General features: G+C 38.1%; 3 protein-coding genes across 6 annotated transcripts in view; all 3 read left to right on the top strand.

The window, feature by feature from the left end:
* LOC141787413 (sorting nexin-1-like) overlaps window positions 1–3142 on the top strand; it is a 15547-nt gene extending 12405 nt beyond the window's left edge. Inside the window, exon 15 of the mRNA XM_074665726.1 lies at window positions 2269–3142. Coding sequence (XP_074521827.1) covers window positions 2269–2319 — 51 coding nt within the window. The 3' untranslated portion in view covers window positions 2320–3142. The remainder of the gene's footprint in view (window positions 1–2268) is intronic.
* A 2960-nt stretch (window positions 3143–6102) lies between these two features.
* Window positions 6103–58881, top strand: csnk1g1 (casein kinase 1, gamma 1). 4 transcript variants are annotated; one of them, XM_074665870.1, is made up of 14 exons: window positions 6103–6300; window positions 21078–21493; window positions 21575–21615; window positions 23899–23968; window positions 39554–39705; window positions 45012–45246; window positions 45326–45411; window positions 45546–45630; window positions 46438–46586; window positions 46930–47037; window positions 48758–48868; window positions 51815–51921; window positions 54519–54542; window positions 55159–58881. In XM_074665870.1, the coding sequence occupies exons 2-14, from the start codon at window positions 21307–21309 to the stop codon at window positions 55211–55213; spliced, it is 1410 nt and encodes a 469-aa protein (XP_074521971.1). In that variant the 5' UTR covers window positions 6103–6300; window positions 21078–21306; the 3' UTR covers window positions 55214–58881. The 4 variants fall into 4 exon arrangements, with proteins under 4 accessions (XP_074521971.1, XP_074521972.1, XP_074521973.1 ...); XM_074665871.1 differs by lacking the exon at window positions 54519–54542; XM_074665872.1 differs by lacking the exon at window positions 48758–48868 and having other exon boundaries at window positions 6104–6300.
* A 1902-nt stretch (window positions 58882–60783) lies between these two features.
* LOC141787980 (small ribosomal subunit protein eS17-like) lies at window positions 60784–66969 on the top strand. The gene is made up of 5 exons (XM_074666751.1): window positions 60784–60856; window positions 62573–62724; window positions 64998–65103; window positions 65263–65328; window positions 66813–66969. The coding sequence occupies exons 1-5, from the start codon at window positions 60854–60856 to the stop codon at window positions 66888–66890; spliced, it is 405 nt and encodes a 134-aa protein (XP_074522852.1). The 5' UTR covers window positions 60784–60853; the 3' UTR covers window positions 66891–66969.
* Window positions 66970–72089: the final 5120 nt, after the last annotated feature.

Genomic DNA, 72089 nt, shown 5'->3' on the forward strand with positions numbered 1-72089 from the left:
AAAAAGACCATACAGATTGTTACCAAGTTCAAAAGCCAGCATCTGTGATGGTATGAGGGTGTGTTAATGCCAGTGGCAGCTGCTGGTCAGTCAAGGAGGGGAAACTCTTTTTTTTCCGGCTTACATCATAAATTTGTTTATTTATCTAAACGTAAATTCTTCCCTCCGTTCCTTTTCAAGAAAATGATCTGTGACCCTGTCGTACCAACCAGGGGTTTTTCAGGGATTTTACCAGAGTTCTCTCAACGACCAGCAGAGCTAGACTGATTAAACGGACTTGGCCCATCGTGTTGGGGGTGTTAGACTTGAGGAGAAGCTCCTCTCTACAGAAGATGCTCTGGTGGAGGGTTATACTTCAAGATCTCTGACTGGCTCATTTCACTGTCAATCAAAAAGGGATTCAGCCTCAGAGAGATCATCCAATCATCATGCAGAAGCCCAGCATCCAGGCCAGCCCACTGCCTCATAGACCCCCAGAGACGCTGAGCGTCCGATGGGCGGGACAAAGCCCAGCGTTTATCCAATGACCGTCCAGTTTCCACAGTGGAACAACCCACTCTACGCTTCCCCGCTGAAGTCAGAAGACGCTCAGCGTCCGACTGTGTTAAAGCGCTGAGACGCTGCGGGGATGAATGAGAAGGAGGTGGAGCCAGTTACCTGTGATAGGAGCTGATTCTGAACTAAAGATGAAGGAATTCTAGCTCAGATTTTATCAATGAAATGTTCACACAGCAGAACATATCAACACTTTGTTAGGGACATTTTTGGGGCATCTTACTCACACATCAGTGATGGCACCATCAGTGCTGAAAGGTACATCCTGGTTTTGGAGCAACACATGCTGCCATCTGATTATCATCTTTATCAGGGACGTCCCTCCTTATTTCAGCAAAACAACACCAAACCTCATCAACACCAGTGTAGCTTCATAAGTTAAAGAGTGTGGGTGTTAGACTGGTCTGCCTGCAGTCCAGACCTGTCGCCTATTAAAAATGTGTGGCACATTATGAAGCGCAAAATACAACAACGGGGACCCTGGACTGTTGAACAACTGAAGTCGTACATCATGTAGGGCTGCAACGATTAGTCAACTATAAAAAAGTTTGAGAATTATTTTTTATTTTTTTTATTTTACTTTTTTATGTCATCATGAATGAAATAAAGACAAACAAACAAACATGACACAGGGCTGACCAATCAGAGGTGAGAACTGAATTTTGAGTAAATGCAGTGAAAAAGCAACTCAAAGGTTGAATTTTAAAGGACAAATTAGGTTGAAACCATAGACTGTATACAGAGTGGACAGCGTGGCTCTGCCATTTATCATTGTACAGTTTTGAAGCCAAAATTCCCCCGTCTCAGGTGCAGACATTGGCAGCCAGAGTCTGCACGGTAGAGACTGAGGGATTCTGGGAGAATCTGAGTGGAGCTGGGCGACAAAAATAATATATATTTTTTTTCTTTGGAGAGTCTGATCACTTCCTGACTCTACCTCCCGACACATTTTACAATCCCTGAAAAAATACACAAGAACGTCAGCTGTCAATCATCGTTAAACGTGACGTAAAACCTCGTTTTTAACCTCGTATAACTAATGAAAACATCATTTGGCTGTCTTGTTTTCAGGTCCTCTTTTTTTCTGAAAAGTTTTATCTTCAAATCACCACAACAATCAGACGTGAGAAACATTTCTACCTGGTGTTTTAATTTTTTAAAGTTTGACCACAGCCCATCTGGAATGACTGGGGAGATGGATTTTTTTACCTATACTGCAGCCAGCCACCAGGGGGAGCAGTTTTTGTGGAGACCTCACTTCAGGCAGAGCAAGATGAAGGCCAATTTTTTTACAGTCTATGGTTGAAACACAAAATAATAGCGATTAGTCGACTAACTGAAAAAATAACCACTAGATTAGTCAATATTAATAATTGTTAGTTGCAGCCCTAACATCAAGCAAGAATGGGAAAAAACTCCACGTACAAAGCTTCAACAGTTAGTGTCTTCAGTTCCCTAATGCGTATTGAGTGTTGTTAAAAGGAAAGGTGGTGTAACACGGTGCTTTTTTGAAACCTGTTGCAGGCATCCTTTTCAAAATGAGCAAATTATTCACAAAAACAGTTTATCAGTTTGAACATTAAATATCCCATCTGTCGTGTATTTAATTTGCAAATCATTGTTAATGTGAATGAACTGTTAGATTTCCTGACTTATATGCACTCTGCATCATCACATGTGTTAACTGGTGTGTTTTGGATTTGTTTTGTGCAGCTCATAAAGTTTTGGGAGGCGTTCCTGCCTGAGGCTAAGGCGATCGCTTAATGAAGAGGAAGACGTTTTGTAAAGACCTGAACTGCCTTTTTTTGAACACTTTACCTCTTGAGCCGAACTGAGAGGACGATTTTGAAAAAAAAAAAAAACGAACAAACACGAGAAACTTCCATCCATTTTTTGACTTTTTAATCATAGTGTATTCTCTAACTTGTACAGTTCTTTGATAAACGAAGCTGCCGCAAACTCAACGTTTCTTTGGTAACTCTCTTTGTTTGTCTTCTTGACTTAAAGACGTTTTTTAAAGCAGGAATCCAACAGAGACAAACCTGAAGCCCACTGTTGGTCTATGAGTGGGGATGTATTTATGCTTAAATCAGTATATTAACACTGAGGTACTGCCCTAGAGTAACATTGTCTATAGTTTACATTAGCAGGTAGACGTATGTGCGTCATTCCAGCCTCTAACAGCTCATGTTTGTGGATGCATGACCCATAACATTTGATGCACTAAATTTCTTTGCACAGTTGTAAAAGCTGTTTTCTAAGTGAGAAACCACTATTAATGAGTGAGGTTATTTACCAAGAGTATTAGCACATTGTTACAGTATATTACATGATGCATTATAGATCATATATGTCATTAAACCTGAGACCTGACCAGCGTAGAGGCTTGGAGCAGAAATGTGATGTGACAGTGAGTGCAGGCTGAGAAATGCAATCACTGCTTTGTTTTTGGTATTTTTACAATGATGTGTTTGTAAAAGTCATCCTATTATATTAATCCATATCTTCCACTAATTACAGTTTGGAAAGACTTCAAATTATTTTGTCAGACAGTGAAGTTATCCGTAGCCAACCATGTTATTTCTTTTATTTTTTAACGAAACTGATCTAAAAAGGCACAGACATTCAACTTCTACACTCCCTTATTTTCTTATTCTGCATTTGTAAGTGTAGTTTTTTTCTCATGTCATATTTACGTAAGAATGTGCTTTATTTTTGTAACCACTTTGCATTAGCACACACCTTTTCCTGGAAATGCGATACAGGTAGATGTAAAGGAAAATAAATACGATTGGTTAAGCTTTGGGATCTGTTCGTCTTTGTTTTACTTGCTGCTAACCCTGAACACTTTCTCTTCCTCAGGATCATTTTGAAAAGTTTCCTGACTTTAAGCTCCTAACCTGAACTTCCTGTTTGATGTTTAAGCTCCAAACCTTTTTAGTGTTTATGTCTCTTCTTGGTCATCCTGCAAACAGAGAGTAAGAGTTAAGGGTTTGATTTCCTGTTCATGCTCATGACTGCTGATGTGCTCATCCTGTATCTGAGTCAAACATCAGCTCATAGATTTTCTGACTAATGTTTTAATTGGTGATAGAGGAAGAAGAGTATTCTTTATTGATCCCCCTTGGTGAGGAGGGAAACCTTGTATTGGATATTTTAGATAAATACAGTGTAATGGTTGAGGTGTCAGTTGTAGCTTTGTATTTCAAATGGATGTCATCTTGTCTTGGAGGACAGGTCATCAGGTGTTGTCTCACCTTGACCTCAGGACTCTTCAGTTGGCAGGTTGGCACTGGGGGCCAGATCACTGCTCCTCTCCCTGAGCCAACAGGGGACTCTCCCAGTCTTTGGACAGTGATCCTCCTCTTTTGTCCTCTTACAGATCCTCAAAGTCCCACGTTCTCCATCCAGCTACTGATGTCCTGCTGCCTTTCCCTACAGTATTAATAAGATTATAAAATGGCATCAAGGAAGCAGTGTGGGTTTATCTTTTACCCTTTTATAGTCATCATAAAATAACCTCCTGTTGTATCATAAAACCACAGCACTGGAGCAAGCAACAACAAATCACTAATTAAAGCAATGTAGATACAAGGAGTTTTATAAGAGTCAGGCATTTTTAAAGCTTCTTTGAGAAACATTTCTTTGAGGTACCTCTTATTTATTTGCTGAATTTGTTACAACAATAACAAAAAGTCTTCTCCTGCTTCATCTGCAACATCCATCAGAAATCTGAAGATGTAAAAAAAAAAAAGGAAAAAGGAAAAAACTAAATAAAAATGTTTTGTTAGCAGGTGAGTAATTCTATAATGAGGGAAACACTTCAGGTGTATAAAAAGGCAGACAAGTTTATTTATATATCACATTTCAGCAAGGCAATTCAAAGTGCTTTACAGACAGAGCAAATTAAAAGAAAAGAATTATAATTCAATTAAAAATCAGATTGAAATTAATAAGATATAGTAAATTAAGATAAGAGTCGCAGTGCAGAAAAAAATGAAAAAAAAGCTGTGCTTCTTTGCTTCATATTCTATTTATTTGCTAAATATATATCTGGAATTTACTAAATTCATGAATTAGGAAGCTTAAGCTGTAATGAATTCTTAAATATTTAAGTGATAGAATTTTTTTTTTTTTAAAGTTGGTGCATTATTTTGTCAACTGTGTAATGGGCAAAAGTTGTGACTATTTTGGTGACTGAATTTAGAGTTATTCAAAAATTCTGTGTCAGACTATGCTGATATTGATGAGGAGGAGCTGAAACATGACACACTTTCTTCAAGGTTCACACCAAAAAGGATGGACCCTCAGCTGATTGGGGTCATGTGACTTTGGAGCAAACCATTGATGATATATAGGGTCTTTTTAATGGGTAACACAGTTTATGCTGATTTCTCAGATACACACAAAGTGAATTGCTTTATCTAAATTCATAATTTAAATATTTTTTTCAACACATTTTTTTATGATTTAATGTTTTTTTTAAGAAGTTTTTACTCACTGCAAAATTAAAATGTGTTTTGCAGCTAGACAAAGTTACATTCATTTTTCCGAAACAAAGAAAAATAGTAAGACAAGTATAACGTTTTCAGACCATTGTAATAAAATGTGGCAGTAATAATATAAAAAACTTTTTGAAAGTACTTTTAAAGAAAAATAAAATGAAATAAATAAATGAAAAACAACTTTTGTATCAAAAATTAGAATTTCCGTTTTTTTACATTTACCATGATTTAATTATTAAAAAAAATAATAAACACAAATATGTATTGTGTTGTTAATTTTGATAAGCAAACTTAACATTACAGAAAATGCGACAGCACAAAAAAATCACCTAGGTTACATCTGGTCTCAAAAAGGTGTCAGGTTTAGCTCCACACAGAGGCTGAAAAGACCTTAAAATATTTATATTTCTTCAGAAAGGCATTACATTACATTAACTATTATCAAATTAATAACAATAACACTTGGCTTTTTTATTTTATTTTAAGTTATGTATATTTTAACTTGATTTCAAGTATTTTTATTCTTAATTCTGAAAAATGTATTTCTTATTTTATATCATGATATACTTAATTTTATTCCTTTTACCTACCCTCCAGTGTTTTCTCATTTTTAAACCTTTAAGACAGCGTTTCCTCAGTATGTACCGGGTACAGCAGTGTGCTTTATTATTGTCTTTTATCTATGTTGCTTCTTATTAACACTGTGTGGGTGGGTTCCGGGGCTGGGTGGAGTGGGTTTGGGGTATAATTCCTTTATTTAATTCATGTGTGTGTTTGTAAAGCACTTTGTGCTACATCTTATTTGTATGAAAAGTGCAGTATAAATAAATTTTGATTGATTGATTGATGTCCTTCATTGAAGAGTATTATGGTTGGCGTGATCAGATTATTTTTACTAATCCAGTTGGGAAAATCCTCTGCTTCAGTTTTAATTCTTAATTTGAGGATGTTCATCATTAAGATCAATGTTGGAAATGAAGTGTTAGTTAATTAGCCCGTGTCAGTGTGACCCGGAAACGTGTGTCCTGAAGCGGGCGGTGCCGTGTTTGTACTTCCGGTGTGTTGGAGCGTTTCACAAGCAGCAGCGAAGAATGGAGAGAGACGATCCTCCGCTGTTAGCCTGAAAACCCCTCAGTAACAACAAGTAACAGCCCCAAACCTCCACACAAGCTCCGGGGAGACGTCTTCATCCGTGCCGAGAGAGCTGCTCCTCCACCAGCTGGATTTACTCCCCCTGAAGGTGAGTCTGTGGCTTTGTTTGTGTCGACAGCGACATTTGATGGAAGGCTTTTTGGTCGTTAGCTCATATTTTTGTTGCTAACGGAGCTAATTTCCAGCTGTCACCTAGCCATCAGGAGGTGTTAGCCAGCCGAGCCGTTAACACCAATAAGCCTGCTTTTTTTATCTGCTTTATCTGTTCTCAAAGGCAAAAATATAAAATATGAATTTAATATTTCCTAATTATGTATTTTCTAACCCATACCCTCTGTATTAAAATGATGTTTGGCTAACGCTAGCTTTGTATGATGGGAAGCAGGAAGGCTAACTTGGCTAACGGTTACTAATCGATGTGTCCATCACTAATAACAGGGTGTCCGCGGGGTCTTCAAAAGAATTAAAGTTGATAAATCAATTTTGGGAAAATTAAGGGCCTTAAAGGGCATTAAAAACGCTTAATTGTGGTTTTATGAGGTATTAAGTTTCATAGGTATTCAAGCTTTGACCCAAAAAATATCTATGAATATTTATTTTCCTTCTTGCAACTGTTAAAGTTAAAGTTTTAAAATAGAATAGAATAGAAAAGAATAGAGTTACTTTATTGATCCCAAACTGGAAAATTGTTGTGTTAACAGCAGAAATCGATGGAGTTAGCAGAAAAATACAAAAATAAAAAAGAATAGAGTAAAAAAATACATAAAGACTCTAGTTACAATAAAATACAACAATAAGGATCGTGAGCGGTATAAACACCAGCTATAAATAATGTCATTTCTAGTTTCATAAAGAGAAATTAAATATAACATTAAAGCAAATCACACACTCTCCGGCACATGTCTTAAATTTTAAAAAATGATTAAATAATTTCTCATTTTCTTCAGCAAGTTGGTCTTGAATAACTGCTGTTTGTTGTTGTGGGAGTGTGGATAAACCTGCCTTTAGTTTCATTTGTTCTTTCAAGCTTTATTCCTCCTTAGCTTACAGCATATCTGTAAAAATGTTAACTACAACTTTTAAAAAGTGGATGCCAACAACAACTGAAAGTTGCGATAAAGCATAATAATTTATTATTTGTATAGCACTTTTAAAAACATAGTTTACAAAGTGCTTTGACACAAAATAATAAAACACAAACAAACAATGAGCACAATAAAGGAAAAAACAAAAAGCACAGCTTAAATCGAGACTAACAGAGAGACAATGTAAAAAGACATGAGGTGAAAAGGTCCTTTCCATAATTTATGGTACTTTATAGTAGGGCTGCAGCTATCAAATATTTTAGTATTCGAGTATTCTACTGAAAATCCCATTGATTAATCGAGTAAACGGATAAAATAAATTTTTGTTTAGTTAAAGAGCTGTTATTTTTCAAATAAATTTTTTTCTCTTTAAGAAATAGAATTTTCTGATACAGCATGTCAGTAAGAGCACTTGCTTTGGTAGCTCCAACATTTGTAAACACACTTTGACACATTTTTTTTGCCTTGTACATCTCATCGAATGTTGCGGACCCAAATATCACCCGTTTCGTGGAATGACCCATTAGTCTCCAAACTCCAGAAAAGAAGCTAGATTTGATGCTAGTTGCTATTTTGACAAAGAGGTGGCTTGAGGGGTCTGAAAACTCTCTTAATATGGCCTCAGCTCTATTTGAAATACCACTCTCTGATCTTTTTTAAAATTAAACGATTCCTCGAGGCGGAGAAAATTACTTGAGTATTTTTTGTAATGGAGTACCTCGAATGAATCGAGGAATCGTTTCAGCTCTAATCTGTACTTCAGTTTTTGAATCAAACATGTAAACTCAGAGGAGCTTGAGTAGATGCTGCCATGTGACATTTTTACAGAATGACTGTATCATGTTATCTTGTTATCATGGGCAGAGTATCAGCTATCATTTCCAGCATTATCACGGCTAACCCTCTGATTCCCACATTTATTAACCATCTGATGTATGGGGATGACTAAATCATCATGTCACTTTGTTTGCTGACTAACAGCAACTTCTCAGAATCTGCTCCAGTTATGGTTCGCACTACAACACCAGCTTTAATCCTCTTAAAGAGTGTCCTCTTGAATTTTAAAACCAAAAAGGATCAGACGCAACATTTTCCTCCTTATTTTTCCAACGATTAACTGAATTAACCTGAAAATGTCTGGGATGAAATATCAGGAATTACTCATGTGTTGATAATGATGTGGGAGAGTGCTGCAAAGTTATTTTAAATGCTGGGACTCAAATTAAAACAGTGTTTTAGTGCATCGTTTGCTCCACTGGAGGCTTTCTCTGTCAAAATTTAATTTGCACGTTTAGATTAAAAACACATTTTCTTCACTTTCTTTTTGTAAGAACATTAAGCTTATGCTCATTTCTCATAGTAATGTGTGACTTAATTCAGTGGTGGTCCCAGGACTGAGCTTTAAGCAGGGTGGGCTTCAAGGAAAAGAGACTGTGAACAACTAACTCCACTTCACGCTGCTCACTTTTGGCATTTTAAGAAAAAAGTTGAAAGGAAAAAGTTTCAGGTGGCGTTTTATGGTGCGTTTAAAATACTACACAAGTTGTGAGGATGGATGAGAGCAATTGTCCAAATATCGTTCCCACGTTAAGTAGGGCTGGGTGTTGCTAAGAACCTCACAATTCGATTTGATTTTGAATCTTTAGGTTGGGATTCGATTCGATATCGATTCGATATCAATTCAATATTGATTCGATTTCGATTCCATATCAAATCGATTCAATTTAGATTCAATACTGTTTTAAATGCTTTGATTATCAATTTTCATGCCCTATTTGGACATATGTGGTATGTCACCTCACGTTTTGTAGCAGTAAAGCAACCCAAACGTCAGACTTTAAAGCCAAAGGATCAGGCTTTGTGCTGTTGCTGCTGCTTTGTTTTTGTTTTTTTTTGTTGCTTGGTCTCTGGTGGCCTTCGTCCACACAACGGGAATAACACGCACAGTCCCCCTCACTGTCCAGGAGATGAATCGATTCAGAGGATTTGCTGAATCGATAGTGAATTGGGCAAAGAAATATTTCGATGCATCAATATTTTTACCCGCCTCTAACGTCAAGTCCTGCACTGATGATTTTTCTGTAAACATTTTTGTGTAGATTAAATCATTAAAAATGCAAAATGATGGTGCTTACTCCGCCCAAACTAAATCATCGAAGCTGTTTCTTTTATTCTGAGTGATGTTGTAAGAAAGTTCCCGCACACCGACCAACTTCCAGAAAGAAGAACATTGTTATGACGTTTCGGTTGTTGACCTTTTTCAAGCAAATGTTTGTGCTGGCAAAAGAAGCCGTCTAAAATTGGCTGTGTGGCTCCAACCAATCACGTCTCTGCATGTATAAAGTTTAAGGACCTTTCACACCTGAGCTGTTTGGTTCGGACTAAACCAAAAAAAGTCCATGGTGCAGACCTTTTGGGCTGGTCTGAATACAAACCAGAACCGTGGTGCGGTTCACTTTATGTGTGAAAGTGACCGCACTGTGGTTCGAACCAATTCTGAAACCACACACCTTTTTGAACGTAACGGGCTTCCGTAGCCACAGGCATTATGGGACATTTTGTTTGGTTAGCATCACAGTCTGTGGTTAGCATTACGTCGCCAAACATGAGTCGGGGTACAACGTGGGGCACTGAGGAGACACAATGTCTCCTCTATATTTGGGCAAACGCCAACATAAAAAGTATGCTACAAAAAAACACATTAAAAAAATTACAAGCACAACGAGTGCAGCACACCGGAGCTCTATGATTGTTTACTTCCGTATTTCACCGCGTTACCCGCCCCAGACAGTTTTGTCCAATGATTGAACGATCTTTGCACACACGTGGATTTGTTGTCAAATCCTGGGACTCTTGTGAAAATTGCAATGTGAAAAGGAACTGCACCAAACCAAAAAAGATACATTTTATTTTGGTCCGGACCAAAGAAAGCAAACTATGGACTTTCCTGGTTTGAATACGCCCTAAAAGTTAAAATGAAATTAGGACAGTGTCAATTCACTGATAAATTAAAAAACATTTAAATGGAGGACAAAACGGTGAAAAAATGCAGGAACTGGGTACATTAGGTCCTCATGAGGGTAAAAACTAATGACTTCACTCAGAAGGAGATTTGATATTTACAATTTCATAATAGGAAAAAAATAACAGACAGAAAGAGGAACTAACAATCATACCTGAAAGAATCTGAAAAAAAAAACTGAAAAAATCTGATATTGGAAAAAAATGTGGGTGAGGTTTGGGAGGTGCAGTCATGAGGAAATAATGCCAAGTTAAACTGTAACTGTTACTGTAATAAAGAATGCAAATACTCTCTGCGTACAGTCAAATATCCACAGACGTGTTACACCCAAATGTGAATGGTCAAACCCAGCTGCAACGCTGAATTGTTGGGGAATCAATAGTGTGTATATATGGGTAGTTTTCAGTTACCCTCCATCTGATAAAAACGATTGATTAACCCAAATCCACTAAACAGCTCAGCTGCATGCTTTAAAGGAGCAGTCCCAGTTTTCTGGAGCTGACACTTTATAGAAATATAAGTTACCAGCTGGACGTTTGCTCCAGTGAGAGCTGGAGCCTCTGGGAGCTGCTGCTGACGAGGGAGGGCGAGGAAAAGTGGCTGTGCTGCATTTATTCACAGACTGTGTGAGTCGACCAAGAAGGATAAATCAGCCACCAGTTACTTTGATAATTGATCCGTGTATCAGTGTTTTTTTTACTCTTTTTTTTTTAACGGCAGTAAACTACAGAAGCGTATTGCACTCACTTGAAGAAAAAAAAAAACTCAGGTTTTTCAGAGTAATTTATTCTTCGGTTTGTTTTTTTGTGGTAATTAATTTTGTTTTTCTGATTAATATTTTTTTATTGGTTTGTTTTTTGTTATAATTATTATATTGGTTTGTTTTTTTGTTATTATTTCTGTTTTTATGAGTAATTTTTTTTCTGTTTTCAGATTACTTTTTTCCTGTTTTTCGTAGTAATTTTTTCCTGAAGTATCGAGCTACTTCGAAATCCAACCTGCAGACGGCTTCCGTGGATGTGTGGTGGCTCCTGTGTCCCGCACGGATCAGAGATCCTGTTCCGCACATTTATGCCTTATCCTTAACTTTCTACCGGTCCGTACCGGGTCAGTAAAGGTCAGGTATTAGCCACACACAGGGTATGATACCCTTGTTATGGTTTCGAATTAACTACTTTTTGCTAAAGGTAACTCAGGGTTAGGATTAGGGAGCCACCACACATCCACGAGAGTCGTCTGCAGGTTGGAGGTTCTCACGGGATTTCTAAGTAGCTCGATACTTCAGGAAAAAAAATTACTCCTAAAAACAGGAAGAAAAAATTACCACAAAAAAACAGGAAAAAAGTAATCTGAAAACAGAAAAAAAATTACTCATAAAAACAAATAATTATAACAAAAAACACACCAATAAAAAAATATTAAACAAAAAAACAAAATTAATTACCACAAAAAATTGCTTATAAAAAAGAAATAATTGTAACAAAAAATAAACCAATAAAAAGATATTAATCAGAAAAACAAAATTAATTACCACAAAAAAATTACTCATAAAAAACAGAAATAATTATAACAAAAAACAAACTTATAGAAAAATAATCAAAAAAACAAAATTAATTACCACAAAAAAATACTTATAAAAAAGAAATAATTATAACAAAAAATAAACCAATAAAAAATATTAATCAGAAAAACAAAATTAATTACCACAAAAAACAAACTGAAGAATAAATTACTCTGAAAAACCTGAGTTGGTTTTTTTTCAAGTGAATGCAATATGCTTCTGTAGTACACAGATTATAACTGACCAATAAAACTTCTAGGGATGTTGTTTTTTTCTGACGCACTTTACTTCGTCAGCGTCTGTCCTTTCTCTAAATTCCTGGTGAATTATAACACTCACTGCCTGGTAGAGCTAATATCTTTGCTAAACGAGTGGTGATTATGCTCTAATATTAAGATTTGAGATGAAACCAGTGGGTGGACCAGTGAGATCGTTGTCACGCGTGTGGGTGCACGCAGCAGCCATGTAATGCACGCGTTGTTGTTGTTGTGCTCGGTGAATTGATGGAGGAGGGAAATGATTGCTAATCTGAATCCCTCCAGTCATATTTCATAAGCAGCGGCTTTAAGGAGCGAGGCAGCTGTTAGCTGGCACTGCCTCAGTAGGTGTCTGCTCCGCTGGCAGCCCCCCTCTCAGGCTGATCTTTCTGCTGAAGGTTAATCACTCCACTCACTGCCTTTATGTCGCTGCAAAAACCAAAAGATGTCGACAAATTAGTCCCTTTACATGGATGCTAATCAGCTTGAAGCATCTCGTTTTTGTCAGGGATTTTGATGGGAAATTTGAGGCATGTAATCAGCCTTTAGTTTTGACGATGCAGCTGTAGAAAAAACACTAACAACTATATTTTGATTTCAAAAACAGTAATTAACCAATTACCTCCTGTACCCTGAGCTATGGGAGCGTTCAGTTTGATATCAGCAGCATCAAAGAAAGCTCTTTGCCACTTTCCGTCCGCCTAGCTGCCGCGGTCCAGCCTGTGATTGGACTGTAAACAGGTGTGTTTGTGTTTGATATGCTCTCCACACTGCGCTGTGTTTTATAGCTGCCCTGTTAGCACCTGCTGTAATATGAAACACTCGAGGCCCATGCAGAATAAGCAGAGTGCAGGAGTGTAAAGCAGAGGGATTACCACAGGGTAGAGACACGGCTTTGCTGTCTTCTGGATTCCTCCAGAAAGCAAATTGAGTGAAAATGTAATGTTTATTTGATAAGACAAAAAGATGTGATGGTTTATTGAGCTGGATTTGATTTATTTAGTATTTATCTGTCAGCTGTTGAGAGGACAGGCTGCTCTGTTAAATACTTATTTTGCTTTTCAATCATCCGTGTGTTTTCTGGTATGAAATGCCCAAAGATTTGAGTTCTTAACATATTACAGGCAACAGCACAACTTTATGAGAATAATTTCTGTTTATTATCTTTCTAATATTCAGCGCTGGTCCTCCTTTCTCTTCCTGCTCTGCTCTCATCCACTAAAGCAAGGGTCTTCAACCTGTGGCTCTGGAGCCTCATGCGGCCCTTTGACTCCTTTGCGGTGGCTCCTTGTAGCTTTAAAAATATTATTAAAATAAAGGGCTTTAAATATTTTAATGATAACAACACAGACACTAAGTAAAATCATAATATAAAATTTGTACTAAAATGCATCACCTCTTGAAACAAAACTTTAATCTTTGTGATTTTTTTATTTTTTTTGGAATTTTTTTTCATTTCAATTTTTGATATTTTTGCAAATTAAGAAATTTTTTAAAAGATTTTAAGATTTTTAAAGATTTTGCAAATTTTTGATTTTTTTAATATAAATCCCTCTTTTTTTTTTGCAATTCTAGAAAGTTTTTACAGTTTTTGGAAACCAAACAAAATTTTGAAATTGCATTATTTAGGTTTTTTTTTATTTTTTGCAAATTTATGACATTTCATCAATTTCTTTGAAATTTTACACATTTTTAAAATTCATTTTTTATTTTGCAAATTTTTGATGTTTTTGTGAAAAATGTGAAATAAATGATGAGGGACATTTCTAGGGAGTGTAGTCTGACAGAGAAATGTTGAGTAACTCTAAATCCAGTATAATACAGATTTATGTTGGGAAAATGGTCACAACTTTTGTCCATAACATGGCCGACAAAATAATGGAACATTTTTTATTACTTATTTAAATATTTCAGAATTTATTGAGAATTTTCCCCTGATTAGATTAAATAGAATAGAATAGAACTTTATTGTCATTGTAACAAGTACAACAAAATTGAAGTCACGGCAGCAATCAAGAAAACCAAAGTAAGAAAGTGTACAGAAAGTGCGAAAAGCGTGTTAGCTCTGTTAGCCATGTCTGTGAATAGCATGATGCTACTCTGCCCTCTGGTATTCCCTCTGTTGCTGGGTTAGCACAGCTAGCTCGTCCATCTTATTGGAGATAGATCTTACGTTCCCAATAACGATGGATGGAAGGACAGGTCCATGTCGTCACTTCTTAGCTCACACCTGAGAACCAGCATGTCGTCCTCACCTCCTTCTTCTCACCTTGTGGGAAGACATCCGGCCTAGCACCAGTTAGCATTGACATGCTACAGACTGCTAACAGCTGATTTCACATGTAAACAATGCAGCCATGGTTACATGTAGGATCTCCAGACAAACACAGGAGAAAAAGTAGTAAAAATATCACTGAAGACTCATAGAAACTTGATTTCTCCTCCTTAGAATTTAGAGCAGGATAACGTCCACAGAGCTCCAGAGGCCGTGTATCCTCAAACACATCCTCATTTATCAGCAGACATGGCACCTTCACAGGGATAAAGGCCGGGGATTCCCCACATTTCAGCAACACTGAGAAAGCTCTTTGTGTAAACCACAAGATGTTCCTCGTCAGCAGCGTGCTGGACTTATCTCTGCTCTTTAAATAAACTGGTTAATTTAAACTGTTTACGCCGTGTGATGAGCTTTCATTCACAGGATCAGATGCAGTATTTACATCACTACAGTAGTTTCTGTCCTGGAGGAAAACTACAGCATCAGGTCAACATTAACAGAAACAATAGTTCCCATGATTTGACTTTTTACATAAATAAAGCTGAAAAGAGTGTAATTTAGTGGAATGTTGTGTAACAGTGAGTGATTTATTTTACAAACATATTCAACTCAGGAGCTAACCATAAATCTTTGGAAAGTCTGTTTACTCCTCTTTTTAAATGGAGCCACATTTGTAGGAACATGCATTCAAAGCTCAGTCTGTGGGTTGTGCCATATCTTCTCTGTCGATGCCAAACAGCTCAGTCTGACAAACGAGACTTTCTAACTCAAGGCTGCAGATGTTTTGTACCCGTCACTAGGCGTAATTTTGCCGTCATGTTCTGTATAAATAGGATTCTTCCATATCCCACTTTGACTTTTCCTCCCTAATCCTCAGTTTGGACATGTCTGAACATGTTTCAGATACACGCTCACTTTGTTTCTCCTACAAGTTAAACCAGTGACAATGAAACAGGCAGAGAGGGTGTGTGTTTCGTTTTCAGTTCAGAGTCTAAAAATAAATAGTTAATAAAAGTTTTATGAAGCAGTTTAGCAGCTCAAACGCCTCTGTATTTAATGTGAGACATAATTTAATACACATTCGATCTCTTCAGACTCTGATTCTTTGGTCCAGCCGTGCAAACAGAGTCACTCGAGCAAAATGGCGTCCAGACATGCTACTGCTGTCTGAATGGGTCTGACTCTGCATTGTGTCATATTCGAGTTGAAAACGCACTTCTTCAGATTAGTTTCTCAGGCTTTTCTCCCCTAACTGACAGCAACAGCATCTGCAGACGTGGAGAAACAGCACTCACAGGGTTTCTCTCGCCTACACGCTATCACTGCCTCCTCCTGGAAATCCCCGAAAGAAGGAGAGAGGATGTGCAAAACGAGCCGGGCGTATAAATAAATAATTTGAACATACTGGGCTTTTTATGAGGACAATGATATCCATGCTTTAAATGAAAGAGTAACATGACACATGCTGGTGAAAAGCACAATGCCCTCTGTCATAGCTGACCAAACACAGGCTGTGATACATTTCTGCTTCAGTTTATAGACTCGTGCATAAAAAGAAATGAAAATCAGAAACCAGCTCTGTTTTTGAGAAAAAATGAGAGATACACAATGAGTAAAACTTGAAAAAACTCACTGGTTCAAAGTATAAAATAAGGATTTAGTTTTTTATTTATTCCAGGTTCTTTATTTTTTCTCTTCCTGTAAACATAAACTGTATACATTAGCACTTTCTCTATTCATAGTTTTAGGAATATTTCTGTTCAATAACAAATGAATTAAGCCCCATGGAGTGTGCTTATACCAATCATGATAAACATCATTAATTTACATAAAAGGAAGTGTAAGCAGCACAGCAAAGAACGCATGTTTGGATTAAATAAAATGTGTTTTCATATATTATTATAAATATTATAATTTATTTTGTTATTATTCTTTTTTATGTCATTTTTTTATTTTGTATTTTTTTTCTGTTTTAATTCTGGAGTATATATATATATATATATATACACACACACACATATATATATATATATATATATATATATATATAATCATTTATTAAACTTCTTTTTATTTTTGTGTTTTCATATTTTATTATCAAAATTAACTTTTTCATTATTATTTTTTTTTTTTTTTCTGTTTTAATTGTGATATATATATATAAATATATATATACGTACATACATGAAATATGTATTATCATATATTCATTTTTTTGTGTTTTCATATTTTATTTTCAATATTATCATAATTTTGTCATTATTATTTTTTATGTCTTTTTTTTCTGTTTTAATTGTGATATACACACATTGAAAAAAAAAAATAATAATAAAAAAATATATATATATATATATATATTTTTTTTTTTTAATATGTATTATTATTATTTTATTTTATTTTTTTCTCTGCTTTGACTGACCTTATTTTAAAATTTTGGAACGAAACGGAAATGAAAACAAATGAACAAAATTTAAAAATGACAATTTTTTAAAAAATCACTCCACCAAAGTTGTGAGAAGCTTAGATTAATAATTACATTAGCTACCAGAGAGACCATCCTAAGAAAAATCCCAGCAGACACAAAAGAAAGTAAAACGTAAAATAACAGATTAAGTAATTTCAAACATGCACAGGCACAAAGACTCAATCTGATCAGCGTTTGGTTGTTAACATCCTCATGCATCATCACTGAAATCTTAGAAACGTCCAGGAGCGACCAAAGTTCAAAGCTCTGCTGAGCAGCTGAGTTGTTTCCAACAGGACCAGGAAGTCATCAGAGTTATAAACACCTGCTGTGAATGTGTAGAAAGGGGTCCTCTGTGTTTATTATTGTGTTGATCATTCTCTTATTACCAAGGACTTTGTTTTCCAAGACGGTCACCACATCTTCAGTCAGGAGGAACACCTGGCTTAACAAATCACCACACCTTGTTACAGTGGCCTACAAAAGACTGTTTGCTCAGTGGAAACCGTTAGAGCTCTGCAGCCGGCTTTATAGCCATGTTGTTCTGCTCCTGCTTTATGTAATAGCAACAGTGCACAGTTGCCCTTGAGAGCAAACTAGCTGTCTTTGATGCGGAGATCTGTGCAGGCAATACTGAGCATGAGTCATCCGGAAGCCCACACACAAATACTTTCAGCAGCAGCCTTTCCATGCTCAGGAATTACAGCGCTGTCATGAAAACATTAGCAGCTGTTGTTGTTTTAATCACTCAAAGAAAGAGAGAAAGTTGTATCTGAAGGAAAAACAGATTTAAAACCAAAGCTCAGGTAGTATTTGCTCTGCAGCTTCACTGCGATGTATGGCTGAGGCTCAGTGACAGAACAGGAAGTCCGCACAGAGGCCTGCAGTTGATAAACATCATATGCCTCAGCGAGCGCTGAATCACACCAAACCGGCCTCACGCTGCATCATGGCGCGCGGAGGAGGAGGAGGTTTCACCAAAAAAATGAATTTTCTGAGATTTGACGTCCGTGGAGTTAAGCTATGGTGTCCTTGCGAGCAGACACAGCTTTATGTAATTGTTTACATAATATTCCCCGCTGACATCGTCTGCCGGCTGATCGCCGTGGGCGGCGCAGAGTCTTAGATGCCCTCGTGATCACAACAAACTATGACTTAAGATTTGTGCTGATGCTCAGACCGTTTGCTGTGTTTTCTCTGACCAGTGTGACTCGATGAGTATCTCTTAAGCCCTGCAGCGCTTTTACAGTAAGCTGCTCCTGTCCTCGCGTAGCATCGTCCTCTGAACCGGGGATTTGGAGCCTTGATGTGACCCATGGGCTTTAACAATGAGCTGAAACTAGAGTCTAACAGAAGAGGAGGAAGAAGTTGCAAATTTAACCACATGTTGATTTTTGAATAATTAATCAGCCTTATGCTTTCAATAAGACCACCTTGTGTTCATTTTGTGCATTTTTGGCCTGGTTTGCTCCATTTGATCCCCAAGCATAAAGAAATGGGCTTTTATTTACTTTTTTCAATGTGTGCTGCAACAGTGCTTTCATGAGGCCTTAGTTGGGATAGACTGATTATTGGGGCCGATATTTTGGAATTTGAAGCATATCGGCATCTCATGGTGACACACAGAGACAGTTTTTGAAAAACTTGACTTCCATTGATTTTATATGTTATTCAACAAAAAAAGGCACAAACTCAGAGGAAGAAGTGTCTGTTCTTGGTACAGCTGTTCAAAATGCGTTTTTTTCAGCATCGCGTCATTTGACGTAACAAAAACTCGTGTTCCTTCACTCCACTTTGAGCTAATGTGGATAACAGGTCGGCATGAGTGAGATCAGGCATTTCGGGTCATGTTTATTGTGTTTCTGCCAAAGTATTATTTGATTTGACCAAAGCTTAACAGAGCACTGAAGCCACTTTTTTGGACTTGGTGAGTTAGCTTCCATGCTCAGATTTGCGTAGCTAACAAGACAAGGACTAGGACTTTATTTCTGCATTGGTCACAGAAAACAAAGTCGTCCATGGTGCCCATTTCTCGACAAGAAGATTGATATGATGGAGTCTGTTTTATGAAGTCTATGGATGGAGTTCAGGATGGGATACCGGAGCCAGGCTCACGCGGCTACTTTCCCATCAGACAACTCCAGCTTTACAAGGAGCAGCTTCTAGCCCAGCTCCGAGTGACAGACGTAAACAAGGATTTATCAGAGATTCGACCCAAGATTCAACCCGACGGAAACGTGAGCTAAGCGTAGCTAAGTCTTGGTTTTCTGACTCTAGATCAGTGGCGCGTTGCTTTGAGATCAGCTCTTATACCTACTACTTATTCTTTAAGTTAGTGTATCTGATTTCAAACTTTAAATATGTTGATGTGAACACAGCATTAGGCTACATATCACTAGCTAACAGCGCTAACTCATCAGGACACCTGCTCCTTTCTCCTCTGGTTCTCCTCATACCACAGCTCCTCTGCTCTCCTACGGACGTTACTACTCCTCATCCTGCTCTGTTCCTGCTCTCCATCTTTCCTAACAGGCTCAGAAACCATCATATGGATAGGAACACAGATTTTCTTCCTCTTCATAAACAGGAGTGACAGTCTGATCCATGTTTATTCATGTTAAACACTGTGACGACTGTGGAGTTACCTTCAAATGCCGGTTTTTAACGCGGAAGTACAAAAACCTGTACTTAAACTAGGGCTGTCATTTTAACGCGTTAATTAGATTAATTAATAAACCGCAAATTAACGTATTATATAAAGTAACGCAGATTAATCTGGATCCCAAACCCGTGGGGGGTTCAAAATCTCACTTATTTTCAAATGCCTGGCATTTACAAACCGTTTGTCCTCTTCAGAAGATGTAAAAGAAAGTGGTGTTGTCGACAGATTCTCAAATGTTAACACGTCCTTTTTGAAAATCTGCAGAAAATCAACCGTTTGCTCAAGCTCAATTCTGTAAAAAACAGATAATTCTACACTCTTTACTGCATCGAACAAGCCCTGAATGGCTGATATTTGTCCTGTATTTAAATCTAAAGAATTCTTTGAAAATTTGCTTCCATCTTCCTGGTGTCATGTTTCAGCTTGGGGCTGCTCTGAGCATCTTGAACGATCTTTCTAGACCCAAATATTGTTTTCTATGACCATGTAGACACCAAAACTACTGAAAAAGAGTGGACTCTTTTCTTTCATGTCTCTCTTCCTGTTTTTAAATATCAAACTTTTTTTGATCACGTTCATCTCGGGTGCTCCATCCTTTGATCCTCTCCATGATCTCCGTTGTCTTTCCTCACAATGGCGCCGCTCTTTCTCTCTGAACTACTGCGACACATCCTGAGTTGGAGCACGAGCTGCCTGAACTTTTCTGACTTGCAGCGTCTCTCTGTGTCTCTGTCATCTCACATCTTGTCCGCGTATTCATGCTGATCTGTCATCCAAAGAGCGCACGGCTCTCACAGTAGAAAAAGATGTGGATTTACAAATCTTCTCTTTTTCACATATTCATTTGATTAGTTGTGAACTACAATTTTTCAATGTCCTAGAACTCAAATTCTTTATTTTGGGACCTTGAACAGATATTAGATTAAAATGTGATTAATTCGATTAATTAATTACAAATCCTGTAATTAATCAGATAAATTTTTTTTAATCGCCTGACAGCACTAACTAAAACGTCTTCAGGAGACCCTGTGGTTTATCAGTTCAGGAATTTCTGTCAGGATGTTGTTTTCAGGTTATTTTCCTATCAATTTCTTAACAGTTCTCTTTAATCTGCAATACGCCCTTTAAGAAAAGTGAAGTGTTTGAGTTTAAACTATCCCAAATTTTGATGCCAATATTTTCACTTTCACTGCAAATGAATATCAGCCCCAAATATCGGTTATTGGCTTCCTTGACTACTGACTATCGGTATCGGCCCTGATAAAACCATATCGGTCTGTCTCCAGGCTCTAATAATGTCTCTGTCTCAGGTATTTTCAGATCTTTTCGAGTGAAATAAGAATAAATGACATGAAGCAGAAAGTGTTTTTGTGTCGGTGAGAGATCCTGGTTCATGTTCAGCTCTTTGTTGGAAAAGAAGCTAGCTGAAAGGTCGGCTAACACTTTGTGCAGTCTGTTAGAAAGACACTGCTGTGTTTGATGTGCTGCTTACTGTGGAGATTAAGTGTTTCTCCTCTTTATCCTCTTGTTTCACAGGTCTCCCACCTTCACCTCCCTGTGACAGATGTTGGGATCAGCCTGGTGAGGAGCCGCTAAAGGTCACGGGTAGAGGACGTGGAGGTTAGCTGTGCCGGGTCGTGTCTCATGAGCCTGGCCGTGCCATCCAGGCACTCCCAGTGACCAGGGCTGTGGCTGCGGTGGGCCCGGCCCAGGAGGCCTTCCTGTTCATCAGTCTGGGCGCCCGCTGACCTCTGCTGCTCTCACCATGGATCAACAAAGAGACAAATATGGTGAGCGGCCCGCCAGGGCCACTAAAGTTTCCCAGGGAAGCCGCAGCGGACACTCGTCCAGGCCGTCCGGCTCCTCCAGCTCCTCGGGGGTTCTCATGGTGGGGCCAAACTTCCGCGTGGGGAAGAAGATCGGCTGTGGAAACTTTGGGGAGCTGAAGCTCGGTGCGTAAACCTAAATAATGTTTAAATGTTTTCTGACTAATTTTAAGGAGTCTAATTTATTCTGATCTCGTCTCGTTTCAGGTAAAAATCTCTACACCAACGAGTATGTAGCCATTAAACTGGTGAGTGCACGCTTTCATTTTGGCTTTGTTCGTCTCCTCCCCGAGGGAAGATGGTCAAATTAGGTCAAATTAATAATGAAGATAAAGAATAACAGACCACACTGATGTTTATAGAAATAAAAACTGCGCTGATGAGGTAAAGTTAGGTCCTGTCAGTGTTTTTATACCTGGCTGTTGTGGTGATGGGGGCAGATGTTGGGTCACAGCAGGCGTGTCCGTCCAGGAGCTGCTGGACCTGAAACCCTGACGGCTGACTCAGGGGTTTGTTAGTGTTCACTGAAGTGTTGTAAATAGAGAAGCCACATTAAAGGACTAATACACTGATTAAGCCAAATGGTATCCAGCCGCTCACACTGCTCCTGAACATCAGGGGGTGGAGACTTCTCTGTAGATCAACCCTTTAGGAAACTTTTTGACGGATTCACCCTTTAGTGAACCTGCTGGTGTTACATGCTGGAGATATAAATATCATCAAAATAAAAAGTTTAAGTTTAACTACGGGTCAATTTGACCCGCCAACACTAAAGACGTCAGCAGCTTTCTAACACAGTACAATGGTTAAGTACAATGCAGTGTGTTGTTTACCATAATGCAACTTCTGTATGTTATGTTGGCTCTTTTCTGCATCACAATCTGAAAACAAAATATTGGAAAAAAAGAGAAAACGCCAGCGTGCTGGATATTAATGTACATAATTGATATGTGATAAGACATTAGCAAACAACAAAAAAATTTGAATTGAGCAAATTAACCATTATATTTTATCAAATTCAGTTATTCTTTTAAAAACCTTTATTGTTTGCAAATTAATCAAATTAAGATACTTTTTGGATTTTTGCAAATTTTGAAAAATTTGCAAGATTTTTTGAAAAATGTAGTTTTAAGAAATTGCCAAAAAAATTAAATTTCCATTTTTGGAAATTAAGCAATATTAAAAAAAAAAATTCAAGTTTTTTTAATTTCCTGCTTAGTTTTAAAATTGCAATTTTTTTATTTTCACCTTTTTTCTATTTCTTTTTTCAAAACTTCTGGAAATTTCTGCAAACATTTAAAATAATTTAAGATATATATAGAATTTCACAAGCTAAAAAAACTTGTTTTGATAATTATTTACTATATTTTCACTATATTTTAACTTTATTTTAATTGTATTTTTTTTTTTATATTTTACACTTTGTTGTCTTTATTCTGAAGATAAAGTAGATCTTGTGGCTCTGGAAAAACTTAATGCGAGAGACAGCAAACAACAAAAAATGTTGAATTGAGCAATTTAAGCATTTTATTTTATCAGTTATTCTTTTAAAATCTTGTTTTTGTTTGCAGATGTATCAAATTAAAATACTTTTTGATTTTTTCCAGATTTTGCAAAATTTGCAAAAAAAATTTGCAGAATGTAATTTTAAGAAATTGCAAAAAAAAATGAAATTTCCATTTTTAGAAATTAAGCAAAATTTAGATTTTTTTTCAACTTTTTTAATTTCCTGCTAAGTTTTTATATTTCACTTTTTTTTTATTTTCACATTTTTTTTTTTTTATTTATTTTTTTAAACTTCTGGAAATTTAAAATAATTTATTAAGATACATATACGATTTCATAAGCTAAAAAAAATTCCTTTTTTAGATAATTATTCACTATATTTTGACTTGATTTTAACTTAATTTTAATCATATGTATTTTTTATTTTTTACACTTTGTAGTCTTTATTTTGAAGATTAAGTGGATCTTGTGGCTCTGGAATAACTTAAATCTGTGTGAGCTCAGGCAATATGGCTCCTATGAAAGTAAAGGTTGCAGACCCCTGGGCTGGAAGATGGAGGGAAGGTTTAGCACTTCTCCACATCACCAGATAGTCTTAAATTAGTTCATGCATGCTCCAGAATCCTGCAGGTATAAAGATACTAAATAAACATAACATAATATAACTCCAGACTTGCTAAAGTACAGCTCTTACTGTCAGTAAACTTCCTCGTGTGTGTAAAGTTTCTGAACATCGCGGGGTGGGGACTTCTCTGTAGATCAACCACTTTTAGACGGATTCACCTTTTAGTAAACCTGCTAGTGTTACATGCTGGAGGGTTTTTCCTGGTTCATCCTAAATCCTGTAATAACATCCCTCAGGTGGCTGCAGGTGTCGGCCCTTAAGTGCACGATGAGTCATCAAAAAACTGCCGGCACTTCACGGTCCACACGGCAAACGCAGAGGAGAGGTTTCAGCTCTGACAGGATCCACTTTGTGGGAGTTGTTTCTGACTGGTTTCTGTTTTGATGTGTTCCCTGTGCAGGAACCAGTGAAGTCAAGGGCACCACAGCTGCATTTAGAGTACCGGTTCTACAAAACCCTGGGAACTACAGGTAAGGCCACAGAGTTACTGTTGGTTGTTTGTCTGCCTCTGCCTGTGGGGGGTTAGTTTGTGGACCATGACTATGATCTGACTGTTTTGGAAGCATGATCAGCCCAGCAGATTGCATCATTTCCACAACAAGTGATTACTCCACTCAGGTTGTGTTAAGCTGGGTCAGCACCTTCATTTAATCTGCAGGACTTAGTGGGCAGGAGTCGAGGCGGCTCCGTGCACACAGAGGGTGTTACAGTGTGACCTCGCCTGGCACTAAACTTACCAGAGGTGCAGTTCAGTATGAAAGGTGTTGACATAAAGCTCCTTATACACACACACACACACACACACACACACACAGAACAGATGCAGCAGCTGACCTTTTCTCTGCTCGCCGTAAAGACTTCCTCCTGGTTATCTGGGCTGAACATGCAGGAAGTGTTGCAGGCTGTGTTGGAGGATGTAGTGTATGTTAGTGTATGTTCTGCTGTGTGTCTGCGAGCAGGAGGTGTCCTGCTCTCTATAGATTAACCAACATGTGTCCAGCGTCTCGTTCTGCTTCAGCTAACAATCTGAACACATGTCGTGAGTGGCTCTTAGTATAAAGGCGATCAGTGCTGTGACAAACTGTTTTTTCCTCTTGGATGCAAAGAGCTGTAAACACTATCTTATTATCACCTCAATCATTTGGCATGTCAGAAAGAATACGCTTAATTTAACATCTAATAATCAAACTGTGCGTTTATAAGGTTCCTGCAGGTCCTTAAAAAGTCTTGAAATGTCTTAAATTAAAATCCAGGAAATAAAGGTCCCAAATTGTCTTAAATTCACCGTAAATTTGCTGTAGGTATTAAATTCCCAGATGGTGCGTTTAATAGGTTAAAAACAAAAAACACAACTTGTTTTTGGTAGGTGTGCTCTAATTTTAATCTTCAAGGTTTGCATAATGTGCTTACTCATGATCTTTACTAAAGGAAATAAAAAAGTGATTTAAAACAGTTTTTTAAATTAAAAACAGGTGGTTTATTGCGAGATATAAAGGGTATAGAGCCAAAAAATATAACATTTAAAACAGTGTTTACATGGATATGAATACATAATAAGTTAGCTATGAGGTGAAAAACAAGCTAAGTTTAACCACGGGTCAAATTTGACCTGATAACACTGAAGACGTCAGCAGCTTTCTAACACAATACAAGGGTTAAGTGCAATGCAGTGTGTGTTTTACCATAATGCAACTTGTGTATGTTATGTTGGCTCTTTTCTGCTTCACAATCGAAAAAAAGAATAGTGGAAAAAAGAGAAACCGCCAACTGTGAGTTGTGATTGCGTTTACGGCGAATAAATTGACTTTTTTCATCGACAGAATGAAACTTTGGGTCTTAAATTAGATTTGTTTTGGTCTTAAAAATGTCTAAAAAAGCATTAAATTTGACTTTTTAAAAGGTGCAAGAATCCTGGTTTAGAAGGAGTGAGAGGAAAAAATGGTGTATTGTCGAATCAGGATTTTTTGATCAACAGTTTTTTGTTGTGATTTTTTTTTTTTTTGTTTGTTTTTTTCAAAATTTTTTTTTTTTTTATTTAAGTCCTTCATTTTAGTCTTTGTTTATAAGATGGGTTGGAAAAAAGTTGAGCCCCTGAAGTGTCTTATAAGACCCTAGGGGGAAGCGCGGTCTGGTGGAGCTTGTCAATCAAAATCCTGCTCGTTGACTACTGTGGGTGAGAGCGGAGTGCTCTTCTGATGAGAGCTCAGCATGGATATGAGGAGAAGATGTGACATGTCAGAGGCACAGCGAGACGCTGCAAGTCAGAAAAGTTAAGGCAGCTCGAAACAAGTGTGATTTAACAAAGTATGTTTTCTCTGTTTTTATATTAAAAACAGGAAAATCAGGAACAGAGACATAAAAGAAGAAAGTCTACTCTTCTTAGGGAGTTTTGATGTTTACAGAGTCAGAGAAAACAAGATTATTTGGGTCTTGAAAGAAGGGCTGCAACTAACGATTATTTTTAAAGTCGACTAATCTATCGATTATTTTTCGATTAGTCGATTAATCACGGTTGTTTTGTGTTTCAACCTAATTTGTCCTTTAAAATGTGCAGAATTCAACCTGTGTGTTTCATTTTCACTGCATTTACTCAGAGTTAGGTTCTCTCCTCTGATTGGTCAGCCCTGTGTCATGTTTTTTTGTTTGTTTGTCTTTATTTCATTCATGATGACGTAAAAATATAAGTACAGTACAAAAAAAACAAAAAAAAACAAACTCAAACTGAATGAAGCAGGTAATGAGGAAATGTAGTTGTTATTTACAGTGTTGGTTGCACCTGAGTGTTACAGGTGCAGTGCGAGCTTGAATGAGCTCCATCGGATAAATTTCCTCACTTTTAAAAAGTTAGGGGAGTTTTGACACTAGTTTGTGACTCAGAGCCTGAAAAAATGTCTAAAACAATACTACAATGCTTCGACTATTAAAATTTGTGTCATTGATTTATTTTTTATAATCGATGAGTCCATTACGTCGACCACTCGTTACAGTCCTACTTGAAAGATTGTTTCAGATGCTGACTCACATGTGAAGTGCATTTTACGGGGACAAGTATGTCTCCTGATGAAGTCTTTCGGCCTTATCACCATCGTCATTTAACTTTTTCACATAGTCTTGTGCTAAAAAAGCAAACTAAAACAAAAATTAAAACGATTATTAGTCAGGACCTAATTCCAGGAATTAAGCTGGGAACTAAAAGCCTCAGCTCGGTGCAGCGAGTTGCCTGGCAGGTCGAGCTCTGTAGGATTTTACAGCTCTGTTGTTGGAAAACTAGCAGCTCATTCTGACTGAAATCAGTGGAGATGAGAACGGACCCGATCCCACAGAGATGCTGTCAGAAAAGCCAAACCCAGGTTGATGGAGCTCCATTAGAATTCACAGCTTTCACATCACACATGGCCGTTTGCATCATCCCACTGTAAAAATACCCGTCTCTGACGCATGACTGGAAGCTATCTGAAGAGGCCTGACATGAGTGAGCAGTCACCTGGAGAGAGGCGTAAAGGCAGCAGTATGAGGCAGGTCTACACGTGGTCGTGATGTTGCATGTTGACGAGGACGGAGCCTGAGCACGGTTTAGTTTCACAATCAGACAGAAGTGTTGTAAAAACCTGTAGCGGTGAGAATTATTTCCTCTCATTGAACTGGATTGGCTGGAAAATGTAAAGGATGCATCTTATTCAGGAAGTAAGCAGCTCTGAGGGAAGCTGGCAGGGTTAGCATACAGAAACTATGAGCAAATAAAGACCTCACACACCTCTTTACAACCTGCAGGAAGACACTCTGCCTCTCTGCTTGTTGTCTGTGTGTGTGTGTGTGTGTATGGCTCAGCCCTGCCCTCAGTTGAACACACCCAGACCTGCCGGCAGCCTGTGCTGACCACTAAATCCATAACACAGACAGAGGCTGGAGCAAGGGTGTTCAACCTGCAGCTCTTTGACTCCTCTGCAGTGGCTCCTTGTAGCTTTAAAAAAATATCACTGAAATAATGAATAGTTATTTTTCTTCCAGAGGGTATTGATGGTTAAAGACTCTGACACTAAATAAAATCCTGCGTTAACATTTAGTTGAACTAAATCTTCATCCCATCTGTCAATAAAGCCTGCCACCGCTCTACTTTACCTCCTACAACATCAACAGCCCACCAACTTTCCATGCACCTGTGGCTAACCTCAAGTTTTACAGCCCTGGGAAGAGAACTACATCTACAAAAAGACTAATCTGGAAGAAAATACAGATTTTAATTCTGTGTGGATAGATTCATTTCACTGACAACCACAGACTGTATAAAACATGGACGTAGTCTCGCCGACGTCGCCCATCTGTCTCTCAAACAGAAAATGAAGCAGATCGGCTATCGCGGCCATATTGGTAGGGCTTCGTGTGTAGCCATAGGGCGCCGTTTGGTCATGTGACCCTGAGCTGTCTCTCTGATTGGGCGAGCTTGCAATCTTGATATCCTCTTAACGGCTAAGTTAGTAAAATTAGCGACTCAGACAGGAGATGTTTTTTAACCAGGCTGTAAATAGGTTAATTTCTGCTTTGAAAAAAGCTTTTTTTGGCTTGGTGTGATTGTGACTTCCTGTACTTCCTGACCCAGCCTCAAGTGGACACTGGAGGAACAGCAGATTTTAGAGCTTCAGCCTTGTCTCATACACTGCCAATGTGCCAGTTTGATAGACATGCTCGATATGTGGCAAGACATTAGCAAACAACAAAATATAATTAGTCATCAAATTCAAGTATCCTTGCCAAACATTTTTTTTTTTGCAAATTTGTTAAATTTCTATTTCTTTTTTGCAATTTTTTTGAAAAATTAAATACTTTCTGAATTTTTGCAATTTTTTTATTTCTATTTTTTTTGCGATTTTATAAAAAATTAAATACTTTCTGAGTTCTTGCAAATTTTTTAAAATTTCTCAAAATTCGCAAGATTTTTTTGAAGTGTAATTTTTTTTTTAAAAATGCAGAAAATTAGAAATATCAATTTGTTTTAAAATTTTTGAACAATGTCAAATTTATTTTTTTTGTTTTGCAGAGTTTTAACATTTCAAAATTCTGATTTTTTTTGCAAATTTCTGGAAATTTCTGCAAACAAATCTAAAATAATAAAGTGAAAAAATAGTCATGCAATGTCATTAATTTAAAAAAACTCCTAATTTGGATATTTTTTTACTATATTTTGTCTTTGTATAGATTTTTTCACACTTTTTAGTCTTTCCTGCTAAGTTTTAAAATTTCTGAATTTTTAATTTTGACATTTTTTTAGTAACTTTTTTTTTTTAAAACTTCTGGAAATTTCTGCAAACATTTAAAATAATTTATTAAGATATATATAGAATTTTATAAGCTAAAAAAAACTTCTTGTTTAGATAATTATTCACTACATTTTACTTGATTTTAACTTTATTTTAATCGTATGTATTTTTTATTTTTTACACTTTTTAGTCTTTATTTTGAAGATAAAGTGGATCTTGTGGCTCTGGAATAACTTAAATCTATGTCAGCTGAGGAAAAATGGCTCCTATGAAAGTAAAGGTTGCAGACCCCTGGGCTGGAAGATGGAGGGGAAGGGTTATTACTTCTCCACGTCACCAGATGGGCTTAAATTAGTTAATGCTCTAAATCCAGCAGGTATATAAACAAACATAGTTTCCATAACACTAGACCTGCTAAAGTACGGCTCTTACTGTCTGTAAACTTCCTCGTTGGCACATTGCTCATGATAAAAGTTCTTCTCCTTTGATATTGAACAGTGATATGACCAGTGTTCATCCTTTAGCAGATACGCTGCAGATGTTCAGAATGAAAGACAATACAACAGTCGCTTCTTAATTTCCCTTTCCTCCACTCTGCTCTCCTGAGGATCCCTCCGTTTGTCATAAAAGCCTGGTCAAGGTCTGCTGACGCATCCCTGTTACAGCGAGCACCGTCAGGCCTCTGTGAGGATGGGATGACTACAAAAGAAGAATATATTACACTGAACTTTTTCTGCGTTGGTCGGGAGGAAATGGGTGGAAACTGTGGAAACAATGGGACAATAGAAACGTCTTTTTTAATCGTTTTTGGTTGCTCTTCCAGTAAATTGGGTGAAATAAAATGTAAACTTTGTGCTTGTGGTTGAGCGTGGGAAATAAAGGCGTGGAGTCTGATGTTTGTTCTCGATGAGCTTTTTGGACGAGCTGCATATTCATATATGAAAACCACACTCGGAGTGTAATGGCTATTGTTTTGCAAAGGCAGGGGCTGGAAAAGGCCAACTGTGCGGAAACTCATTAAATATTTAGAGAGTGGGTCTGCCTCTCTGAGCGCTAACCTGCCTCCGTCCTCTCCTCCAGATGGGAGAACGTGACCTCCTTTCTTCCTGGCTGTGAGATACGCCACATTCCTCACAGCCAGTGTGCTCGCCACGGCGTCTGTGCAGCGGCGTCTTTATGAATTAATGTGGCTCGACTCAGACGCTCGATCAGGTGTCGTTTCTGGTGCAGAACCGAGTGTCTCAGGATGTTAATGAGGATGATTCAATGAGGCATCCAGCATCTCAGCATCTCCCTACACGTATATCTGAGAGTGTTTGTCAGGGCACTTAGGAGCTGCAGACTGTGAGGCATTATGTGAGGAAGATGAGACTGTTTTCAAATCAGGGTGGGTGGGCTCTGTTGGAGGTAAGAGCAAATCTTCATCATGAAACACAACACCAGCCCTGTAACCATCACAAACCTGAGGGAGTAAACATTTCCCACAGAGACGCAGCGCTTCAGATTTTACCAACATGTAGCAGAAAGGCCAGAGGTCCAACCTGGATATCTGTTTCTGCTTTAACAGAGACAGGGGAGACTGTTTTTCTCAGGGGTCTGAAGTGATTTTAGGACAGAAACACAGAAAAAACATGATGTCCTGATCAGCTGGTCTGAGCGTAGCTGTAACAGCTGTCTCAGCAAAGTTAGAATCAGACTGTGATGTGAAACTCCAGCCTCGGCTTTAACTTTGCTACATTAGCTAGCCAGATTACGGCAAAAGCAAACGCTTTACGGCAGCAGGTTCCACTCCAAGGTCACGTGGATGAGAAGTGAAAACAAACAACAAACAGAGCTGAGTCTGTTTCATTCCCTTCAGTAACCTCAGTGATTTAAGGAGATAAATCAAAGGATTGAAGGAAAGAGCAAAAAGGAAGAGAATTCAGGTTTTTCTGCCGTCTCCACGCTACAACAAACCAGAGCTGTGCAACATGGTTGGTGACAACACACCAGGTGGTTTTCAACAGTTTGCCCTCTGTCTTTCCCCCTGCCGCATCCACTTTCACCACATTAGCATCACCTTTAGAAACTCCAAGAGTGAGAGGAAGCTTTATTTATCAAAGATAGAGTCAATAAAAGAAAATCATTTAATTACTTTTGTAACTTTTCTGTGTTTGTCAGGATAACTGACCTCTTTTAGCTTCCGTTGTGCCGTGGTGTTTGCAAATCGTTGTGCAGCTTTTGCATTCATGGTGTAGCTTTAGCATTTATGGTGTATCTTTTGCATTCATGGTGTAGCTTTTGCATTCATGGTGTAGCTTTAACATTAATGGTGTAGCTTTTGCATTCATGGTGTAGCTTTTGCATTCATGGTGTATCTTTTGCATTCATGGTGTAGCTTTTGCATTCATGGTGTAGCTTTAACATTAATGGTGTAGCTTTTGCATTTATGGCCTAGCTTTAGCATTCATGGTGTAGGTTAAGCATTTATGGTGTAGCTTTTTCATTAATGGTGTAGGTTATGCATTAATGTTGGAGGTTTTCCGTTGATGGTGTAAATTTTGAATTTTTGGTGTAGCTCTTGCGTTCATAATCTAACTTTAGCATTTATGGTGTAGCTTTAGCATTTATGGTGTAGCTTTTGCATTAATGGTGTAGCTTTAGCATTCATGGTGTAGCTTTTGCATTAATGGTGTAGCTTTTGCATTCATGGTGTAGCTTTAACATTCAAGGTGAATTTTTTGCAGTCATGGTGTAGCTTTAGCATTCATGGTGTAGCTTTTGCATTTATGGTGTAGCTTTAGCATTCATAGTGTAGCTTTTGCGTTTATGGTCTAGCTTTTGCATCCATGATAGTTTTTGCATTTATGGTGTAGCTTTTTCATTAATGGTGTAGGTTATGCATTAATGTTGGAGGTTTTCCGTTGATGGTGTAAATTTTGAATTATTGGTGTAGCTCTTGCGTTCATAATCTAACTTTAGCATTTATGGTGTAGCTTTAGCATTTATGGTGTAGCTTTTCCATTCATGGTGTAGCTTTTGCATTAATGGTGTAGCTTTTGCCTTCATGATAGTTTTTGCATTTATGGTGTAGCTTTAGCATTCATAGTGTAGCTTTTGCATTTATGGTCTAGCTTTTGCATTCATGATAGTTTTTGCATTTATGGTGTAGCTTTTCCATTCATGGTGTAGCTTTTGCATTTATGGTCTAGCTTTTGCATTCATGATAGTTTTTGCATTTATGGTGTAGCTTTTCCATTCATGGTGTAGCTTTTGCATTTATGGTCTAGCTTTTGCATTCATGATAGTTTTTGCATTTATGGTGTAGCTTTTCCATTCATGGTGTAGCTTTTGCATTCATGGTGTACCTTTTGGATTTATGGTGTAGCTTTTGCATTCATGGTGTAGCTTTTGCAAAATGTCTGACACCCTTTGCCCTCCGTAGTTTTTCATACTGTGTAAACAAATCAAACAGGAAGGCTCCATGCTTCAGTAAATAATTAGACCAAGGATCAAATTAACTAACATCTCACACACACACACACACACACACACACACACACACACATACACACACACACACGCACAGTAAGAAAAACACATCAGTGTAATGATATCGAGTGCTTCCCTGAAAAGACGTATTGTGTCAGCTTTTAGCATCAGATGGCTCTAAGATGTTTGCACAAATAAAATCAACTGAGCCAGATTACTCAGACTTAAAAAGAATACTCCCATCCCTCTTTATCTTTGTAGTAAACTAGAGAAGTTGCATTTCCTTGCAGCAAATGCGTTGAAATGCTGAAGCTGGAAAAGTTTGAATAAAAGTGGAAAAAACTGAAAATGTAAAATAAAGGAAAAAAAAAATGTTAAGAGAAATGAGGAAAAGACAATGAGTGGATAAAGAAAGTGGATACAGTGGAAATGTAAATCAGCCTACAAAAGTTAAAATAATTAAATAAAAAGAGAGAGAAACCAAACAGTGAAATCTCAAAAATGTAGAAGAAAGCAGAAATCTATGATTAATGTGTAAATGAGATGAGGAGAATAGGACCAGTTTAATGTGTGAACAGAGTCTCGAGTCAAAGTCTGCAAAAGGTAGAAGCAGTTGAAGTTGAAGGAGTAGCAGCCTTTTTTGTTTGATTTGAGTCAAGTTTGAGAATTTTATGGCAGGTTAATCGGCAGATTTTTTCAGTAGCAGCAGCTGCTTCTCTCAGTCAAATTGAAAACATTCCGCCCTCTGAGAGCAGGAGGAGAGGTGAAAAGAGTGAAAAGTTTGTGTCGCTTATACAGTGAAATCTCAAAAACAGTTGAAGATATTAAAAAAGTTATTACAGATATCAGTAGTGGAAAGATCAGTGAACATTTTAAAGCAAAAATGAAGTCTGTAAGTGGGAGCAAGCTGAAGTTAGAGCTTGTTGAAGTTGAAGCAGATTTTAGTCAGAGGAGCTGAAATTTCCCATCTGTTTAACATAGAGAAATTTTTTTGGAAAAAGCTGAATAAATCAAAAAGTTTAATAGTTAGAAAAGTGAAAAGATATAGCACACTATTCCTAAACAAGCTGAATAGTTTAAAAGTTGAACGGTGAAAATCGGACAAAATTTGAAGGCTGTGAAAAGAGCCAAAAAACGTACGGAAGAATAAGAAGAAGAAGAAGTGGAATAAAGTCACAGGATAACAATATGTTGAAATGCTGAGTCAGCATTTCAACATAATTATTTATAGCGACACCAGATGGTCATCATGAAGCGTAGAGGCTCAGGAGTGGACTCTCCACAGACTCCAAAGATCTGGTCCCTGACGTTACGTCCACAAATCACACACAGAGAGGCACGCGTGCTGGACGGGAGATTTAAGAAAGTTCCTCTCAGTCAGACTTATGTTCATTCAGCACATTCAGCTTCTATTAAACTACAGGTAAACAGACAGAAAGGTTTGTTTTAATCTCTTACAATCGTCAGAACTGCTTTACGTTGTTGTGACACAGAGTTATAATTTGATTCAGTCCCAGCTAAGGTTAGCTTCATGTTTGAATCCTCTGATGACTGTAGACAGGAGTGTCTGTTTGCACAGAGTAAGCATCATCCCCGGCATTAACAGAAAACTAAGATGCAAAAACTGATTTAACCCTATAAACTCTGCTCATGGCCATTTAATGTTGCTGTGAGTTATGCTGTTATAGATTTTTTATTGGATCCAATAAAACAGACTTTTCAGGAAATGCCCTGAAGCCAGATCCCTGCCTGAAAATCTTCAACCAAACGCAGTTAAACACTTTCACAACCTAAAGTAAAACATGATGTTTGGAAGTCTCAGCTGTGTGTGGGTTTTATATTTGGTAGAGCAGGGGTCTACAACCTGCGGCTCTTTGACTCCTTTGCAGTGGCTCAGTGTAGCTTTAAAAAATATTATTAAAATAACAGGGTTTTTTAATTTTTCTTACAGATGGTAGTAAACTAAGTAAATCACAATACAACATTTTTTAACAAAAATACATCGCCTCTTAAAATAAAGCTTTGAATTTTTTGCAATTTTTTGGATTTATTTTTTATTTCAATTTTCTGACAATTTTGCAAATTAAGAAAAAAAATCTATATTTTTTGAAGATTAAGCAAATTTTTGAATTCTTTATAAAAAATCTCCCTTTTGTGCAAATTTTTGGAAATTTTTCAATTTTTTGGAAGCTAAGCAAAATTTTGAAATTGCATTATTTAGTGTTATATTTTTTTTTTTTGCAAATTTACATTTCAGCAAATGTTTTGAAATATCAAAATTTTGCACATTTTCTAAGTCCTTTTTTATTTTGCAAATTTTTGAATTTTTTTTAAAATTTTCAACTTATTGAAACTTCATAAATTTTGCAAATTTTTAAAATCCATGATATTACAACTTTTTTTTTTTTCTTAAATTTAGTAAAAATAAAATACTAAGAAATCACAAAACACACACACAAAAACTTCTCATTTAGATAATTATTCATAAGATTATACACTTTTTTATCTTAATTTGAAGATGAAGTAGATTTTGTGGCTCCTGAGTGACTTTCATCCAGGTGAGCTGAGGAAAAACGGCTCTTTGGAAAGTAAAGGTTGCAGACCCCTGTGGTAGAAGCTCATGTGAGATGACCACAGCAGTGTTTTCAGCAGCTGGTTGGAGGTCAGTTTTCAAATGTTTAACAACGAGCAGCGCTTTAGAAACATTTTTCTTGCAAAGTGTCCGTCTAATAGAGGTAATACAGCCGTTTTAACTGCCTGCTCATTCTGTGGAAGTGGACGCTTTGTTGAAACCTCCGTCTTATTCTGTCCGTGCCATGTGCAGTTCACTAGAAATAACCTCAGGACGGAGTGAGTGCTACACCCAGCCACAGCCTTCATCATTCTGAGAAAATTGCAGAAGAGAAGTTAAAAGTGCTCAGAAAATTGGAAGCTTCTATCAAAGTTTCCCGTACAATTAGAGTAAAGTCTGCTGCTGGGAGGACGGTTTGTTGTAGATAATGACGGCTCTGCCATCTCTGCTTCTCCTCTGCGAGTAAAAAGGCTTGACCAACCTCGTATTCAATTTAACAAGCGTTTATCCACTTATTTACAGCACATCTCCAACCCAACACGTTTAAGGCCTCCCACAGGCACCCGTGGTTTCAAGGCTCTCACTCCTATGGTACAATTAGCAACCCACAGGACTGCATAATGGTGTCCAGAAACACAGGATGGAGCGCAGCACGACTCCTACATGCCCATATGCTGGCTGACAGCATCGCGCCACCTTTTATGCTGCAGTGTCTTTCCCATTAGCGAGCTGGCACGTCGGATTTCCTCTGCAAAATATCCAACATGAGAAACTGATTCCTCTCAGTCAGGTCTGAGTCTGTCAGAAGAGGATGTTTCTGAGATCTGCTTTCTTGAATGAACCGAGTACACAGTTCAGATATGACTGCAGAAATAAAGATGTGACATGTATGAAAAAAAACATTCAGGTAAGGCAAATGTTACGTCTGCAGCAGTCTGAATGTTGGCCTCTTTTTTTTTTTTTGGTCAACATCTTCAATCCCCATCAATCGTCACTTCTCCCGACCTATTTTCCAGCTCGTCTGTGCTCAATAAAAAGCTCTGATAAACCCTCTGTACACGCCGTACCCAGCATCAAGTGGCAGACCCACTGGCTGGTGAAGAAAGTGGAGCATTTAGCAGATTATTTCCTCAGGGTGGAGACCAAAACAAAGCTTGAAGGAAAGTAAATATTGGACTTTCATTTTCCAGGTTAAACATGACCTCTAAAACACGCCAGCGTGACTCTGCTCCCATTGGAGGGTTAAGGCCGTGCATAAGCAGCTGTTTGTGTCCCGTATCGGCTGTGTGAGGCGTTTAGGATCGTAGTTTAAGGTTTTAATGAAATCGTCCTCCTTAATGACAGGATGTGTCGTACACAAAGGTTAACTCAACATACCTGATCACCTACATCTGGAAATCCAGCTTCACAAACAACAAAACACTGTTTATTCAGCAATTTAAGGCTGTTTTAATAATTGGTGTGAAGGATCAGAAGGATTGAGGATCATAAGTTGCCGCGAAATTAATTTTGCAACACCGTAATTACCGCGGTAAAGCTTGTTACACATAATTTAGTCCAGGTAGTGGTTAATCTATGTGGGAGGTTTATTTTTACCGGCACCTCTCTGCCACAGCCATTCTGAAAATACACCTTTAAATCCGAGTCAGAGACGTGAAGTAAACATTTACAGCGTGTAGAAAGTGAAACAGCTGATGTGTGTGTTTGATGACGGTTACGCTGTTTTGGACACAGGCTGTTCATCACTATAGGTAAGAGTCTATGGTCAAACCTCAAAACCTAAAATGTGAAACAACCATTTTTTAACAGAAGTAGTGTCATCAAAATAAACATTTTGAAACAAACTGAAACCGTAGTTTGCGGAGTATGAACCAAACAATAGTGCGGCTAAATCACAGATTTTAACGGTCTAACAAGCTTCATACCCTCGTAGCATCAAAACTAAAACATTTCTCGATTATTTTTGTTTTCAATAAAATACGTGCCAACGAAAAAAACAAGTTTTGCCGAGCTTTGACTGAGTTAAGGCATAAATAACCAGCCTGCTCTGGTGCATCCAACAGAGTGGGCTCTGTCATGTCAGCAGGTGTTTCTGCTGATGGGAAAGGTACAACAAGCGTTGTGCTGGTTTAATATAAGTTTGTTTTCACTTTTTTTTTCCAACAGACATGTAGCTGAAAAATGCCTTTGATAAACTCTTGTTCTGAGGATGAAGCCTGAGCGCTGTCCAGCGCCACATCATGTTGTTGTGTCCGGGACAGGTTGTTGCTTTTACTCCTTGTGAGTGATGATGATAAATATCTAAAAACAGCATTAAATGATTCAGGAATCCTAAAATAAGAAATATCGAAAAATTTTCCCCAAAAATCAAATATATACAAATTTTGAAAAAAACAAAAGTTCCATTAAAATTGAATGTTTTAGAAAATTTGCAGAAAAGGAAAAAAATCTCAAAATTTCCCCAAAAAATATTAATTTAAAAATTTGAAAAAATAAAAATTGAAATAGTTCAATTTTTTATTTCATAAGTTGTAAAAATGCAAAAATCTTGGCATTAAAAAAAAATGCAAAAGTTCCATAAAAATGGGAAATTTAAAAAAAATTGCAAAAAAAGGAAAAAAAATACTCCACAAAAAAATTAATTTCAAAAATTTGTGAAAACGTTCAAAAAAATTGTAATTGTTGAATTTGGAAAAAAGAAAAAAAATTCTTTATTTCACAAGTTGTAAAAATGCAAAAATCTTGGAATTTAAAAAAATGCAAAAGTCCCATAAAAACCGAAAATAAAAAAAAATTCAATAAAGGAAAAGAAAATCTCAAAATTTCTCAAAAATTATTAAGTAGAAAATTTGCAAAAACTTAAAAAAAAATGAAATTGTTGAATTTGCAATTTATTTATTTTTTATTTCACAAGTTGTAAAAGTGCAAGAATCTTGGAATTAAAAAAAATTAAAGTTCCATAAAAAATGGGAAATTTAAAAAAACTTGCAAAAAAGTAAAAAAAAATCCCCAAATTTCACAAAAAAATATTAATTTAAAAAATTTGCAAAAACATTCAAAAAGAATTGAAATTGTTGAATTTTCAATTTTTTTTTATTTTTTTTATTTCACAAGTTGTAAAATGCAAGCATTAAATGATTCAGGAATCCCACCGTGGATTGATTAAGCTGTAAATCGATCAACTGCCTCAAAAGTTTTTGTTTTCCTGGTCGTGGTTCAGGCTCTGAGTCTGAACTGTCGCCCTCTGTTCTTCAGTCAAAATCACTGATCTGTCTGTATCTCTGTATTTGTCTGTTTGTTGTTCGAAAATACATGATAGCTGCAGTAAATTGTTGTTGTAAAATGTTTTGTCTCATGCCTCAGCCGTCTGTTTTACAGCAGCAGTGTTTAGAGGAATAAAGGCTCACAAATCTTTAGCGCTTTATTAGACAACCTCACAGGCTTCAGAACAAAAAACTAATAATGGTGATTTTAATAAATTTATTGGCATCCAAAATGTTATTAGTTAATTGCTCACCATTTTTAAATAAAATGCAAAAAGTTATTTTTTTTCTGTAAGTATTCTCATTCCTCAGACCCAGTTTGCTCAGCAGTACAGTCACTTTAAGCTTGAAATAGGACAAGTTTCTCTTCCAAAAGCCTTTTTTAACCCAGTATTAGACATTTTCTAACCCTGAGAGGTAGGATGTTAACACTTATAACACAGAACAGAGTCAGAATCAAGTTTTAAAAAGACTTCACTTTTTTTACATGTTGGAAAACTGTGATATAATACCGTTATCTCGATAAGAAGTAAAAATACTTTGATATAAATTTTAGGTCATATCACCGACCCCTATTATGAAGTGTAGTTGGGACATTTCTTCTTCTCCTGTTTTTTTTTTCTGCAATTACAACATTTTAAGGACCGAGCAGAGCGGAGTCTGCATCACTTTGAAGTTTCTTGAAGGGACCTATTTAATGGGACTGAGTGGCAGAGAGCAGGAGCAAACTTTGAATCAAACTTCCCTGAAGGCAATTAACAGTTTGACCTGGTTTCCCGCTCTTTGAAACTAAAGTTCAAGACGTGGTCAGGATCTTAGCAAAGAAAACAGAAACCACGAGTTAAAGGTAATTATTCACGCATGACAGTTGAGACTCTCGTTTTAGATTCAGAAGTTAAAAAAAGTCAAACTGCGGGAGTTAAATGGAGTCGAACACTGAGACGAGCACTAGCCAGCGTTAGCCAGCGATGCTAACACAAAGAGAGGAGTTCAAGCCCTGCCTGTGTTACTGCTGCATGTGAATGAAAAGACATGAAAGAGGAATAAACTGTGGTGGAAGAAATGGAGAGCCAAGGTGACAGATGGAGGGATTGTGGAGCAATTAGTGAGACTGGAGCAGAAAGAAAACGATTCAGTTGGGAGGACGTGATACGAGGCAGAGAAAGATTAGTTTCCAGTGACACAGTTTCGTTTGCAGGCCTGCTTTGTTTTTCTCTCAGGGTTAATGTTTACCCAGCAGCTTTTCCTGGAGTGTCCTCAGTAACCTTGGAGTGCCCCACCTTCACTCTGTCCATTAAGAGGCCTCGGCAGTTTACCTTGGACTCAGCTCTGAGATACCATCAGTCAGGGGAATCCCAGAATCCCCTCCTCCAACAGTTAAACATCTGGGCCCCTAACAACGATCATACATGTGCAGCACTAACCACAAAGTCATGATCAAACATTAAACACGACGACTCAGCCTGATAAAGTCTGCTTCTTCTTGTGTTTCAGCTGAAGGTGTACCCCAGGTGTTTTACTTCGGACCTTGTGGGAAATACAACGCCATGGTTCTGGAGCTGCTGGGCCCGAGTCTAGAGGACCTGTTCGACCTGTGTGACCGGACCTTTTCACTGAAGACTGTCTTAATGATCGCAATCCAGCTGGTGAGTCCGGGGGTTTTATCAACGTTGGGATCCTTAAAAGAGCTCAACTCATGATTTATGGCGACTGAAATTAGGGATAAGAGTTTTCTGGCTCCTGTACTAGAGACAGACCGATATGGATTTTTACGGGCCAATAACCAATATCTGAAGCTGATACTAATTTGCAGTCAAAGTGCAAATATTAGTTTTAAATTTTGAACAATTCAAACTCCAACACTTAACTTCATTCAAATCCCTTAAATTATGAGTTTATTAAACAGCTCCCAGGCTCAGCAGCATGTTTTATAAAGTTAAATGAAAACTTAAAAAATTAAAAAGCTAAAGTTTTCTACAGTAAATAAAGTGTTAAAAAATTTCAATGTAACTGCAATAACTGTAATATCTGCACTGCTGATTGGCTGTTTCTCAAGCCATGGCTCTGCTTGTAACCAATCAGATGGTGCTGTGGGTGGGACAGAGCTGGGGACTGAGTAGTGACTGCATCAGAGCTGCAACAACGCGGTGTTACATTTTTTTCTTATTGGCCGTCGGATTAAGAAAAAGGCCGATGCCGATATGCCTCAAAGTGCCAATAATGGGCCCGGCCAATAACCGGTCTATCCCCATCCTATACGGATCCCTGGGCTTTAGATATCGACTGATACCGGTCTGATACCAGTGTTAAGTAATAACCAGCATGCCCTACTGTGGGATCAGACTGGTCATGTTTTGGGTTACTGGTGAAAAAAATGAGTTTATGGAATTACTGATGTTAATATTTATTATTAGGGATGGCCAGATACCGATACCAGGTATCCGTATCGGGCAGATACTAGCCTTTTTTCAAGGTAACAGTACTCACAAAGGCTGCAAATACTAGCAGCAGATACTCAAGACAAAAAAATCTTCTGTCGAGCAAGTCCTCCTCACCACTAGATGGTGCTAATTACTGTAGTTTATCACCACTGCAAATGTGTGTCAGGTCCTTTTCACACAATATGAATGAACCAGGAGTTCACAGTTAAACTTGTTTATTTTGCACTTTAGTTTACTTTAAAAAATACTTAAACTCTGGCAGTTATTAGTTTTATTGTGCACTTTTAATATATATATATATTTAATATTGATCAAAAAAATTCTAAACTCAGAGAGTTGTTTGTGTTTTATTTGGACTTAATATCAGAGTGACTGTGCTGTCTTTGATAAAAATGATCTGACACTGTTAATTTAAATTTTATGTTTCATAAGTACAAGTAGTATCGGTACTTGGTAGAGGTCGACCGGGGTTTGGGGGCCGATGCCGATGCCGATGCTTTCCAAATTTGGGCAGCCGATGCCGATATGCATAGCCGATTTTTCCAATTTGATATTCAGGCCGATTGTTAAATAAATATATATTTATCACATTTTTGTGAAACGCAGCAATTTCTGAGCAACTAAAAGAAATCTATTACAACAAGTCGTGTCCAGTCCTCTGAACATTTATTCAGCTTTCAAAACAATGAAATATTTTGTCTGAGTAAACACACAATGTAACAAGCAGTAGTAAACATTCACACTCTTCTTAAAATGTCAAAAAAGAAATTTAAACTTATTAATATAATTTGAACAAAAGTATGTAATGTATCCAAGTGGTTCCACAAGTTTGAGGTGCTCATCTTTTTTGTGCCTGATCAAAAATTGCGTCTTTTTATACAACGGATCAAAAATCGGCTTTTTAAAAGAAAATACGGCCGATGGCCGATAGAGACAAATGTCCAAATATCGGCCCGATATATTGGCCGGCGGATATATCGGTCTACCTCTTGTACTTGGTATGGGTGAGTACTCAAGAAGGAGTACTCATACTGGTATCGGTCTGTATAAAAAGTGGTATCGAACATCCCTATTTATTATATTTATTTATTCTACCTGCAATCTCCTCTTTAAATTCATTTAATCATTTTTCATGTCTTATGATGTGATTTTATGCAATGATTTTATTTTCCCTTTTGAGATTTATTTTATTTTAGCTGTAAAGCACTTTGAATTGCCTTGTGTATGAATTGTGCTCTACAAACAAACATGCCTTGCCTAAACTTGAAATGTTTAAATGTTTAGCAGCAAAGCAAATCTTCAGACTGCACAGAAAATGTATTTAATTCTGGACTTTCATATCCTGTAGACTAAAAAACAAACAAAATGCTTTAGAGGTAATGTTTTAAATCAAAGAGCTGAGATGTTGTCTGGATCGGCCCCTTCCCACAGATACCCGATACTAGGATCGGTATCGGTGCATCCCTAACTAAAATGTTTGTTGACAGAAATATTTAAAGCCTGAGCCCGATCACAAGGGTCGGCAAAGCCCTCGTGTTGTCTTCTGTCACATTGTCATTTGGACTCGATTGTGGTGCAAGTTGCATTTCAAAAACGAAAAAACTTCCTGCATATTTTTTACAGTTAAAGCTTTTCGTGCTCCCTTAGTCACCACAGTCTTAATCAGAAGAGCAGTTTGCTTGTTGTAAGCGTAGCCATGTTGCAATAGAGTGCAACTCTTAATCTGATGAGAAAGAAAGTTAGACATAAGGATGCATATCTGTTTCGATTAATGACACTGCTGTAGCACTTTTTGTAAGTAAAATAATCACTGATATGAACCCAGAGCTGTGCCTGCAGCCCAAAGACCAAATTGCAGCAGAGCAGGTGGGAAAGCTGTGCTGAATCTCCTGTAACCCAGTCTGCAAATTAGCAATCTGTCCCTACACACATATTAATGGTCAGAGCCGGGTTGGCTGGGAGCTGTCAAAAGGAGCAAAGCCATTACCAAATCTCATTAAGCGTGAGCAGCACAGAAGGGGGTCTGACCCAGTCTGCTGGGCGCCTTCCACATCTCAAAATTTCTAACATTTCATTTCATCAGCACAAAATCTGCCGAGCTCCCGTAACGTAGATCCTGTAACGTAGACCCCGTCTGCAGGTTCCTGAGGAAACACAGAAAACAGCACATCATGAAGCCACAGAGCCAATCCTCCCTCTGCTTTTATCACGCAGGTCTCTCTGGTTTTTGGCACCAACGAGTGATCCCACTATAAGTGCTGCGAGCTGCTACTCCTACACCAGCTCCTGTTTTTGGTGTGGTGAAAAAAGTCTTTCAGGGGATCAGAAACCCTCAAAACGAGCCCGTGTCGAGGATCTTATTACTCACGCTACCTCACACATTTCGCCGTGTTCGAGCTGTTATTTATGTCGATTACAAATCTGTTCCTGGAAGGCTGCCACGACGAGCACTTAGTAAAAACCTCTCATCTGTAAACATGTTGTCACTGTCGTCCTAATCACTGCTGCCTTTTTACGTTTGGAGTGCGGCGGGATGGTTTGGCATCTCACTCTGAGGCCTGGATTCTGGATGGTTATCAATGGAGCCGTTTGTTCGGTGAAGTAATGAGCCACCGTGGTGTCTGTGCTCCTCCAAAAACCATACGACTGATGGTTGGTCAGTCAGCAATAGAGACTGACCGATATGGTTTTTTCAAAGCTGATATCAACACCAATAATCAGTAGATATTTGGGGCAAAAATTAGAGATTGATAGATGTTGTTTATTTTTTCAGAGCCAATATCGATACCAATAATCAGTAGATAATAATGGCCGATATCGAGACTGACCAACATGGTTTTTTCAGAGATGATATTGATACCACTAAGCAGTAGATATTTGTGGCCAATATTTGAGATTGACTGATGTTTTTTTTCCCACAACTTATATTGATTCCAATAATCAGTAGATAATTAGGACCGATATAGAGACTGACTGATCTGTTTTTTTCAGAGCTGATATCGAAACCAGTAATCAGTAGGTACAGTAGAGATTGACTGATGTGTTTTTTTTAGAGCTGCTATCAATACTGATAATCAGTAGATATTTGGGGCCAATTAATAAGAGATTGACCGATATGGCTTTTTTAGAGCCGATATTGAAACTGATAATCAGTAGATAACAAGGGCTGATTTTTCAGAGCTGATATCTGTATCCATAACCAGTGGGTATTTAGGGCTGATTTTAGAGATTGACCGTTTTTTTTGTTGTTGTTGTTGTTGTTGTTGTTTGTTTTTTAGAGCCAATGTGGATACTGATAATCAGTCGATACTTGGGACTGATATAAAAGATTGACTGATATAGTTTCTTTAGGGCCGATACCAATACAAAAAAAGAACAGTAGAAAATAAGGGCTGGTTTAGAGACTAACCGACTGAAGAATATGTTTTTCTCAGAACCGATATCATAACCGATAATCAGTAGATAATTGGGGCTGATTTTAGAGATTGACCTTTTTTTTTATCTAGAGCTGATATGGATACCAATAATAAGTAGATATTTGAGGCTGATATTAAAGATTGACTGATATAGTTTCTTCAGGGCCGATGTCAAAACCAAAAACCTGTAGATAATAAGGATATGTTTTTTTCAGCGACAATATCGTAAATGATATTTAGTAGATATTTAGGGCTCATTTTAGAGATTGACCGATGTGTTTTTTCAGAGCCAATATCGATACTGATAACATGTAGATATTTGGGTCAAAAATTAGAGATTGACTGATGTTTTGTTTTTTTTCAGAGCTGATAGCAATACTGATGATCAGTAGATATTTGGGGCTGATATAAGATTGACTAATTTAGTTGTTGTAGGGCTGATATTTATACCGATAATCAGTAGATAATAAGGGCCGATATAGAGACTGACCAATATGAGTTTTTTTAGAGCCAATATTGATACCGATAATCAGTAGATATCTAGGGCCGATATTCATTTGCAGTAAAAGTGAAAATATTTGTGTCAAAATTTGGGACAATATGAACTCAACACATAACTTTGTGTCAAGTCTTTAAGCATATGTTTATCAAACAGCTCCCAGGCTCAACAGCTGTGTTAAAAAGTAAAATAAAAACCTAAAAAAAATAAATAGCTCCCTAAAGTTTTCTACAGGAAGTCAAGTTTTCAAAAAAATGTCTCTGTGTGGCACCAATCAGAAGGTGCTGTGGGTGGGTTGATGCTCGAGACAGAGTAGAGACTGCAAGATAACGCAGTCTGGCATTTAATTTCTTTTCGGCCCCTGGATAGAAAAAGGCAGATGCTGATATGCTTCAAATGCTAAATATCGGCACCAATAATCAGTCCATTCCCAGTCAGCAACAAGGATTTTAAAGAAGATGTTTTTATTAGTATTTTATAAACATCATTTTACAGGAGCTTTAAAGTTGAAGAATTAGACTGAAAGAAAAAACAAGAGTTTTTCTGGTTTTGTTGACTTGTCTTTTTGCCGACTCTGCCGTTTCCTTTCTCCCCAGATTTCTCGAATGGAATACGTGCACTCTAAAAACCTCATCTACAGAGATGTAAAACCTGAAAACTTTCTCATCGGGCGGCAAGGGAACAAGAAGGAACACATAATCCACATCATCGACTTTGGCCTGGCCAAAGAGTACATCGACCCCGAGACCAAAAAACACATCCCCTACCGGGAGCATAAGAGCTTAACTGGGACCGCCCGATACATGTCCATCAACACACATTTAGGCAAAGGTGAGCTTCATTTCATAACTCTGCTTTTTAAAGGATTCAAGTGTTAATGAAGTAAAACGTGTTTCAATGTGTGGTTTAGAGCAAAGCCGGCGAGATGACCTGGAGGCTTTAGGCCACATGTTCATGTACTTCCTGCGTGGCAGTCTGCCGTGGCAAGGACTGAAGGTGAGTTCAGAAATCTCTTACCCCACGTGACAGGAGGACGTTTAACAGTCAAACAGGAGCACTTTGACTTTTTAAAGCTTTTGAAGTCATGAGATATTAACCTGACGTATGTTTTTGTGTCGTTTCCCCTTCAGGCTGATACGCTGAAAGAACGATACCAGAAAATAGGAGACACTAAACGAAACACTCCCATCGAGGTCCTCTGTGAGAATTTCCCAGGTAAGCCGATCACCTCAGTTTCAAACACAGATCAGGGGCTAACATTGTTTTCGTGTTGGTCACAAAAAGACGCTGCACACTGAACGTCGTGGACGTAGTCTCCCCGACGTCACCCGTCTGTTTCTGAAACAGAAAACGAAGCATATTGGCTATCCCAGCAGGGAGTGGCAAGGACCTCAGCGTACAGCTATAGGGTGCCCGTCAGTCACGTGACCTGAGCTGTGCTTCTGATTGGGCGAGCTCGGGATCTTAATATCCTCTGAACGGCCGAGTTAGAAAAAAAAAATCACCCCCCGTTCAGTGGGTGCTGAAAGTAAACTTAGCGTCTCAGACAGGAGACGTTTTTTGAACCAGGCTGTAAATACGTTAATTAAAAGCAACTTTTTTTGGCTTGGTGTGTTTGTGACTTCCTGAACTTCCAGAGCCTGCCTCAAGAGGGCACTGGAGGAACAGCAGGTGACAAGGACATGGAAACAAAAACCCCACCAAAACTCAGTCTTTGGTTAACAACGATAGAGGAGACTTTAGAAACTGAAAAGTTAACATATGAAATAATAGGTAATATACAAAAACCATAAGTAGGATGTTCCCCAAAGAAAGAATTGGCAGACTATACAACTTTATAGATTCAGAGCAAAGTTTACATGAAAACTGGCGTCAACAATCTATGTGTTTATTTTGTCCTCTGCTTCATTGTAATATTCATGGGTTGCCTACCCCTGCTCTAAACAACTGTAGGATTATCAGTGGTTTAATCCCTTAATAAATCTAATGTTAAACTCTTCTCGTCTCCTCTCCTTCCTCCAGAGGAAATGGCGACCTACCTGCGATATGTGAGACGGTTAGACTTCTTTGAAAAGCCCGACTACGAGTATCTGAGGACCCTGTTCACCGAACTGTTTGAGCGGAAAGGATACACCTTCGACTACACCTACGACTGGGTCGGCAGGCAGATAGTAAGTGATGCTAAGACACCGCTAACAGACGCCGCTAACAGACACAGCTAACAGACACACCGCTAACAGACACAGCTAACAGACACCGCTAACAGACACACCGCTAACAGACACCGCTAATAGACACAGCTAACAGACACCGCTAACAGACACCGCTAACAGACACAGCTATCAGACACACCGCTAACAGACACACCGCCAACAGACACCGCTAACAGACACAGCTAACACACACTGCTAACAGACACAGCTAACACACACCGCTAACAGTCACCGCTAACACACATCGCTAACAGACATGTTTTCTCTCAGCCAACACTAACCTGGTCTCTGTCTCCTTCAGCCCACACCGGTGGGGTCTGTCCACATAGACTCTGGAGCGTCTGCTGTCACGAGAGAGAGCCATCCTCACAGAGACCGACCCTCGCAGCACCAACCAATCAGAAACCAGGTACAGCAGGTGATGTTTTTTATCAGTGTGAAGGTTTCCCGTCCGGAGGAAGAAATGAGCAGAAGAGTCAGATACGTCCAGATACAGACTCTGAAACAGAAAGATCTCAGTGTTTTTATCAAACTTCAGATCTGAGTACAGTCTGAGACTGAGGTACAGTCGTCTGTTTCCTCCTGGACGTCATATGAAGCCTCGTCACTGAGCGATAAAGAGGGCAATACTTCCATAATGCTCCACGTTTGAGCTGCATTGAAATTATAAAGTCAAAATATGATGAGTCAGGGTTTATCTGATGTTTCTGTCAGAGCAGATTAGACTCTAAGTCAGGGGTCTTCAACCTGCGGCTCTGGAGCCTCATGCAGCTCTTTGTAGCTTTTAAAAAATATTATTTAAATGAGAATTTCTATTTTTCTCATATAGGGATTTTTTTAAAAAGTTCCCCATTTTTTAATGCGTCAAATTTTGAAATTATTTTTTAAATCGATTTTTTAAAGTTTTGAAAATTCAGTTTTATTTTGCAAATTTTCTTAATTTAATAAAAAAAAAAATTTACAAATAAGTGCAATTTCAATTTATTTGTGGTTTTGAAAAATGTTGCATTTTTTTGCAAATATTTGCAATTTTTTAAAATGTCTAATTTCTTTTTTTTAACTAGTTTATCAGAAATAAGAAACTAGGACATTGCAATTTATTTTTGGGTTTTGTAAAATTTTGCAAATTTTTGCAAGAATTTCTAATTTTCTCATAGAGGGAATTTTTTTTTAAATACCCCATTTTTTAAATTTGAATTATATATTTAAATTATATTTTTAAATATATTTTTGAAAAGTTTTGAAATTTCATTTTTTTTGCAAATATACTTAATTTAAATAAAAAAAACATTTTTACAAATAGGTGAAATTTCAATTTATTGGTGTTTTGAAAAATTTTGCAATTTTTTGCAAATTTTTGCAGTTTTTTAAATATCTAATTTGTTGTTTTTTAAGAAGTTTATCAAAAATAAGAAACTAGGACATCGCGCAAACAATTTTATTGATTTGAAAAACTTCTCTTTTAAGATAACTAATCACTATATTTTACTATGTATAGAATTTTACACTCTGCTTTGTCTTTATTGTGCAGATAAAGTAGATTTTGTGGCTCCTGAATGACTTTAATCCAGGTGAGCTGAGGAAAAATGGCTCCTCTGACAGTAAAGGTTGCAGACCCCTGCTCTAAAGCAAACTTGAGGACTTCAGCTCCTTGACGTCCATCCCTCTATCAAAGGTTTGGCTGAAGGGGCCAGTCACAGGTTTCAGCTGATTCAGGGTTTTTAGATCTGACTCAGCTGAACATAACTCTGCTATGCTTCAGTTCAGAGGAAAAAAGATGACTCATCTTTTTTCTTTGAGGGCTAATCTGAATAAATTAAGTTAAGTTTGTTGGTTTTTGAGTCCAGGGTTGAGGATGTCTGAGTTTACCTCCGTTTGGCTCCTTAGTTTCTCTTTGAGTTCTCTGGCTGAAGCCTTGCTTTGATTTTGATTTACTCTTTTATTTTGTACCATTTTTTCTTCTCATTTCCCATGCTGCTTTGCATGTTACCTGGCCTCGCACACACCCAAATGCCCATCTTTCCTAACGCAATTATTCCATCACTTCCCCCACCCCCACCATCCTGCCCATCACACCCTCCTCCACCCCTCCTCCACCCCGTCACCGACGCCCCCGGCTACCTGAGCAGACAGCGGTGTCAGATCGACGAGGAGCATGGGAGGTGCAGCCCACGCGGCAAGCTAACTCGTCCTATCTGACCTCCCACCTGGCAGCGGACAGGCACGGGGGCTCAGTGCAGGTATACACCCCTCACCTGATCACCCAGCAGCCCCACCCAAAGTCTATGGAGTCAGATCTGTCTCATCTCAGGTTTTTAAAAACAGGAGCTTTGATGCTTCACAGCTTTCAAACTGTTTCAGAGCTAGCTTTTAGCATTTTAAGTTCCCTACCACATTCTGCTCATTTTCTTTTTCTTATTAATAATTTTTGACTTTTTTTTTTTACTTACGTCGAACTTCTGGCCCTTAAGTCCACAAACAGCAGAGTCTCCCCGTCTCTCAGCTCATAGATGATCAGAAGTGTAGTGTAGTGGTCGTCTGATGAATATCTCTTCCACTTCCTCGGTTAATGTCCAACGCTCGATCCCAAACGTGTCACCAGGCGCCGTGTATGAGACAGATCGACACCCATACACCTCCCCTGAACCCTTTACTCCTGGCTGGGAAATGTTATTATTTTCTGCACCACCATATGCATGACATCTGGAGCCACCCACCCCAGATGGTGAAGATGTGATTGGAGCTTTCCAAACAGCAGCTCAGGTTGTGGCGTTTCGTTCAGGCCCTCGTTGGAAAGATGAAGGAGCCTGTTGCATGGCGGCTGACCTGGCTTAGCCGGCTGAGTGCATGCTCTGAAGTTTTTAGAGTCATTCTAGTTTAAAACCTACTCTGCTGTAATTTTTACCTCTTGCTGTTAGCATATGTTACCCCTCTGTTTAACTAGCTCAGTGTTAGAAAGCAGAAAATAATGAACAGTAACTGATGGTGGAGTCAGAGCTAACGCTAACAAGCTGTGCAGAACATCACTATCCTTTGGTCTGACTCATTTTTGTAGATCATACGAAGACGATCAGATAGTTTCTGTTTTCTTTATCGGCCTCTCTGATTTTAAAGCAGGAAGGTTTCCCCTACTTTCTGTATCTCCTCATATTTTCCTCTTAAAGTTCCTGATTAATGAGGAACCTCAGGAAGCTCGGACCACTAGAATACAGCAAAACACGTGAACACCAAAGTCAAGTTAAAACAAGTTTATCTTTTTATACTGAGACAATTAAAGCCAAAAAATTAAAGATTGGAAATCCACAAAGTGCCGTTCAGGTTCTGTAAAATATTGAAATCTTATCAAGTGTTTTTGTCTTATTTAAAGTAGGGTTGGGAACCTTTCGCATATGAAATGATACAGTACCAACGCCCGGTACCTGGCAATCGTTACAGGTACTCAACGGTAATTTTCGGTACTTTTTTGTGCGTATTTGGTAAAAAAAATATCAATTTGTTTTATTTTTTTTTTTTGTTTTTCAATTTGACGCATTTATTCTTTAATATATAACCGTGCAATGTTGTGTTCATGTCCAGCATGGAAAACCTCCTACTCTAACACTCCCTCACAGTCACAAGGATGCGTTCAGGTACCTCAATGCGGTACCTTTTGATTTTAGGTGAATTGGTACCTGGGACTTTTCACAGATTTCAGTCAGTACCTATGACAGTACCTTACTCGGTACCCATCCCTGATTTTATATATTTAAATAAATTTGAAATTAAAAATAAATCATATAATTTAAATAATTTTAAGTAAAAATTCTTACTACTCTTGATCTGAGCCACACTCACCTGGCCAGTCCATAAAAATATCTTAATCTAAGTTTTTCAAAGACAAAATAAGGTCTGAATTTTCTGCAACAAGTAAAAAAAAAATCTGTCAATGGAGAAAGAGAAATTTGCTGAAAAATTTACTTAAAACTAGAATATTGTCTTAATACAAGAAACTTTTCTCGTCTTCCATTGGCAGATTCTTTTACTTATTAGAGCAATTCATGCCTCATTTTTTCTTTAAACAACTTAAAACAAGACATTTTTCTGGACTGGTCAGGTGAGTGTGACTCAGATTAAGTCTAAAACATTGACAAACTGCTCTGTCATCACTGTTTTTTATTTCATTTTATTTTAATTTACAAACCTCACCTCTTAACTTAAGCAGCTATTTGCACATTTCTCACTTTCAGCGGACAGGTTAAAGTTAATGTTGTGTTTAGTTTCTCATATAAAAACATTTGGTATGTTAATTTAAAAATGTCTATCTCTCACTATCCTCATTGTTATTTTTTGAGTTTTTATGTTAATATTTTATTGTTCTTCTGGCTCTGATAACAGCTGTTGTAACACTTTAATTCCTCAGTTTGGGATCAGTAAAGTAATTCTAGTCTTATTAGACATTTTATCCAGAAAATAAGACAAAAACACTCGATAAGATTTCAGTTTTTTGCAGAGTATAAATAGCACTTAAAGGTAACAGAATCCCTATTACCTCCAAAAGAAAGACCTCCTTCCTGCTCCTCGTCTCCCTTTCTACTGTTTCAGCCTGAATCGGTTATAAAAGGTGGTTTAGATGATCTCTGTACCTGTGTCTACAGTAGTTTAAGTTTTTAAAGTGAATTATAAAGTCATCAGTTTGTTGTTCAGTGGGTCATACCTGTTTGTTTAGTGTCTCATTTTTCACCTGTCATGTTTTAAAAAGGGGGATCTGCTTTGGCAAAGTTAAGTCCTGAATTTCTAAAAAGCCATAAATGATCACTGATAATAGATTATTTTTAAAACGTATTAATAAATGAGCTGATCTTTAATTTGACTTCAGCAGAAATTCAGTTTGGCTCCACCTCAATCAGCTCACCTGAAAGCAAACTGAGGCTAAACCCGCTTCTAATGAGTGAAAACTAAAAGGTGACAATAAAAAAAGTTGCTTTTGTTGATTTTACTCTACAAACTCTTTTCTTGTGCCGTTGATTTCTCCCATCTCCTCTGGGAGTTAAAGTTTGGAGTCATAGATGAAGCGACGGCGTCTTTTAGCTGTCAGAAACGTTTCCTCAGAGGAGGTGAAGTAACCCATCATTAGTCTGAAAGCAGAGTCGTTCAGCCGCAGGACGAGCTGTTTGTCTGATCCTGAACTAACGCCGTCTGTGCCGCAGGTGGTCAGCTCGACCAACGGGGAGCTGAACGCAGACGACCCGCTGGCGGCTCACTCCAACGCTCCCATCACGGCTCAGGCAGAGGTGGAAGTGGTCGACGAGGCCAAGTACGTGTCCCACAGCCGCCGCGCTCCTCCTCCGTGTCCATCTGTGGTTTCCTCCTCCTGCTGCTCTCCTCTTTCTGTCCCTCTCTCTGTTTGCTATGCTGTGTCACTGTGATAGCCCCGCCCCCTGCGACCATCCCGCTCCGTGCTTCCTGTGTCTGACTGTCAGTCTGTTAATGCTGCCCCGCTCTCTACTGTCCTCTGGGTCACCATCATTAAAGAAAGGAGATGAAATAAAGCTCACAACACATCAGCTGTTTGTCAGATATAAACATGTTACAGACGGTGTTTTCCTTAGAAATAAAAGGATAAAAAATTAAAGGACATTATGAGAAAATAGAAATTCTTCACTTTTTACAAATTAACTCAAATTTGTTCCTTTTTCTTCTCTTTTTATTTTCATTTCATTTGTTTATTCACATGGATTAAAGACAGAACAAAACAAAACAAAAAAAGAAACAGACATAAATAAGATGTGCAATGTGTTTAAACAGAAAAAAAAAAACCATAAACTTTTTTTCTTTTCAATTTAGGAATCTGTCGTATTATTTCACTAGAGCTACGAAATATTTTATTTGTTAACATCTAAAATAGACTGAAAAGAGGGCAAAGGAAAAAAATAACAGATACATAAACAAGAATAAATAAATACATAATATGAATAGTAATAAATGAAAAGTAATTATTAAAAAAATAAAAATCAATAAATAGATTATGTATGACTTAAGAATTCTAAACAAAAATAAATTATACATAGATTCTTTTTTTTTACAAAACATAATATAACATTTGGATGATCAACATAGTAAATAAAATTGTAAAAAAATGATTATTTTGAAATGACAACTTAACTTTATGGGAATATTATTACAAATAACTCAATGAAAAAATAAACAAAAAATAAACAGTTACCTTTTTTTCTCTTGTCACTTTAGGAATCTGTCGTATTATTTCACTGGAGCTTCTGCAAAATATTTTATTTGTTAACATCTAAAATAGACTGAAAAGAGGGGCAAAGGAAAAAAAATAGATACATAAACAAGAATAAATAATAATCTTAATAGTAATAAAGTAACTGTAATTATTTAAAAAATAAAAATCAATAAATAGATTATATACGACTTAAGAATTCTAAACCAGAAAACTAATATATATATATAGACTTTTATTTATTTATTTTTTGTTACCAAACGTAATATAACATTTGGATAATCAACATAGTAAATAAAATTGCTGTAAACAGTAGTGGTTAACATCTAAGATAGACAGAAAAGAGGGGCAAATAAGAAATAAGAATAAGAAATAAGAAAAAATAATACCTACTTAAATAAGAATTAACAAAGAAATAATATTAATGATATTAATAATAATATTATTTATTTTAAAAATAAAAATACACAAATAGATTCTGTAAGACTTAAGAATTCTAAACAAGAAAATTAATATATATATATATATATATATATATATATATATATATATATATATATATATATATATATATATATATATATATATATATATATATATATAGAGACATTTTTTGTTTTTTTCTTATAATCACATTTTTTTTTATTTTTCAAAGTATAATCACAAAGAAAACAACATGAACAACAACAAAAACTGTCAGACAGTCAGGGACAACAGAGACCTCTGTCCTATTCCCCCTTCCCAAATACAGGGTTAACATTCAGTCAGACGCTCAATAAATAAACAAATACATTTTTTAAAAAAGAATATATATAATACATATACACATACTCATCATTTAAAAAAAAAATGTAAAAACAGTTTCTTAAGTAGTGTTTAAATCATGATAATAATGACAATAACACTTTTAATATTACCAATAAAATGTAGAATAACATGATTAACAGTTTGAAAACTGTAGCATGAACCAAGGGGACGAAAAACAATCTTTATGTAAAAAAATGCAATTTAGTTTTTTTTTTTTTTTGTGAAATCTGTCTGTTTTTGCCAGAGGTCTTCAGATTAATCCAGTTATAATCTGAGATTAGATTATTAGCATCACTGACACCCAGCTCCTGACCTCAGGTATCTCTGCAGGAAGTCATGTTTGTTTCGTGGCTTTTTAAATAGATAGTAACAAGTAAGTAAGTAAGTAAGTTACAAAACCTGTAATTTCTGACGTCATTTTTCAGAGATAGTTCAGATGAAAGTGGGAGTGTTTATAAAAGGATCCAAGGAGCTTTTTTCAGAGAGTAATTCTTTCAATTACAACAGTTTATTAATGATGTACCATGTGATTCAAATGATTTCTTTATTCTGATGTTTGAGCTCGTTGAGTTAAGGAGTCAAAGATGAAGTTAAAGCTGAAAGAAACTTTCTGATCAGAGGCAGTGGATGGAGTATTTCTGAGTAGCTGTGACTTTTCCTCCTCCTCCTCTCAGAGGCTCCCTCTCTGTGTCCACCTGTGTGTGTCTACCTGTGTGTGTGTGTGTGTGTGTGTGTGTGTGTGTGTGTGTGTGTGTGTGTGTTTGCATGTGTGTGTGTGGCATGTGCCCGGTCCATCATCTTGGTCTTGCTGTATTAATCTCTTACTTTTCTCTTTACACTCTTCCCTCTCTCTTCTTCTGTAGCTGCGTGAAAATGCTCAACCTGTGGTGAGTCCCTCTCTGCTCGTCCACATCAGACTCATGGGACAGGGAGTGGACCGGCCTGGGCTGGGCGCGGGGGAGCAGTTATGATTAAAACTTTACCGTAGACTCTGAGAAACGGCTCAGTGTGGATAAACTGGGCTCAGCTCAGAGACAGACTCAGTCAAACCTGACGCCGCGCAGAGATCACCTCAGCAGCTAATTCTGTTTGGGCTCTGAGCTCTGACCGCACGGCACACAATCCTTTATTTCAACGATTAAACTGGAGAGCACCCAGTCACTGTCCTCTGTCTGGATCCACAGCTTTCTCCTGTCTCTGTGTTTTTACTGACCATTCAGGCTCCATGTCTCGTGCTCTGTGTGTGCGCTGCACCAGTACAAACCCTGTAGAGCCGCTGCTGGTCCCAGTTTCTGTCCTAAACCTGCTAAAGGGAAAAAGTGACCATGCTAAGTTTTATCTGTGATCAGTTCTGGTGCTGAAGCTCAGTCCAGATGTGGGAGATCCAGATCCAGCTCCTGATGTTTAACACACTAACTTTAAAGAGTCTGCCTGTGTGCGTTTTTCCTTCAGCGTGACCCGCGCTGATCTACGTCCTGCTTTAACCTCCGTCTCTGTCTGCAGGTGCTGCTGCTTCTTCAAGCGGAAACGGAAGAAGAACACCCCCCGACACAAATGATGGCCCAGCACCGGCCTGAACGCCTCCCAGTGTGGGCTCAGCTGATTGTGAATCCAGAAATCAATAAGGTCCCATTCAGAACCAACGGGAGACGACTGAGAGCTTGATGGACTGTCCTCTGGAGGGACCCGTCACCCGTGGTTTATGACATGTCCCGATGCTTGTGTCTTTTCCATGGGAGTTTGTTTTTAAGTTTTTATTTCTCCACCTCCGGGCTGGTTTTGCAGGCCAGTCGTCCGAACAGGAAGCCTTCGCAGAGGATGATCTGTTTTTTTTTTCCCTCCCTGAGACACCCGGCGTCGCGTTCCCAGTGTTTGGCTTTTTTTATTCCCCGTTCAGTCGTCGGTGGTTTTAGAGGAAGACAGAGCTTCCTGTGGAAATCTTCAAATCGTGTTTTTCTTTCTTCTCCGTCACGTCCCCGTTTGGAGCGGTCTGCCCCCTGCTGGTTGGTTTATCTTTCTTTGACACGCAGCCCGTGTGGCGGCTTCCTGACGTGGGACTGAATGTAACGGGGAACGCATGAGGAACCAACAGCATCACAAACAGACGCAGAGAGCGTCAGCGCCACACTTTGGCCCCTGCACTTTTTGTCCTCCAAAGAGGTGACCCGACCCCCGGCGCTGGGACCTGGGCCTGGGAGACCGGGGGCCCGGAGACGCCTCCTGCACTGTGTTCTCTGAGGAGGATCCCTGAACCACGCCGCTCTCTCTCTGACACACTACAGTCTCATTTCTGCTCCTGTCCGCTTCGTGATGATGAACGGCCGCCTGACGCTTACAGACGGGGCTGAAACAAATGCTATTTATGCTATTTATCTCTGAGTTTCCTCCAGTTTCTTACTAATTCTTAAACATACACACTGAATGTACGGACAGACTGTAGTCAGAGACGCTGAAAACTGTCCTGCGCATGGGAAGGAAATGCATTTAAAGGAGTTAAGACCAATGTTTTCAAAGGGGAAGAGACCAAAAGAAGTGGACTGGACTGGACTGGACTGGACTGGACTGGACTTGACTGGACTGGAGGGTGGGGGGTGTGTGAAATGGTCTTAATCATGTGACTGCACCAGTGCACGCTGGGGGATGTTGCTTTGGAGCGACAAGAGAAACTGGCGATTGAATCACAGCCTCTCGAAGCTACAATCCAATGCCTTAACCCCTCACCGACCACTCCACGCCGGCACGCCACATCGCCACATCACCACCCGGAGGAGTCGGCCTCACGACAACGCAGCTTTCATGGTCACGTGTGGCGAAGCCTGACGTTGTGGATTGTTTCAGAGCAGGTGACGACTTCCTGTGACACTGGCGGGAGATGCCAAATGGAGGAGTGGGTGTCCAGTCTGGAGACGCCTCTGCTGAAGGAGCTAACCGCGAGCGGGGCGGAGGAGCGAACGTGTCCAAACCTTTCTACGTTTGTCCTGTCGTGTCATGGAGGACTGCCTTGAAAACCATATCCTCTACACGCCACCTCGCCTCTCCTCCTGACAGCGTGAATCTCCTGCATAGCTCTTTTATTTTTTTATGTTTTATCTTGCTAATGTGAATTTTTTTTGTCGATGCAATTTGAGTTTCCTCTCCATTCCAAATAGCCATGGTTTCCCGGGGAACGAGGGCACCAACAAAAGCTTGAGACCATGACTGCACTACGTTTGTTGACCCCGCCTCCCTGACGAGACCCCGCCTTCTCCACACTTTAAACGTGCTTATTACTTTATCGGTAGCCGCCGCGTGCTCGGCCTTCCCTGCAGGGGGCAGGGGACACACTTTAAACCCGTCTTCGTCCCCTCGCGCTCCTTTTATTTGTGCCATGACTCCTCCCTCATCGTCTCTGCACACACACACACACACACACATGCATGCACACACTCACACACACACACGTGAGTCCAGCGTGAACCAGCTCCGAGCGGAGGGTTGGGTTCAGCGTTTTGTGGACTCGCGGCGCCATCTTTAGAGATGTTGTAGATGTTGCAGACTCTGGATGAATCAGTATGTAAACCTGCTCGTCGTGTGTATTTACACTGTATAGCTTTGGGCTCATCCCCACCCCCCCGACGCCTCCGTCACTCCGGGGTCTAAGTTATTGTGTTATTAAAAGTACTTGAATATGAAATCTACGGGACCTTTTCTGTTTTTGTTTGAGCTTTATTTTCCTCATCGTCATCGTCATCGTCATCGTGTGGAGGGTGATGGAGGAAACAGGCTATCTGAATGACAGGTGTTCATTGGTTGGAGATGTCGGAGCTGGGTGCTGGTTGGAGTTAGCATGAAGCTTAAAATCACTCACTTCAGTTTCAGTTTCAGACTCCAGCTCTCTGAGGAAAGTATTCTGCAGACAGAGATGAACATCCAGACGATTTAGCCTTCACCGTTCCCTCTGAATTCCCCGAGTGCCATTCCTGAGACGACTACTAACCCATGCCTTTTACCTGTGCCAGGAAAATGATGAATGTTTTTATTTTTTCACCCTCACATTCCAGCGAGTGTCCTCCACGTGTCCGCTGTCATTTTGAAAAACCCACCGAGAGCAGCGCTGCTCCTCTCAGTACCACAAGTGTTGATGTAGAGGCTGAAAGACGAAGTGTTGGATGAGTTGTTTTTAGGTTTTGTGTTGTAAATTCAGAAACATGGTTCATGATTTCAGAGCTGCAGCGGCTCGTCTCTGCAGCGGCTCGTCACTCACGGTTGAAACCGTAGATGTAGATGTATTACTCTGATGTATTTCCTTTGACTCTGGGCCTCTCACAGAGCTGTACGGCTCCGCTCTGCATGGCTTTTCTGGAGATGACTGAGCGATCTCCGTCTCACCTGCGCGGCGGCTCTTTACCTGCTGAGTCGGTGAGACGCAGCAGCTTCCAGGCCTGGTGTTAAAACTAACTTCTTCCCGTCTTTCTCAGCGCGTACCGTGTCCATCCCCGTTCCTCCTGGTCTCTCTCGGCCTCGGTCAGACGCGTTTTCGTGGCCGAGGCTGCGTCGCTCTCACTGCTGTGTAAATCAAAGCTAAGACAGTCGGCGTGTGAATGAACGGCTTCGGTCTCTTTGGGTTCTCTGGCACTTTCTCCTGGTTGCTGTACTGTAGACTCGTCTTGGATTTACTGTATATTTCCTTTGAGGGAGAGGTGTAGGGTGACATTTACTGCAATATTGTGATGATTATTTGAAAATTGTAAATTGTACAGAGTTCACGGCTCCACTCTCTGTTCCTTCTGTTGGGTTTCCGTATAAAGACGTATTCTTTGCTTTCTTTCCTCCCTCAGACTGTGGAAATTGTACAGCTCCAAGAGTTTATCCTCCCCTTGGCATCCTTTGTTTTTTTCAGAGTTATGATTAAGAGAAATCTTCAAACTGTAAATAAATATTATTGTGTTGAAATATGAATGTCACTTCAAAAATGTATTTGAATGAGTTAGTCAAGGGCTTCAAGAATGAAGGACCCACATTTCTTCTTTTTATGGTTTCATATTTTTCATTTACAGAAAGGTAAAGGTCCTTTTTATCGGAGACGCCTGTGGCTTTTTTTCCTCCTTGGATTGGTATACGACGATGTTTCACACATGAACCTTATAAATCACTTTTTATTCCCTCCACACCTAAAGGGAAACTCCAGTTTGCACCCTTTTTTATGTAAAATAAAAGATCTCTCCACCTTGTGGGAACGTCTGCTGTGAGATTATTTGACTGATGTTTGTAACGAGGTCGTAAACACACACACACACTACAGCACTGTTTTCTTCCTCCTCTTCAAAACAGTTTCTTTCTTTATTCTCCTCTTTTGTGTTTCAGAGTTAATCCAACAAACGATGGTCTCTGCTAAGGGTCAGTTTATGTTCGTGAAGGGTTGAAAAATGGACGTCCTCAGGGTCAGGGTGCACACTGATCTGCTTTGATGATTAAAAGCAGAAAGACAACAGATAACTACACATTTTACACTTACACAAGAAGTCCAAATTTTTTTTTTATGGAAACCTGAGGGAAAGAAGGTCTAAAGTCCAGAGATTAAAGTGGATCAATTAAATTTGTATGATCAGTTTAAGGTAAGCCAGGTAGAAAATACAATAAATTAAAAAAAAAATAACCTGATTCAGCTCATTTGTTAAAATTAGACCACATTTGGAGAATAATATTTTTGCGTTTTCTAAATTTCCTTTCACCAATACATTTACCTTAGTGATCTTTTGGTAGTAAAGAAATGTAGAAAACAAATTTAATGTTTCTTGTTTTCATGGTTTTAAAAAAAATTAAAACCTATTCTTTTTATATTTTTATATCAATGGTCAAATAATATAATTATATCATTATTATTATTATTATTATTATTATCATTATTATTATTATTATTATTATATATACATTTTTTCTTCTTTTTTTTTTTGAAAGGCTTTTTGTGACCCACCAATCAGTGATTCACGACCTTTCTGGGGGTCCCTATCCCCACTTTGGGACTCACTTTTGTGAGCAGTAACCTTAAGTTGGAAATTGTTTCAATTAGATAATGAGCTTTTGTTTAATGTGGATAATTTTAACCACTGAGTTCTTTAAAGTTTCATAAAACTAACACTGGTCTCAATGAGCTGAATTTGTTATGTGAAGTGTTTTCATCAAACCAACAGAGATGGTCTGGAGTAGCCTGTTGATAATAAACAAACTTTTTTTGTTTTCATTTTTAGTAATCTCCAAAAATAAAAACACATTCGGTGTAATGTGCCGCTTTTTTAGACACTTATGATTTAATTACTTGCTTGTTTCTTTGCAGAAGACCTTAACTTCGTATTTGTTTGACTTCACTACAATAAAAGTAACTGTTAATAGAAAATAGACGAGACATAACACACCATGAGAAAGGAATTCAAAACCAAAATGCACTGATGACCTTAGCAGTCCTATTCAAACAAGAGGGTCTCAAATAAACATGCCTGTTTTAGATCAAGAGATTACAGTTACATGAAGTTAGGCACTGAGCAAAAACACACCCTCACTGACATCATCTTCTGACCTCAGGAGAAAGGTCCCCTGAGAAAATAATGCCCCAGGAGGTCAATACGGTCTCAGCAGGTCAGTCAGGTATGAGGGTGCAGCACTGTTTACTTCTTTATGTCTAGAGGAGCATCTTAAATTGTATCATGACTGTTTTTTTTTAAATCCTTTCTATTATAAATCCTTTTAAGCATATGTGTTATTATCAAATTGTATTTCTTATCTTTTCCCTGTTGTTACAGTGTATTTTCTTTTTTTTTTTAATTAATATTTTATTGGAGACACAATCAAATGAAATATAATGATATAAATTCAAAATGTAAAATGTTCTCTTTTTTCTGTTTTTTCCCTAACAAAACCCATTGTCTCTGCATTCAAAGACAATTATAAAACATAAAAAAAATAAATAAAAATGAATATAAATAAAAATGAAAATAAAATAATATACATACATATATATATGCACACACACACATACATCGTTTCTAGATATTACAGTGTATTTTCAGCTGTTTTTAACACATAGAAAACATGTAAGGACTGACCTCTGCCCCCTGCAGTTCCATCCTCCTGCCGCTGGGAGCCGCTGTTGGCTGTTTGGCAGAGTTGAGTATAAACTTCTTCTGTATGGTGTTGTGTTTCTCTTCCGCCGGTCCAGGTCAACATGGTGGGTACTGTGAGGCAGCGCTTCGTTTCCTCATCCCTCTGAATCCACGTTAATCCTCTCCGCCTGTTCTCAGAATAAACGGTTTGAAGCAGAAATCTGAATAAAAGAAGCACAAAGAGTAAAAAACACCGAGTTTTCCCGCTCTGAGCCGAGTTAGCTTAGCAAGAAACGGCTAAACGCTCCGATAGGTTCAAACCGTTGGTACTGAACAGTCAAAAACAGCTGAAAAATCACAAATATACATAAAAAATGACCAATTAAGAGTGTCGATCAACTCCGATAAATGACAGTTTGATTATTTAAACTTTTCCCGCCTTCTACTGTTTTTTTTTAGCTAACTGAAAGAGCCTGATAGTTTAGCCAAATATAAAAACATTAGCATGTTAAATCATCACCTCTCCATTTAAAGCTCGAAATCGATTAAATTTTACAGTTTAACTGTGAATCCAGTTCAAAGCTGAATATGTAAAACAAGATAATAAACACAAATGATCCAGACAAAGAAAAACAAACAGTTAAAACGCATATCTAACTTCTTTGTTGTGCTAAAAGCAGTGGACAAACGACATGTATTGACTCCCACCCCTTCTTCATTTGTCAGTTTATAAATAATAATTCAGACACTTTTTAACGTGAGTTTGATGTAAATCGCTTAAGTAAAAAAAAAAAAATTAATTATTATCATCTCCTAATGTGAAGTGATGAAAATGTTTTCATTTATATCTTGATGAGCCTTAAAATCATAATAAAAAATAGACTTTATGGAGTTTAATGCCTGAGTTTGCAGGAAAATCAGCCATCCACATTGTCTTTACCTGTTGAGCTTATTATTTTGCTCTTTTGGTTACCAATAACTCATTTGAAATATCTGTACTTTTAAAAGATCTTTAACAGGGTTCCTGTGGGTCCTTGAAAAGTCTTAAAAGGCATTGAATTCATAATTCTAAAAATAAGGCCTGAATTGGCATGAAAAAGTCTTAAATCCAAATTTCAAAAGTCTTAAAAATTTGAACACATTGGTAAGATTTATGTTAGTTCGAAGTAAAAAAAAAAAATTAAGTAACATTTATCTATTTTACTAAATAATTTCCTGCTTTACTCTCGTGGCAACATCAAGTAATCACAATAGTGGAACTAAGAAAACGGTGATGTGGTTGCACCAGGAACTTTTAAAGCAGACGCATGTCTTGGTTCTACCTAGGGTGCCTGGAGAGAGAAAAAAATGAGGAAAAATTGGCAAAAAAAATTCCAAAAGTGGCTTAGGAAAATTGATTATGGCAGCAAAATTGAGAATTAAATTTGAAATTAAATTTAAAAAAACTGTAAAAATTCCAAAAATGGTTGTGACAGTGGATTGGGGCAAAAAAGGCATAAAGTTGTAAAAATGGGGTTAAAAAAAGGTAAACGTGATGTTTTATGTAAAATAAACATTTGGTTAAAATTGCCTCTAACCCAGGTAATTCATGTGGTGTTTTTGTTTGTTAGTTTTGTTTGTTTCAGTTGTGGTTCCTTGTCGACTTGTTTTTAAATTTGATTCCCAACATCATTAAAAAGTCTTAAAAAGTCTTAAATTGAACTTGCCTTGAGCTGTAGGAACCCTGTTTAACAGATTTGTAAATCTTCAGTCCACATGTAATACCCATCAGCCTTTCAGACAGCCTATAGAGGCTCTGGTTACTGTTGAAGTCTCTGTTTTTTCTGTCTGCATCTCTTCAGGGGCGAGTCAGGACCAAGACAGTCAAGAAGGCCGCCAGGGTCATCATCGAGAAGTACTACACCCGCCTGGGCAATGACTTCCACACCAACAAGAGAGTGTGTGAGGACATCGCCATCATCCCCAGCAAACCTCTGCGCAACAAGATCGCTGGGTGAGTAACATGCACTGCTGCTGTAAACACACTGCAGAGACGCAGGGCTGCATGTTGATGCAGGGCTGCATGTTGATGCAGGGCTGCATGTTGATGCACGGCTGCATGTTGATGCAGGGCTGCATGTTGATGCACGGCTGCATGTTGATGCAGGGCTGCATGTTGATGCACGGCTGCATGTTGATGCAGGGCTGCATGTTGATGCAGGGCTGCATGTTGATGCACAGTTGCATGTTGATGCACAGCTGCATGTTGATGCTGCTCTCAGGGTTTGTTGTGTATGATTTGTGTTCACACGTGAAGCATCAGCTGAAAACAGGTTATCTTGGGTCAACTGAGGGACAACAATAAGGTAGACTTCCCTAAAAAGAGACACAGAGACATGCAGTTTATATGGATCCCTCAGTTATAATTAATTAGCCAAACCATGTTTGATCACATCTTCATAACTTTTCTGTCAGCGTGCTGCGTGTGTCCTGCTTTAAATGTGTTTTAGCGTTGTGGTACCGGAGAACTGCCTGGTTTCTACTCTTACTGGCCCTCATTTATCAATCTTGCGTGGGAATTGGCGCAGATCATGGTGTAAAAATCAGTTTACAGCAACGTTCACGTGTGATTCATGAAACGTGCGTACCAGGGCCAATCATGGCGTACGCCTGATCAGCTGTTGATAAATGTGGCGGCTGAAATCAACCGTCATTTACACAACACGCCCCTAAATATTCAAGGTTCAGCTGGACGAACCCACAGAGTTTAGGACATGGAGGGATGCATTATGGGAAAAAGGGAACTTCTCCATGCTGGTAATGAAAAACGCCATAGCATTAGCAACAGAGAGGAAATGACGCCGCGTTGTTTGGCAGTCAGAAAACAGAGCGAATCAGAAAAAACTCACCTGCAAAGAAATCACTGCAGTGATTCAGCAGCGTGGGTGTGACAAAATAAAATACAGCAGAGTTTTAAACGTTTAATTTACACAGCCTTAGTTTGCACCTAGATTAATTAATCTGTGATGTCTGACTGTTAGAAGCAACAACATCATTAATTGTTTCTGTTCAGGCCCAGAATCATGGAAAGTTGTCTTTTAAAGATGTGTTTGAGCTCTGAAAGAAGCTGCAGACTCTGAACCTGTCACAGACTGAGGAGGGAGAGGAGCTGAAGTGTGTCGAACGTGAGCGATTACGCACAGGTAGACCAGAGTTTATGATTATTCGTACCACGAGACGAGCACATAGGTTGTGATCTCATGTAACTGAACATCTTTTTATGAAATAGTCTCTTTTTCACGCACAGTTCACGTTTGTATGATCATATTATGAGGAGTGAAATAATCTCCACTATAAATCCTGTAATCAATACAATTCCTTAAAAAAAGTCCAAGCTAAAAGTTCGATCCAGCGTCGTCTAAATGTTCTCTGTGGAGACTTCATCATGGACAGGGGAGTGCATGAAAACTTGTTAACAGCCTCTCTATTTTTTCTTATTTTTTCTTAAGTAAACCAACGGAGGAAACACGTTTTGTTACGTGTAAATCAGCTGACAGCTCCTGCTGCTCTTTCATAACAAAGTATTTTATAGATTAGCGAAAGAAGAGTGAAACGTTAGAAACATTCTTGGTGTCATTTCTAATTTTCGTAATATTTTTTTAATCTAACAATTAAATGTTTTTTTCCAGCATAATTTAAAAGAATATTTGACAAGTTGTTTACGCTCTGGTAAAACTTGACTCTGTAATCACAGCATCGTATCATTTCCCTTAAAACCACCATCCTGGGCAGCCGTGTTGTGTCTGTGAGTGGAAAGCTAACGGTCGTTTTGAAGCTGTGAGGTCTGGTCATGGTCACGTCAGGTTTTCTCTGGCTCTTTTTCTGCACCTTGGTGGTGACGCTCTGTCTCTTTAATGAAGTGAGTCTAAAGAAAACGCAGAGTGAGGCAGCAGAGCGTAAACCCCCTCAGAGACCAGGCTGATGTTTCCTGTCGATCTTTGTCTGAATCAACATTTCTTCAGTGGTTAATGGAGTTATTCCTGGAATCACTTCATCACTTTTTACTGGGAAACAAACATTTATTTAATGCATGAAAATAATCTGCTGCTAGTTTTTCTGCAGTTTGAGTTTTCTGTGAGTTTAGGACCAGACTCTGAGTCCACGTCAGTCTGAGTCCAGCTCTAGCAGACGATAAACAGCAAACGTTTAATCCAGAGAAGCTGTTTCATCGTTGATTGTTTGATATTCACTCTGAGTCTGATGAATCATGCGTGTGTTTCCTCTCAGGTATGTCACACACCTGATGAAGCGAATCCAGCGCGGCCCGGTCAGAGGGATCTCCATCAAGCTGCAGGAGGAGGAGCGCGAGAGGAGAGACAACTACGTCCCAGAGGTTTGTTTACGCTCCTCTCTGTGTTTCCTTTTGTGTTTTGTTTTCTTGAGACCAAAGATGCAGAAGTTTGACCTCAAACTTTTTTAGAGACTCTTTGTTTTGCTGCACGCTGAGGTCACAGGGTTAAAATCTTCTTCTTCTCTGTTTGACCCTCCTCAGATTTCTGCTCTGGACCAGGAGCTCATCGAGGTCGATCCAGACACAAAGGAAATGCTCAAGATGCTGGTACGTGACGGTGAAATCACAACAGGGATTTTCATTTTTAACTTTAAGACTCTCTGACCATCTCTACTCAGGGCGTCCACGGGGTCTTAAAAAGTATTAAAAGTTGCTAAATCAATTTTGGGAAAATTAAGGGCCTTAAAGGGCATTAAAAAGTCTTACTTGTGGTTTTATGAGGTATTAAGTTTCATAGGTTTTCAAGCTTTGACCCCAAAAATATCCATGAATATTTATTTTCCGTCTTGCAACTGTCCCCTGATTGGACCGATAAAGTTCTTAAATAGAAAAGATTAGAATAAATTAGAGTTACTTTATTGATCCCAAACTGGAAAATTGTTTTGTTAACAGCAAAAATCGATGGAGTCAGCAGAAAAATAAAAAAATAAGAAAGAATAGAATAAAAAAATATGTAAAGACTCTAGTTACAATAAAATACGACAATAAGGATTGTGAGCGGTATAAACACCTGCTATAAATTAACGTCATTTCTAGTTTCATAAAGAGAAATTAAATACAACATAAAGCAAATCACACAATCAATCTTTATTTGTATCGCGCCAAATCATAACAAATGTTATTTCAAGACACTTTACAAAAACATTTACAGGTCTAGACCCGTAAATGTTAATAAAATTTTATTAGCAGAAACCCAACATCAAGACAAGATAAGGAGTCTGATCTGATCTTAATCCACCATGAGTACAGGACTTTGCAGCATTTAGCAAGTTACAATGGAGAGGAACAACTTCCCTTTAACGGGCAGAAACCTCGGACAGAACCAGACTCATGTTAGACAGACATCTGAGGAGACTGATGGGGTTAGAGAGACAGATAGAGGAGAGAGAGAGGGAGAGAGAAAATCACACTATCTCAGGCACATGTCCTAAATTTTAAAAATGATAAAATAATTTCTCATTTTCTTCAGCAAGTTGGTCTTGAATAACTGCTGTTTGTTGTTGTGGGAGTGTGGATAAACCTGCCTTTAGTTTCATTTGTTCTTCCAAGCTTTATTCCTCCTCAGCTTACATCATGTCTGTAAAAATATAAACTACAACTGTTAAAAAGTGGATACCAACAACAACTGAAAGTTGCGATAAAGTCTTAAAACCTTTCTAAAGTTTTTTTTATAGCAGATACCCTGCTACTAAAGGTTGGACTTTTGTCTTTTTTTGACTGAGCTGTCTGATAAGTTCAGAAATAAAAGCTCTCATAGGATGATTATATTCAGATTTTAATGATGAAAAAGTAAATTTTTAAGTCAAACTTTGGGACGTTTCTGCTTTTATTGGAGGGGACAGCTGAAGAGAAACTGTGCGTGGAGCAAAAGAGGACGTGATGTGTTTTTATGGTTAAACTGTAACAATATAAACTGTGATACTCACTGTCAGAGATGATCCTGTGTTGTTTTTGTTTCTGAACAGATTAATTTAACCAACCTTTAAACCAGAGATTAAAACATGGTGTCACCTCTTTTTCTTCCTCCTCAGGATTTCGGAGGCCTCTCCAACCTGCAGGTCACTCAGCCGGCTGTGGGGATGAACTTCAAAACACCGCGAGGACTGTGAAACCACCAGACTGAATAAAGTGACGTCAAACATCAGAAACAAGAATCCCTCTTTTTTTATTTCTTCTCTCCATGAGCAGCGTCAGGATCATCAGCTGATACTGTTTATATAAAAACTGCAGTCAGAAAGTTTCAGACCCTTTCACTTTTTTTTTTACTGAAATGTAAATATCTTTAAAGACAGAAAACTACATTTACAATTAAATCCTAAATAAATAGATAAAAATAAACTGAAAAATAATTAAAAAAGGTAAAAAAAACATGATAATAATAATCAAAAAATCAAATCACAGAACAGGGTGTCCGCAGGGTCTTAAAAAGTTTTAAAAAGTCTTAATCCTGATGTTATGATGTAGTAAATTCTATTGGTGTTCAAGCTTTGACTCCAAACGTATCCATGAATATTTATTTTCCTCGTTGCGTCTGTTACAAACTAACCTGACACCTCAGACACACAGCTCCATATATCCTCCACAGAAACAGTCCATCTGGTCTGAAAATGTTTTCAGGGTCTGAACCTTCAAAAATAACCTCACCAGGGCCCAGTATTTCAAAAATTTAAATCCAGATTAAATTGATCCAGATTTCCAAATCCCACTTTCCTGATCCATGGATCAGGATCTTCTATCTCGGTATTTCAAAATTTAACTAGATTGGTTTAGAATAATCCTGATCCTCTCTGATTGAGATTTTCAAATCCATCCAGACAGGAGGGTCACAGACAGGAGACAGAATGTGTGTTGTGTACATCTTAAGGCGACAGAGATCTTTGATAAATTAATGTACCAAAAGCAAAAGTATTATATAGTCATTCAAAATATTTTCTGATGCATGGAGTCAATGTTCACTTCAATTCTCTGTTTAAACAATTGCCTTATCACTGACTTTTATATATTTTGAGATGCATTTTATAAAAAGACATCACAGACTAGTGTGATAAAATAAAAACATAAAACAAATGTGAGATATCCAGTAGCTGTACATAAACAAAGGGAAAACAAAAGTATTCCTAGAACTTCAGGGAAAAATACAAACCAACCAAAGCACTTCTGACTGCTCTTCCCGCTTCGTCATCAGGCAGATGTGGTAAAGGTGGTGGAAGATCCGGACCTTCTGGGGCTACTGGTGCCTGATGATAGATGAAATGATACTGCATGCTCTTTTTGGTTCAACCCTGAGATAATTCAAGCAGGTAAATCTACATTTAAGAATGCCATTGATGCGCTAAATGGTTCCTCTTGTTGAGCTGAGGGCAATATTATACTGCAGTTGAGAGGCACTGATCACATTTGAAAATGGTGAGTCAGCACACCAGCAACTTCTGCTTGCTACGGAGCCAAGAAAACTTACCATGCTTCAGCAAGAACACATCAAGTTAAAGATACAATAACTGGAAAAGCAAATGGAAAAGTAGAGTGAAAACTTTAAGTTTAGGTGTTACAATTTTGTGTTAAGGAAATTAAGTTGTTTGAATTACTTTTCTGACAGTTGTGAAATTTGGATTTTTTTCTGTTCAAAAAAAAAAAACTACATGAAGAGGTTTAAGTTATTGAAAATATATTTTTTATAGTCATGATTGCGAGAAATGCAAGTAAAAGCTGTCTATGGATGAGTATATGTGGGACTAATACCTGGGATCACACTCTGATCCTACCCTGAGGTGGGATTAATTTAATGCTGTTTTTCAGGATAAAACTGATCCAGATTTGGGACTGAAGTTTTGAAATACCCAACACAGGCTCAAATCTGGATAAAGGCAGGATTGGATTTCCAAATCTGGATTTAAATCATCAAGATTAAATGCTGTTTGAAATACCCAATTTTGGATCAGATCTGGGTTTAATCCGATCAACCCCCTCTGTTGCCTCTTTGTCTTGTGGAGTTCCCCAGGGCTCCATTTTGGGTCCTTTGCTATTTTCTTTGTATATGCTGCCACTGGGGTCAATTATAGCAAGGCACAATATAACATTTCACTGCTACGCTGATGATCTCCAGCTGTATTTACCAGTTTTCCCTGACCAAAGTGGTGCTGTTCAGTCTCTGACAAACTGCATTGATGACATTAAGACCAGGCTGGGGAAAAATTTCCTCCATCTAAATGAGGACAAGAGCGACTACATTTTATTGGGCAATAATGCTCTTGTCGACTCAGATCCGTTGTTTTCAAAGCTTAGACCATTTGTTAGGAACCTGGGGGTCATTTTTGACAGTGGTTTTACTTTTGCCAAACAAATTGACAATGTGGTCAGAACAAGTTTTTATCAACTATGTCTTTTAACCAAAGTAAAACCTTTTTTAAATCGCACTGACCTCGAAAGAACCATCCATGCTTTTATTAGCTCACGCATTGATTATTGTAATGCTCTTTATGTCGGTGTTTCCCAGTCTGCCCTGAGCCGCCTTCAGTTGGTGCAAAATGCAGCAGCCCGTTTCCTCACAAACACCCCAAGGCGCCAACACATCACCCCAGTCCTCTTTTCCCTCCACTGGCTTCCAGTATCTGCAAGGATAGATTTTAAGATTTCACTTTTTGTTTTTAAAGCCCTTCACGGCCTTGCACCTAGTTATTTAAATGAGCTTCTCTCTGTTCATAACCCTAACAGGGAGTTAAGGTCTTCAAACCAGCTGTTTTTAGAAGTTCCTAGCACCAGATACAAGCACTGGGGTGATCGGGCTTTTTCAGTTGCTGGACCCAGGCTCTGGAACAAACTCCCCCCCCCCCACATACGCACCATTACAGACTTTGGCCTTTTCAAAGCTCAGCTTAAAACATTTATTCAGACTGGCTTTTAACACACAGTGATGTAGTGACATGTTATTTTATTTTGTCTTGTTTTATCTGTTTTTATCTGTTCTCTCTTTTAATCTGCTTTTATTTCTTATCATAACTATTTTTATCTGGAAAGCACTTTGGTCACCTTGAGTGTTGTAAAGTGCTCTATAAATAAATTTTGATTGATTGATTGATTGAACCAGGATTAATCCTGGTGGATTATGTTTGAAATACTGGGCCCTGGTGATTGGACGATCATCCTGCTCGTCACACTCATCACAGACCAGCATGAGGATCTAGAAAAAGCTTTAGCATCTCAAATATTTCTCTCTAGATCATAAGAGTTTCTCAAGCCTCCTGAGAAAATGTCTCAGACTTTTGACGACCTGGGATCTTAGAGAAATCTTCTCCTGATCTCAGTTGTTTTGGATCAAATTTTCTTTGTTAAATCACTTTTCACTGTAAACAACGCGATGAGATAAGTTATTTATCAAAACAGTTACGTAGCGCTGTTGTTTGAAACTCGACAACAAGCAAAGTTATAATTTTGTGAGGCTTGGGCTAAACGTAGCGCTAGCAGCAACATATCCGTGGGCTAATGTGACAAACTCAGTTTGTACCGTAGTTTAGTTAACACAATCTGAAGCACATGTTCTACATTTTGACAATGATGAAATAAATTCTTGTTTGTTTTTTCTGCACGTTATCCTTAAATAACTGCTGTAACTTGTTGTGGGAATGTTAATGTCAGTTATCCTGCCTTTAGTTTGATTTATTCCTTTCAGCTTTATTCCCTCTCTGTTTATCTCATTCATGTTAAAATACAAACTACAACTGTCGAAGATCTGTGGCTAACAACAGCTTAAAGTCGGGAAAAGGTCTTCTGAAGGTTTTTTAAAAAGTCTTAAAAAGATTTTGAATTTAACCTCAGGATTTCAGCAGATAGATACCCTGCAGGAAGTTGCTTATTGCTACTGATCGTATTAAAGAAAAATAACCAAAGGGCGTACGTTGCCACACATGATTTGATAATCAGTGATACTCTGTTCTTCCTCGATGACCACAATCACAGACGTCACCGTTCTTTCCCAGCCCAACGTGACCAATCTTTATCTTGGAAGGAAAATTAATAATAGACCCCAGATATCCTCAGATAATTCTCATTTGTATTGTCGTGGTTGTTATTTTTTTCCAGAGCCAAACACAGAAACGTTTCATTAAACCACAGAGTAACACTCAGCCGACCTCCTGCTGTTCCTGGTTAACACTTTCAGCCTCAAATTAAGTTTTAGTAACAGAAACAGGTATTTATATTCAATTCTGACTTTTTTTCACAGACCTTCTCATGCAATGCATTCTGGGATGTTGCCACATTGTAATGAAGCTATCCCTATGGAAAAACCAGAGGAGATCAAATCTACTAATCAGCGTATACCGTGTCTATAAATACTCAGGGTTCATCTGATGCAGTTTTGGTTTAAATTAAAGGAGGTTGGTCGTGAAACTTAAAGTTGACGCCTTGAAAATCTGTTTTGGTGAAACCATGGAGGCAGCCATGTTGGAAGTGACACAGCTCTGCTGATTGGTGGGATAGAGGGAAACTGTTGCTAATGCTCGACTAAGTTCTGCAGTGGTACCTCTGAGACAAAGGCTTGTGAGTGAAGGGGTGGATATAAAACTTTTTCTTCTTTCTGCTCCTTTTCATTCCTTTCAGATTTTTTATATATATATAATAGGGGAGACCGGGTATGGTTGTAACACTTCTTGCTTCAGCACTTCCAACTCACTGAATTTCAGAGTCAGAGTTCTCAAACTTTAAAGCAAAGTTCCCACATTAGTTTACTACAAATGGCTCCAATTCAAACTGGGTCCAGTAACCTACACTGACACATCACTGGACCCTCAGCATCAGCAGTGATTAGTAGGAACGTGGCAGATCCCATGTGCCTTTCATCATTTATTCGGATATAAATCAAATGGTTTGATCTGGAACAGTATAAGTACTAAACAAAATATAGTCTCAGTCAAAAAGTTCACTGTCTTTCCTCAAAATCAGTTTTTCTCTTTAGAATCTGAATGTTCCCGTTTCCAGCTCTGACAGTCACTGTGTGAGATCAGGGAAATAAGTAAACACTGAAATGATCATATGACTCCAATCTTATCCCTGGTTGGTGGAATTATTGGTGTTACAACTCTCCTCATGTTACAACCATACCCGGTCTCCCCTACATATATTTTTATGACAACATGAATGAAATAAAGAAAAACTAAACCAAACTAAAATATGAAAAAAGAGAAACACATGTTCACACACAGTCAGGAAACTGAAGTTTGAACTCATGAACTTATTTAGTGATCAGGAAACCGTCCCCAGAAAGTTTGGAAACTACGACTGAAGCTTTCAAACTTTTGTAAAAGTTGAAGCAC

Source organism: Halichoeres trimaculatus, unplaced genomic scaffold, assembly GCF_033239565.1.
Source record: "Halichoeres trimaculatus isolate MK-OKI-2021-1 unplaced genomic scaffold, fHalTri1.1 fHalTri1_scaffold_3, whole genome shotgun sequence".
In the NCBI taxonomy this organism is placed as follows: domain Eukaryota; kingdom Metazoa; phylum Chordata; class Actinopteri; order Labriformes; family Labridae; genus Halichoeres; species Halichoeres trimaculatus.

What these genes read in the sequence shown, in the direction of transcription:
- csnk1g1 (XM_074665870.1), top strand. Translation starts at nt 21,307, where the DNA reads ATGGATCAACAAAGAGACAAATATGGTGAGCGGCCCGCCAGGGCCACT. An exon ending in CTTTGGGGAGCTGAAGCTCG is followed by an intron (nt 21,494 to 21,574) that starts GTGCGTAAACCT and finishes GTCTCGTTTCAG; the next exon opens with GTAAAAATCTCTACACCAAC. An exon ending in TAATGATCGCAATCCAGCTG is followed by an intron (nt 39,706 to 45,011) that starts GTGAGTCCGGGG and finishes CTTTCTCCCCAG; the next exon opens with ATTTCTCGAATGGAATACGT.
- LOC141787980 (XM_074666751.1), top strand. An exon ending in CTGCGCAACAAGATCGCTGG is followed by an intron (nt 62,725 to 64,997) that starts GTGAGTAACATG and finishes GTTTCCTCTCAG; the next exon opens with GTATGTCACACACCTGATGA. An exon ending in GAGACAACTACGTCCCAGAG is followed by an intron (nt 65,104 to 65,262) that starts GTTTGTTTACGC and finishes GACCCTCCTCAG; the next exon opens with ATTTCTGCTCTGGACCAGGA.